This window comes from Zingiber officinale, chromosome 3B, assembly GCF_018446385.1.
Source record: "Zingiber officinale cultivar Zhangliang chromosome 3B, Zo_v1.1, whole genome shotgun sequence".
NCBI lineage: Eukaryota > Viridiplantae > Streptophyta > Magnoliopsida > Zingiberales > Zingiberaceae > Zingiber > Zingiber officinale.
The window spans coordinates 85,696,401-85,767,330 of record NC_055991.1 but is presented as its reverse complement, the minus strand read 5'-3'; the positions used below and the strand labels follow the sequence as shown (position 1 = coordinate 85,767,330).

The following is a 70,930-nucleotide window of genomic DNA, read 5'->3' as shown; positions in this document are numbered from 1 at the left end:
TTTGTATGGATCCTGAAATACCAACACAAGAGACTATCGATTTTATGTTTCGATTTTGTGTTTCTATTGTGGTCTCTATAGTTAAACCTAAGATTACTGTAAGAAGTTTAAATATTTAATTTCTTTGAAAGACTTTGTCTAGAAGTGGTGGATGATCTCATACCCAAGAAGGCCGAGTGTCTCGCCATATTTAACCTGGAAGTCAATCTTTGAAATAGATATTTAATCAACTTCTGTAATATGGTTTAACCTAAAGAACACATGGGTTGAACTTAGAATAAAAATGTTAAGTTCTGCTTCCAATCCAAGTTTAACTTCAAGAACAACTTAGATTAAAAATGTTAAGTTTTGTTTGCAATCCAAGTTTAACTTCTGTAGAGCACATGGGCTGCTAGGAAAAGTTCTGTTATTGTACAAATTTTTGAACAAGGGAAACAAAAAGGAATTCCAAGTAGCACCCAACAATTGGTATCAAAGCTAGGTTTTTGCCTCTGTGTGTTTGGTTTTCAATTAATTATGCACTTTTCATACATAAGTTTAGGTAGGATAATAGTAGGATGTGCAAATAGATTAACTCTATGGTTGCAGGCATCCTAGTTCCAACTATTATGGCCCTATTATGTTTGTGTGTGATTGGACCCTCGGGCATGTCGAGGGCATTTTAATGTGTGCATGATTGTAATTATTAAATACAGCAAGAGTTGTATTAGTTTTAGGATTTTACACTATGTTCGATCTAGATTACATGTACATTCCCTTGTAGAATATAGGATCGATAAATGTAAAATTTTATTTTGTCGCGGATCATATCCTTGCGAGGCGTGGTGCTATTTGAGGATCATAGGCGTAGCGGAAAATGAAGCAAGATAGATGCGACGACATGACCCGTTGGTGGCGGCTAGGGTTGGTGGTACACGGAGGACACTATGAATGATGCCGTAATAGTTGAAAAATTATTTTTCATATTTATTGCCTTTTACGCTGTTTATATGTGTTGTGTGTGTGCATGTTAAAATTTCTCGTTTTAAATGACTAAGTGGGAGAGAAATTATTTAAATTCTACGGTCTCCATTACTAGTTTATAAGTGATGCATTCAAACTTACGCATTGACTCTGAATACCTTTCTTCATATCGGATGAGTTTGTTTAAACTAATTATAATTGAATAAGAGTATTTCTTAGATAAAAATCAAGTTTTTTTTTTTTTTTTTTTTTTTAAAGTAGAGGAGCGTCAAATATTGTCTGTAATACTAAAATACCTGATTAAAATAATTTTTTTATAAAATAATAGTTAGATTTACTATGTTATTATATAGGAGTGAATGATGATTTTCTAAAAAAAAAAGTTAATTATTTAATAATATTTAAGGTTGGAGACGTATAAGGTTAATCTGGTCCCATCATTGAATACAATTATTTGTATTTATTATTATTTTAAACTATTTGCATTTATTACCTTTGTTGCGAATTAAACTTCGATGGCCACACTACCAGATAATTGAAGTGATAATCAAATAAAAAAAATATGAAAAAGATAATTAACGAGATTTCACATTTTGGATACAAATTTTAAAATAATAATAATAATTTTACATTTTGTTTAAACTTCATTAAAATTATTTTAAAATAATTATAATTATTACTTAATTTTGTTACAATAACACTAAAATAAATATATTTGATTTTTATAAACAAAATGTTCATTTAACTATTTATTAAATGCGAGATGCCCTTTCAATTTTTTACTTAGTAGAATTTACATAAAAAGTCAGTATCTTATTTTTGAGCTACTTTGATTAAAGTTGCATGATTTTTTGTTTCGACTAAAATATGTCGTTTTGTTTTTTAAGATCAGTTAAGAATAAAGACGGAGTTTTATTTTAGGCCCTTTTTTTCTATCAATTTTTTTTTAAGTTCTAAAGTGCAATTAAATTTCTTAAACGACAAACTGTAATGTAGATATTAATAAATTCATAATTAATGATGAAACGGATAGATACGATTTGGTTGGGCTTTGGGTTTTGCAGTTGAACCGGTGCGAATCAATTTGGTTCAGACTCTGGTTTGGCTTTTTCTAACAAACCGGGTATCGGAGTCGGTTTGGGTGATTTCGGATTCGGATGTAAAAAGCTGGACCGGTCTGGAAGCTGCTCATGATCTTCCAGAGACTTCCAGATTGAGGCGAAGAAGCTTCCATTTTCTTCTCAAAAGTTGCAGAGACGCCAGTTCTTCGCCCTTTGCTTCTTATAAACTCCTCGTCTCTCCGTCGCAGTTTTCATTTCAATCAAGACGAATCGAAGCCGAGGAAGACGATCCAGATCCAGATCCAGCGAGGTGCAGCCATGGATGTGAGGATGGTTAATCTGGATGGCCCTCTGTTTTCTTCTCTGCAGCACCTGATCGACGCACCCGACGAGATGGAGAAGGCGATGGGCGCGTCCTCCCACGCGTACGCCCGCGACGCGAAGGCCATGGCGTCCACTCCAGCCGACGTCAAGGAGCTCCCTGACGCCTACGTCTGCGTCGTCGACATGCCCGGTCTCAAGCCCGCCGACGTCAAGGTCCTGGTCGAGGACGACCGCGTCCTCATCGTCAGCGGCGAGCGCAAGCGCCAGGACGAAGAGGGCAACGCCAGGTACCTGCGGATGGAGCGCCGCGTCGGCAAGTTCATGCGAAAGTTCGCCCTCCCCGACAATGCCGACGTGGACGCCGTCTCCGCCGTCTGCCTGGACGGCGTGCTCACCGTCACTGTCAAGAAGGTGCCCCCGCGGGAGCCCAAGACCGTGGACATCAAGGTCGCCTGAGCCGTCCGTGATCAGGTCATCGATCTCACAACATATTCCTCCTGCTGTTTTCCGTGTTTGTTTTTGATGGCCTTCTTTTCTGGTGGTTTGGGAAGCTCGATCAATAAAATGTAGCTATGCGTTTTGTAGCAATGTCTGTGGGGATTATGAACGCAGTATGGTTCGGTAATCAATCTCATTGAGATTTGTTCGCATTAATTCCTTACAGACATGAATCCGAAAGAACAAACGGATTGAATAAAACCGAAATAAAATCGTCTCTGCTAATCTTAATCAATTGTTAGATTCCCCCTCCTCTGCCGCCGCTAGGGTTTCGTCGTCGTGCGAGATGAAGGACGGGAAGCCGAGGAAGGAGAGGAGATCCGGCGGAGCAAGGAGGAGAGGAACGGAGACCGGCGCCGCGAAAGGGAAAGTTTCCTTCTTTTTTTTAATTGCACATATTCTTATTGATAAAGTAAATTGAAACAGTTGAGCGCAAAAAAGGAGAATATATACCAAAATAATTCGATAGGCGGTCAAATCGACTGCGAGCTCATAAAGTCGCCAAGGGAATCGATCCGCCCACTTCGTTCTCCGGAATCGCCGCCATGGCCACTGCTCGCAACGCCTCCCACGGCTCCACTACTGCCCTCCTCAACTTCGTCGCCCTCCTCTGCTCCATCCCCGTGATCGGTGCCGGCATATGGCTGTCCTCGAAGCAGGACAACGAGTGCGTCCACCTCGCCCGGTGGCCCGTCGTCATCCTCGGCGTCCTCCTCCTCCTCGCCTCTCTCGCCGGCTTCGTCGGCGCCTACTGGAACCGGCCCGCGCTCCTCGCCGCTTACTTCTCCTGCATGGCCGCGCTCATCGTCATCCTCTTCTCCCTCGTCGCCTTCGCCTACGCCGTCACCGCCCCCGACGGGTCCTACGCCGTCCCCGGCCGCGCCTACCGCGAGTACCGCCTCGCCGGCTACTCTGACTGGCTCCGCCACTACGCCCTCGCCCGGTGGCCGGAGATCCGTCTCTGTTTAAGTGCGTCCGAGCTCTGCCGGGAGATCGGCCGGGACCGACCGTACCTCACCGCCTATCAATTCTTCCACACCGAACTCTCCCTCTCCAGGTGATTATTACTCTCTTACAGATAACACCCTCTTATTTTGTTTATTTTATTTCCGATAAAACATCGTGTTTTATCAGTAAATACAAAATATTTTTTAAAAGATCACTTTCCCAAACGGCCCTCTTTGGATTTTGATTTTTTTTTTAAAAAAAAAAAGCGTATACAGTTTGATATTTCTAAAGAACGTATTTATTTTTTAAAAAAACCTTCTTATTTAATTTTTTAAAAAAAATCTTCGGCTAGTCGGAAATCACACGAGAATTTTGAAAATAAGGAGAGTATTCGATAAATCACATTAAATAAGAAGGTATTTTGAAAAAAGAAGTGCGAACTTTAAAATATATAAAACTTAGTGAGCTTTTTTGGAAATTTTAAAATTCAAGTCCATCCTTCGGAAAATATTTTTGTTTTGAAGTTGAGGGTAGAATAGCAAAATATATAAAACGAAATTCCTCTTACACTGAGTGTGCTACTTGCCGCAGTCCGGTTGCTGCAAGCCGCCGGCAGTGTGCGGATACGAGTACGTGAACCCGACGCTGTGGGTGAACCCGAGCGAGCCAGTGGCGAGCTCGGATTGCCTGATGTGGAGCAGCGAGGACGGCCGCCTCTGCTACGACTGCGCCTCCTGCAAAGGCGCGTTGCTGGGGAGCCTCCGATCCGAGTGGCGCAGGGCCGCAGTCGTCCTCGTCATCGCCGCCGTCCTCTTCGTCTGGGTCTACGCCTTCGCCTGCTGCGCCTTCAACACCACCCGTAAGTAGTAGCAGCGTTCTTTCAGCTGGTTTTTCGTTGCCTCAATAAATAGAATCCACACCAACTCGAACGGTGCAGTAGTATTTATTTACCTATTTTGAGTTGTACCTAACAAATATATAAAAATTAAAAGAACCTTCTAAATAATATAAATCGTCAAGAAAAAAAAAACAATTCATCAACTATTTTGTATCTAAATAGTACAACAAAAAAAATTACCTTCATCCTCCTGTCCAAAACTTGATAAGATGAATATTAAAAATGTGACATTCACGTTGATTTTCTATAGATTTCACTCCAACCTATAATACAAATGGTATCAGTGTCGAGTCAGGAAAGGGATCTCCGACGATGATCCTTCGACGTACAAATCAGTCTCCGACGAATAAGAAAAAGAAAGGAGCGGAGCAACAAAAAGGCTGTAGTGCAACAGTAAAATATCGCATACTTCCGTTGATGTTTGGACTCCCCTTTATATAGAGCTCTGGTAGCGTGTGTGTACGTTTCTCAAGGCAAGCATGCATCTCAAAGTTTTTCCTTGAAAAGATCTGTCAATAAAGTATCTTTGACATAGTACCTTAACGGTTCAAGCATATTTTAAAGTGACAGTGAAAGTTTCCGTCGTACGATCCTCTGTCTGACTATGTCGTTTGTCAACAGCACTAGCTCCCAAAAGGATATCGAAAGATAGCCTGCTATGTCTGTTGCTTGGCCGAGTGGAATAGTCGCTCGGTCGGAATTCCACCGTCCGAGTGTTATCTGTTGCTGGACCAAGCGGGATAGCTGCTCGGTCGGAATTCCACTCCACATGTTCTGTTGTTAGGCCGACCGGGATAACCACTCGATTGGAAGTCCACTGTTCACATGCTCGGTTGATGTCGAGTCTGCTATTAGGCCGAGCGAAAGAGTCACTCGACCGAAGTTGAATCCTGTCAATGCCAGGCCTTGCTGTCTGGCCGAGCGGGGTAACCGCTCGGCTCAACTTCTGAACGTCGTTCTCCCTTGAGCGTCGATTATTTGAATGCTCCCTGTGTTGAAGTCAACGACGGGTCGGAGCCCTCTCCCCAATCGGAGCATGATCCGTCCGATCGGTCGATATCGTCCACTTATCAATCGTCTTGACTTTGACCTCCACCGTGACAGCAGAGTAGGGCCTCTCAGCATCACCGCATCACTATCAAACCATAATATTTTTTTTCTAATTTGGTTCAAAAAACATAAATTTTATTAAAATTATTTTAAATTGATTAAAATAAAATATAATTAATTAATTATTATAATAATATTGGATTAGCTTGTAATAGCTAATAGAGTAGTTATTAAATATTTAATAATTAATAGTGTGGGAGGCCTTTTATAAACTCTACAATCCAGAAGTCCTAACGATTCAGGATTGATTGACATAGAATTTTGTAATAGAATTGGATCTGAACCAACTGTCTTCATTGATGTCCGATGAGCAGCAACAGAGGGGTCGTATGGGAGAGCGCGAGAAGGTGGCGTCGACGGCTTGTGGATGGGGATGGGAACGCACGAAGGTCTCTAGTTTCTCACGACTTGCGGAGGGAGACAGCGATGAGACGCCATCGATAATGTTCTCTAGCTGCTTGATGAGGAAAATGGGAGCGGGAGCAACGACAACGCCTCACGTGAGTGAAGCCCCAAGGGGAGTAGTGGCAACGAGCATCTCGTCAAGTGAGGAGAGGGGAGAGGAGATGAGAGTGGCATAATTGCAAAAGTGACTATGTTCACCCTCAGGGCATCCATCAACCCGTCTTACGACCAATACGAAGTAGGTAAATCACGAATGACTACTAGCCCTGGAAATAGTGACTAACGCATGAGAAAAATATTCACCTCAACTATGTCAAAATTTGAATCCTAGACTTCAAGTTGATAGTACTTCATGCTAATCACTAGATCATCCCGAGAGAACAAGAGCAGCATAGCGAATTGACAGAGAGAAGAGATGACACAATAAAATGATTTTTAACTTTTGGTCTATAATTAACATTTTATTTAATTAATTCAATCTATTACTTTCTCATAATCTAATGAAAGTATCCTATTAAAATACGTATAAATTTATTTTAAATTTTAAAATATATAAAAAAATTGTTGATTTATTACATATTTTCTATATTATTATTATTATTATTATTATTATTAAATTTATTTTTTTTAAAAAAATACTCAGCTATCATGTTTTAGTTTTATCCGACCTAATTTTGATCTCAAATCAATCATACATTGGATCACAATCCTGCAAACTATAAACTATGACCGAAGGTAAGGGACACTATTATAATAGATTTATTGTAATCTAATGGTTAAAATTTTAACCCCCACGGATTATTACAGTTGATATCTATATGAACATTTTCTCCAATAAATTTTGGGATTAATTTTTAATAGGTATAAAATATATTTTTATAATTTATCTATTTACATCTTACCATAAAATCATAATCATTTATATTAAACTGTTTAGAATGACTAATATCACTTTTACTCTAATACTTCAGAGGCTGGATGCACTTTCAATTTTTACTCCATAATTTATATAAAAAAATAAAAAAGTATTTTTAAATAGTATCGTATTTTTGAGCTACTTTGGTTAAACTTGCATATTTTTTTTTAATTGTTTCGATTAAAATATGTATTTTTTTATTTTAGTTAAAAAGGCTTTAAAGGAATGCATCCTAGTGGTGTAGCAAGAATTTACAATTAAAAGTGAATTAAGTTGGCCATGGCATGCTGTTGAGGTGATGCTCAATCTCGTCATCTCGTTGCAAGGCCGTAACCAAGGTAAGATTTTACTGTGAGGTCACGACCAAAGCAAGACCTCGTTGTGAGGCCGCCACGAAGTCATCGCTAAGAGATGAGAGGGAAAGGGAGAAGATCGAGCATACTGACAGAATGCATTCTGGTATCGGAGATCGAAGAGGAGAGGGGTGCAGTGTGCGAGAGATCAGATAGAAAGTCGATCAGAGAGGAAGATTTTAGGACGTTGGAAAGAAAAATCGAGAATGAAAATCTTAATTAGAAATTCAATTAGTGACGGAAATTTAATTCAATCGTTAAAATAGCGATAAAACTTATTTTGTTGCTAAAATAATGATAAAATTAAATTTTTCATAGTTAATTAAATAGGTTAAATAAGTATAAAGATGGAATTGACAATAAAATTTAATTTTTATTTCTAAATTAGTAGTCATAATTTATTTCGATCATTAATTAGCAATGGAAATTAAATTTCATCATTAATTACTCATTTTCTTGTAATGAATTATATATAAATGATATGATTTAATTGATTAAATTTTCAAACAATCATCAATGAAATTTATCAACTTCATGTAACAAATCAAACATTAAATGCATGGGAGATCTCAATATTTGTAAGTATTTGATATACTTGCTTATCAAATAAAAATATAAATATAAGAAAAATTAACCTTATATTTTTACAATACTTAAATTAATTTAATCAAAAGAGATAAAGTAAGAAAATTTTACCTCAACCAAAAAATATTTGTTGTGGAGCGTCGACGAAGCGACGACGGCAGTGCTGATAGCGAACGACAGCGGTGCTGGTGATAGCGACGTGCGATGATAACAACGTAAACAACGGCAAAATCAAGTGTGGCAGAGGATTTTAAGGGTAAAATTAGGTTTAGAGAAGAATAGTAAAAGGATTATGAGGCGAAGAACAATGGAGAGAAAAATGGAGAGGGGATTAGGAGGAAGAAGAAAATATGGGGAGGGAGAGGGGAGGAAAAAGTATTGAGCAATGGGGAAGAAAAAAATATATATCAAGAGAAAAACAAAGGGTTGGCGGATAGAGAAAAAAAAGCAAGGTTCGGATTGGTGTTTGTTTTAATTGAATATTTTGTAAAAATATCTTAAAATTTTAAAAATATGCAACTAAATCTTTTTAAAACAATTTCACTCTATTAATTTTTATTTTCCATAAATTTCAAAGGGGGGATGTGTCCCCATGTCCCTTACCAATCGGACGGTTGTGGCATCCTTGAGATGTCTGCAACATCTCTCGTGATGTGAACAGAATTCTTGAAATGTGATTTAATCCATCCGATCAATGAGCGGGACAGATGGGACACGGGAGTTCGGAAAAGAGGATCCGAACTCGGGCGGTCATACTCTCCTCGGCCTCATGTAGCTACAACCCTAATCCTATGGATCTTAAGATTAATTTTCAACATGTATAAAAATAATTCACTGGGTATTTGAACTCCCATATATAAAAAGTCGCTATGCTAAAATAAATATCCCTGTGATTTCACTTTCAAAGAATGTGCTTTGGAGGACTGTTGAAATGACTATTTTATTTTTTTGCTCCAAGTTTGTAGTAGTTAATTATAGATGCTTACAATAACATGGAAATAACAATATATTTGGGATAAAATATTTGAAGGAGTATGCTTTTTGAATTTTCTTTTTTTTAAAAAAAAAAAACATTTTAAAGGATTTATATAATTTGAGGGTCTTTTTTATTTTTAGCCATAACAAATCTGATTCTCCTCCTACTAATAGAGCAAACATAAGGTCTTAAATTTGAGCTAAAGATTTTCCTCGGTCCCTGTGTAATTCACCCCACCTATCACATGTTCACTCAGGATGCTATGATTTATCTCCCTCATAATAACTTTGGATCGGATACAACAGGGACACTGGGGACGAACGATTTCACCTTTTGCCACAGGCATAAGGCATATATCTGTCCATGAGTCACTCCTGAAAACTTACAACCACTGAGCATACGAAGGTGGCACCGCAGGAGTATCTTTGGCTTCCAGTTGGGTTCCGTGAGCTCGATTTAAAACAGTGAGGCCTTAAATTTAAGGTTTTTTGTATATAAAAAAATTAAAGTGATTAATTGGGAGTTCAAGTTGGCACAAGCGATTAATAAAATAACTACAATTTTTTTTAAAAAAAAAACAATGATGTGAAGTGGCACATTTGATTGAAGAGATAAGCCTTCGGTTCGGAAATAAAGAATAAAGAACATACCAAGGTTTTACTCTTATTTTAAGGTCCCCAATTTATTTTTCTGTACGGCGACTCCACTATTCCGAGTCTTCCTTCCTAATTCATCCCTAGAAATGCAAATAGCATCTCATCGAACGGTCAACATCCCACTTAAATATGTACTGCCACTGCACCATGAGTGAATGCACCATGCCTAAATGTCTTGCAACTGCACCATGATTGAGACTCCTATGAGAATTTACGAAAAAAAAACTTATTGTTGAGAGTATTTTGTTGATTAATTATGAGTTATTGTTGCTCACTAAGTGAGTTTTAAGCTTTGGCAATGACAATAAGTCTTTTTAATCGCCCATCGTTTAAAACTTTGTTTAGGACCCATCGATAACACTACCGCTACATGAGCTCCTATCATCGTTCTAGTCTCATTATTCTATTTATCATCACCTTCAAGATGCTTTCATCGTCATGCTCGTCTTCAACCTCAGCAGTCTTGACAAGTATAAGCTGAGCAGATCGATCGAGGACTCTTACAAGGGCGGGCGAGCCTGAATGCTGCTTTCATAGCTAACAGATAACAAATCTGAAGTTACAATGATTCGAACAGATAGTGAATCTGAAGGAGATCATACCTTTTCGAAACCTTTTTGACTGAAATGATCCAGATAGTACAATACAGGGGGTGGCAATGAATCTTTCCTGTAACAAAGAGATTGTTCAAACTAACAAATTTGAGTCAGATACATGCCATGGAGTCGATTCATGACTAGGAACTAAGTCAGAACAAAGCTTAAAAGATTCGCCATGAATAAAATCTAAAATCTGTCAGATGTATGCTTGCAAAAATGTAATAAACACTTTCTCTAGGGCAATTCTTGAGAACGAGAGCTGTAAACAGTTTAGTTTGAGAGATCACCATCATGTAAATCTCTGCATCAGTGAATTGATTGAAGCTCCGTAACAATAACTCATTTGGTGTAGGGGTGGTACCTGCTCCCATAACCTCCTCGGCCATTGCCATAACCACCATACCACCCACCATATCCGCTCGGGCCACCGTACATATTACCGCCGTTGAATCCCCCACCTCCATACATGTAGCCACCATAGTTAGCTCCATAGCCGCCGCCATAACTTTGGACGCCACCGTAGCCGTAGCCTCTCCCATAACCATAGCCTGCACTTCCTCCACCATAATACATATCGTATTGACCACCACCATAACCATAAGAGTTTGCTCGGTATCCACTGCCACTCCTGCTGTGAGCATCATAACTAGCCCTCTCGTTCTTTCTCTGATTGCCACTGGACCTCTTTGGTTCAGCCCTCTTGATTTCAACCTGCAGTTGAAATAATTGTGTTCGAAATCCTTGAGCAGAAATAAGGAGATTTTTTTTCATATTTCATATTCTAGTTCAGTCTCCAATAAGCCTCACTATAACAAACTAGAAAAGCAAAAACAAATATCATTTATCGACTTTTTTTACACAAGATTGTCGGCCTTCGTCAAAATAAAAAAATAAACACAGCCAATAATGAAAAATGAAAAGTCCAAAAATGGAAATAGATTATCGTATCATGGCACATGGTTTTTGCGAGACTTAAATTAAACTACCATCTTCATTAGACAGTTCGCAGCATTTTAAGTCCATGCGATCAGATATTGTCATAGAACTAGAATATTTTCTTGTAAACTTATGCGACAAATCTATGATTGCAGTAACAAAAACTGTGTAGTTTTGTCTCTTAAATCTATAATTTTTTTCAAAAATATTTTTAGTTTAAACTAAATTCTTGTATGTTAATGCTGTTTGATTAAAAGTATCTACCAAAACCCTGATCATAATGTTGGCAATTATTTGATCTCATCCTTCTTTTCTCTCTCCTTTTCTATTACTTCACATTTCTTTTGATCATCTTTTCATTCAAACACGTCATTCCAAATAAAAAATGATAAGTAATTAAGTCCAATCTAATGGCACATATGCAAGATTTCAAGTTTTAAAATAATAAACTTGTTGTGTGACAAACATGGAAAATAATAATATGTAAGAATATATGTGCAATTTTGCCTAACCAAACTATTCAAGAACTAGAGAAGGAAATAACAATTGAAAACTTACTTGCTTTCCGTCGAAATCATGCATCTTGCCCTTGGAAATAATTTTATCAACAGATTCCTCATCTTTGAAGGTGACAAAACCAAAACCTCTTGATCGGCCAGTAGCATGGTCAAACATTATTTGGCGCTCAACTACTTCACCATATGAGGAGAAGTGCTCCTTAAGCTCATCTGAAATTTGTTTTATTGTATTAATAGTTCCCAAGATGGGCTACATTTCATAACAAATAAACCCTCTGACCTTCAGTTAGAGATGTGGGTATCCCTCCCACAAAGATTTTCTTCGTCTTGATTCCTGCTTTTGAAGGCATTTCTTCCCTTGGAACTGTTCTTTTAACTTCCACCTGAGCATATAATTGATTGCAAAATCAATCAGTGAAGATCATTAACACAGTGACGGCTTGAAAAAGATATTTGCAAATATTCAAAAGAACCCACAGTTCTCCCATCTATGACATGCTCATTTTCCAAAACCTTGTCTATAATAGACGGATCAGCAAATGTGACAAACCCAAAACCTCTTGGCATAAGGGTGTTCTTGTCCTTCATTATGACCGAATCAGTGATCTCGCCATACTTGCTGAAATGCCTACTGAATGTTTCTGCACCAGTCAACAAGATAAAAGGGGCTGGCAGTTAACTCAATATATGAACCAGGAAAAGTAAAACACAGTGCAAAATGAAAAATTCAATAAACTTCTAAATATGATCAAAGTCAACCAAGATAGCCTTCTTGGTATCCAAAGTCATCAGTTCTCCATATAGTTATTACGGTTAAAATACCAAAGACAACAACCATAATTTGTTAAACCTACAGCTCTATCCTAATTAAATTAATTCACACACTTCCAATTCTCTTGGCTTCCAAAGGTAATAATATAAAAATTGATAATTTCTTCACTGATTATGACAAACATGAAATATGGTGTGATGGATACTCTGTCGTTTGTTTCTTTAATATGACAAAAAAAAAAGTATGCATGATGATTAGAAGAACACATCCTTTTGTTGAAAATGGAGTTAAGCCATCTTAAGCTGTTCCAAAATTAGATTTACCCTAAAACTGTTAAAGAAAGAGTAGTTTCTTTGTTCCTAAATTTCAATTTGACAAGAATTGAAAATTTCTCTGAAGGTTTATGTCCCTAACTTATTTGAAACAAATGTTATTACTCGCTATTTCCATCTTTCAATCAAGCGCATACTTGAAATTTTTCATAATGGAGTCTCAGATGAAATTCGCTGTAGTCTCTCTTATGCAGGATCTTCAATACACCATCTTATTCTCGGTTATATACTCCTAAAGACAAAGACATCGTATGAATCCCAAAAGAGTGAACAAATACAACGACAAATTAATGAACTTTTAAAAGAATAATTCAAACTGAAAAAACATGAGTCTTTATGGCATTACCACACTTCTTTTAACGAAAGATGGTTCCTTCCAAATGTATGTGGATTGTGAATAGTAGAGTAGTGAAAGAGTATCACTATAAATACTGCTTATTTCATGCCGCCTTCCTGACTTGATCAACTTCATAGCGCTTCGATATTTTTTTCTTGAATTGATTTTAAGGACAATGAGGAACAAAAAAACAACTTCCAAAAGACAGATAAAAGATGGCAATGCCTTTGGTTTCTAATGCTTTTAGTACTTCTCTGAGACTGATGAACCATCTTTTTAAATCTCATTAGCAAATTTAGAATTATTTGCTTTTATGACATTCTTGTCTATGACAAAGATAAAAGAGGAGTAACTGTATCATCTATATCTTAGTTTTAAAATTTAAAGAGAGCAGAAGGTTTTATGTGGATTTGATGAAATGGTCATTCTTGACAAATAATATTAAATTCTTGGACTGTGTTATCTATTCATAAGGTATTAAGATATGTCCTTCTAAAGTGAGAATTATACTCTCGTAGCCTACGTCAAATACACATTGAACTTCAGAGTTTACATGTTCTTTCTTCTTTTTATCATCATTTCATCAAGAACTTTAGCTCTATTATTTCTCAAATCACTGAATGATTAAAGGGTGAATCTTTGTTAATAAAAAAAAAGGCTTAAAGAAGTTTTAAAATTATCAAGAAGAAGGTGGTCAAAGCCTCCTCGACTTCAACCAAATGTTTGAAACTCATTCTAAGCCAAGAAGGTAAACCCATTACTTCCTTTATTCAAAAGTTATTCAACTCTCGCAAGGATTATTCCACTATTATTCAACCATAAACACAATAAAGATATCTCTTACAAAAAAGTTTACTTTTTTCCTTCAATCATGAGACTTTGAAATATATCAATGGACAACACAAGCTTAATTATAGCCATAACAAATAACTGGAATTTCTTTAAGCATATATTTCTGTAATCAAGTACAAAGCAATTGCTTTTAATCAAGTAGATGATATCCTATGCTGAAGACATTCTTTGCCAACTAGTATGCAAGTGAAAGTTGAGAATTAGAAGTGCTGAAAGAACTTTAGAGTGATGATTTCTATTTTGGTGAAATTTGGAAAGTATGGCAAAATGACCTTTCCCAACAATTCTTGATCCAAACTGATTTTCTTTTCAACATAATCTATTATGCATTTTTAATTGTTTGTTACATTGTTTTGTCATCAAAGAAGCATACGAAGGTGAACTTACGCATCTAAAGGAAGACTTAATGGACCTTTTGGTTGAGATGGAACCTGACATTGCTACAGTGGTATTTCTATTAGTGGCACTTAAAGATGTCAAACTTTATATTAAGAGATGCCAAACTAATCATATTGCTATACACAGTACCAAATTACCAGCTTCTGCACACCATTGTCAGTAACTAATGTACCATGATATGAAGTAAATATTGATTTTGTCTTAGACTTGCATCTCCAAGGAAAAATTCCTCTGTTATGGTGATCAAATTCTAGAATGAATCACTTTGTTCCTTGCAGGGAAAAATTTGGATGCATTCATATGCTAATCCGAAGTTTGGTAGACACTTTTGGCACACATTATGAATAAAGCTTGGTACTTCAATTTAGTTCCTTTTATCTTCCACAGAATTTATCATTATCATACTCAAAATGTTGGACAGATAGAAATTATCAATCAAATTTAAAAAATCTTTTAACAAAGTTGGGTAAAAATCTTTGCCAATAGGATTTAACTGTAGCTCATGCTGAATTTCTTTAACAAATAAAACAATTGGTCAAAAGTCCCCTTCAAGTGCATATGGTTGTAGTCAAACTACCTCTTGATTTAACTTTTCCTACCACTCAAAATTTTAGTACTGATGATAAGCAAACAAAGAATATCAAGAAAATACATTAGCAAATTCATGGAGACATCAGTAATCATAATGGAAAATATAGAGATATTGCCAATAATCACTACACACTTGTTGTTTCAAAGTAGGCGGCCTTGTTTAGATCTATAACACTTTCCTCAAGGTTGTTATAGCAAACACAAGCCTCCTGCAGATAGGCTATTCAATGTTCATTGAAGACTTGGTGAAAACCATTACAAGATCGAACTGAGAATATGATGTTCAGTACCTTTAATGTTTTTGAACTTATGCCAGTATGAAGAAGATGATAAGAATCAAGATGTAACCTTGAGGTGGAGTTCTTTTTAATTGAGGAAGAATGATGCTGAAGCAACCAACTCAGTCTCAACCCTTTGGATCAAGCTACTTTGTTAGAAGTTGAGCATTGAAAAGAATCTCTTTTGAAAATATGTTACATGCAAGCATACTTTTGGCACTTAATAAATTTTATATTGTAGTGACAAGGATACATGATGTGCATGGGTAAGCCTCGGTGTAAAGGATCTTTTGTATCAAATCAATGAATGAAGCTTGCACACTCTTTTGGATATGATTTTTTTCATGTCTATTGAATAAGTTGGACTTTTTCTCGTCCTTGAACATTAAGTTGGGTTTCTTCTTTCCCTTGAACATTTTGTTGGGTTTCTTCTTTCCCTTGAACATTAAGTTGGGTTTCCCTTTCCCTTAAATATTGATGCCTTCAAAGTTGCCACTTTGTCTCTTCTTGGTGATTCCTTCTAAGGAGAAGTTTTCCCTTGGTGACTTTTGGATACCTAATTCAGTGTTGACCACTAACTCATCATCCACTTGTCCTATGCCATAGCTTGTATTCTTGAGTGTAAATCTAACATTCTAATTTTTCAAGAAGAAATTGTCATGCAAATTTTGTAGTATACAACAACAACAATAATCAAGTCTTATCCCACTAAGCGAGGTCGACTATATAAGCCCTCCTAGCTATTGAACACTATCCCCTACTATATCATCTTCTATAATTAAATAATATTATAGTATAAGCTAATTTAATTCCAACAGGAAGATATTAAGCATTTTAAATAAAATTTTGAAGTTTAAGAATGAACAATATTAATAAATGATCAGTTCAATGTTTGGATGCCCTTGGATATGGATCGTGTAATGGGATGGTTTCCGGGATGGTTTACCGACTGATCGCCATAATCAATCTTTGTCTTCTTGGTTTTATGACTTTGACAGCCTACGGTGGTAAGGATAATTTGAGGCTAGTTGGGATTAGAGAACCTATCAATCTAGGAAGTTTGATTTCTTTTTTGTAAACTAATCTTTATTGCATTATTCCAGCCATTTAAATACAACTACTAACGATCCTTCCCGACAAAGGAAGAAAACAAACACTGAATAAGAAAGGTTTTATTTTTACTAAAAATAAAAGATACTAGACTCAATCCTGAAAATAAAAGATACTCGACTTAAATAAAAATCAATTACTATAGCTGAATCAATTCTCTTGATATGCACCCTTTTCTAAATATATCGTGTATTTGATGGGCTCCAGATTCTCTTTTGTTGCATGGACTTGCCCACGGTCCATAACATTACTCCCTCCCTGAAAAACAGTTTTGTCCGTAAACACAAATGAGGGGTAACGTTCCATGATAGCTACTGCATCTTCCTATGAATCTGCATGGTTTGAGTGTGGATGCCTATGGAAATTTCAACTCCTCGACATGGTCTTGTTCATCAAAATTTTTTAATTCCTCGAGCTAGAAAAGACATTTGCAATGGTGACCGGGAGTGTAAAGTTCATCGCAATTAAAACAAAGGCCCTTGGTACATCATTCTTCCATTTCCTCCCGATTTAATCGTTTGATAAATGGTTGCTTCGTTGGCTAGATGGGGGTGCATCACGATATGATGGTAGATTCAAATCGTTTAGAGCCATGTTCTTCAAGAAGGGCAAAACTCATAGCCGATGTGAGACCTTTTGGGTGGCAAAGCTCGATTTCCACAGCGATGTGATCTTGGAGGCCACTTTTGAATATTTGAACTTCTTGTTCTAATGTTAAGGAACTCGCTCGTGCCGCCAATTCTTCGAACTTTCGCTAATAGTCTTCCACGAATCCTGATTGTTGAAGTTTGGTAAGCTCGCCCAATTTGCGGCCCAAACCTCATATTACACTAATCTTGAAATTCCTCCCATTGAATATGAGGTTGATCACGTTCTAGTTTGATGAACCATAATTAGTCATCTCCCTCAAGATGGAACGAGGCTAGGCCAACCTTTTATTCCTCCAGAATACGTTGATGGCGAAAAAAATGATCACATCGATTGAGTCATCTCAAAGGATCAAACTGACCATCATAACATGGGAAATCCAATTTCGAATACCGTGGTATATATGAGGATCCCTCCTCATGGCCATGGTACCCTTTCGAGCGGTGCCCTTGTGTGTCAAGATGATTGCTGCTTTCTTCACCTTGATTGTTGTTGTGTGAGTATAGCTTAGAAGACTTTGGACAATTCCCTAGTTGAGTGTAGATGAGCTACTGTTGTTTTCATTGGCCGCTTTGTCCTCTTGGTAAATTTTGAGAAAAGCATCAAAACATTGTTGAAATGCTTGTGAGTCACCCATTACGATGAGCTCTAATAACAATTTGTTATGCCCTTGGATATGGATCGTGTAATGGGATGGTTTACCATCAGCGGAATAATCTTTGTCTTCTTTGTTTTATAACCTTGACGGCCTATGGTGGTAGGGATAATTTGAGACTCGCTGGGATTAAAGAACCTCTCAATCTAGGGGATTTGATTTCTTTTTGTAAACTCAGTCGTAATCTTTATTGCATTATTCCATCCATTTAAATACAACTACTCATGATCCTTCCCGACAAATACTAACTAAGAAAGGTTTTATTCTTATTAAAAATAAAAGATACTAGACTCCTACTAAAAATAAAAGATACATGACTTAAATAAAAATCAATTAGTGAATCAATTCTCTTGATATGCACCCTTTTTTCTAAATTTCTCATGTATTTGATGGGCTTCAGATTCTCTTTTGTTGCATGGGCTTGCACACGGTCCATAACAGATGTTTCAATGTTTCATCATTAATTTAAAATTAATTGTGATTACATATAAATGAGGCTTGAATTGCACAAGAACGCTCCTCTAGAAATGTGGGGCCATGGTGCCCTAGAGCAACTTTTGCATTCAGCAATGCTTCTTACCCAACATAAAAAAATGTTCACTTAAATATAGACACACACGACTTTCAAAATATCATTATTTTATATCTTAATAAAGCTTGACAAAATCAGGTAATGTTGCATAATTGACTGATAATTACAAAGTGTGAACTACTGATAAGACATTACACAAATATATCATTCTTAAGATCTCTCAAGTAACAAGTAATCAGTCTTCATCTGCAAGCATCATGACATGACTTGCATATGCAATAATAATCCTTTTTATTTTATAACAATCTATCGACAAAAGCCTTATGCCCTAAATAACTTATTTAAACCATACGAGTAAAAAAGGAAAGAACTAGCTGTTTTTAGCTACAGGTTGAATCACCTGTCTTGACTCTGATCATTTTTCTTTGGTAATTTTATATATCAGTAAAATGTGGCTAGTCAATCAATAACATAAATCAGTGGAACACAACACTTCATCAAATTAAGTCGGAACTCAAGTTATTAAGACAATTTTGCAACCAGAAGATCAACCTCATGCCTTCATCAATATCCTACTTAACAAGACTCAATTACCTGAGGAAAATTCTCTACCAGACTAGGAGATTGTTATAGATCCTTGGTGAATCATGCTTCCATGACACTAATAATCTAAGCGTTTGTAGTCAGTAACAAAAACTACTATCAATCTTGATGGGGAAATCACAAAAATTCTAAATCCTTGCATGTACAATTTGATTAAATGAAAACCAGCTGTTTAAGCAGATTCAATAAGCAATTGTCATTGGCAGTTTGCACGTGGCTTTGAGAATGTTTGATTGTTGGTAACAGTAAGATCAATTTATATTTTACACAATATCTACAGAAGATATTGCATGACAAAATGAATAGCTTCACACAAAAAAAAAACAGCCTAATAGAAATGAAAACATTAATTTACACTGCATCATTCACATATCCAATTTTTAAGGCATTTGATAATAACAATTGATAAAGAATTTTTAATTTAATTCTGAAGTTCTAGTTTTATAGTCAAAAGGAAACAGAAACTTCAAAATGAAACTCATTGATTACTATCGTTATTGAAACAAGTTATTTCCCCAAAATTAACACAACTAAATGTTGAAACAAATGCAAGTAACACCAATTAAGCAAAGAACTTGCTTGAAATAATCAAACTAATGGAATGATGGATCTCAAGGGGGGCATACCTTCCGTAGTGTCCCAAGCAACACCACCGACAAAGATTTTTCTGCCACAATCAGAAAAGGAAAAAAATAAAGTTAATTTCTGTGTTCTATATCAACAAGTCTTCCTGGCAGCATCAACACATGCTCGTCCAGGTTGATCTAAAATGTGTATCAAAACTCCAAGGATCAAATCACTAACCCTGCTGAAGAGGTAGCAGCATCAGCTTGCTTCATCTCCTCTTCACCGTTATCCACATTTTCCGATCTCTTACGCGGTGAGTCTTCTCTTCTATCTCCAATTCCAACACCTTCTCCTTCCCCTGCGCTACGATCGAGGCCTCCGCCTCCCATTTCTTCTTCTTCTTCTTCCTCCACTTCTTCTTCTTCATATTCCTCGACCTCCTCCTCAATCTCCTCAACATCGTACTCGCACTCGAACTCGCCGCCGACCGTCTTCTCGTTCCCCTCGGCGAGATCCATCAGCGATACGCTGCTCCCTCGACCTATGCACCTGCAAAATATCAATCTTTACGGACCACAGCACTTGTCCACTGATCTACGGCTCAAGGAAAATATCGAAACCCTAGTTAGTACGTAGAAATCCAGGATCTGAGACGAAAAAGACTAAGATCAAACACTCGGATCGAAGCGAAGTCGAAGAAACCCTAGCGAGCTCAAGCTCAGCCGCCGCCCACCGTCTAGAAGAACGGTCGGTACGGTATGCCGCTGGAGCTACTTAACCATCGTCGGGTCGAGACAACTGACCACCTCCTCCACGGCTCAGTCGAACCGGAGCGGTTCAGCGAACCGGGACATTTACTTGTGTACTCAAGCCACGTCAGCATCTAATTACCCTCATTTTGAATGGTAATCAAATCGGGCCCCTCAATTCAACCTCCAATCAGTCAGAGTGTACAGAGGAGACGTTTTCCGTCCCAGTCGGTGCTTCTTGCATGCACAATCTGTCATAGTGATCCCAGTTACTTCCAGATCACGATTCATCGAAAAAAGTGCTCTAGTAAAACTGGGACCGGAGGATTAACCAATAATATCTGAATCTATGGGATTGGTGGCTTGGTTGAGATAGGGGATCCGTGCAGGGTCGGCGCTCTTGCGTGATATATTATCCCAGTTTTAAAAAAGGGGCAAAGGCGAGAGGAGGAAGGCGAGAAGGGAAGGGAAAGAGCGAGGCGGAGATGGCGAGATCGCCCGTGTTGATCTACTTGGGCGTGGTGCTCTTCGTCGTCCTCCTCCTCTCGTTCGCTCCGAGCCGCCCCAACCGCCTCCACCGCCGCCTCAAACTCCGCTCGGCCGCCCATCTCTCCACACCGTCGGGCCTAGATCGCCGCAGCATTCCCTTCGATCCCATCATCGCTGACATCGAGCGCGTCCGCGAGGATAGGGAGTGGGAAAAGAGCCACTACTTTCCGGAGGGCCACGCCCCCGCCATGGAGTCCCAGCCCGAGTGGGAGGACTTCATGAATGCCGAGGATTACATCAACGACGAGGAGCGTTTCAATGTCACTCATCGCATCGTGGAGCTGTTCCCCAAGATTGACGTTGGCCGTGCTGACGGATTCGTCACCGCCGATGAGCTCACGGAGTGGAATCTCAGACAAGTGGAGCAGGAGGTACTGCACAGGACGCAGCGGGACATGGAGCTCCATGACAAGAATCATGATGGCTTAATCTCTTTCACTGAGTATGAGCCGCCCAGCTGGGCCTATAGATTGCATGGTCGGTAAAAAAAAGCTCCCTCCTTGATGTCATACACTGTTCTAATTTCAAGAAGTCCTTTTTGTTTTTTTTGCTACTTTCCTATGAGTTATAAGTTCTGACTTGCAGAAATCTCCGACCTTTCCTTTTTTTTTCTGTTGAACTTTTTCCCTTCACAAAAGATATTGAATCTGTAGTGTTAGTAGTGGAAATCCGGGCGTTGTATCCCTTTACCTGATGACCATTAGTGGGTTCATATCTACTAAAAGATCAGCATTTTTGCTATTCAATCTTTGATAATTGGATCTGATAGATGAACATTGCTTCCTTGCTTATGTGTTATTCCAGTCTAAGTAGCTGTAAAAATATTTTCGCCATAATATAGAGAATATTTTGATGGCCTAAAAACATCAAAAAAGAAAAGGAAGAAAGTTGGAGGAAAACAACCAAACAAGAAAGTAATTGCCTGATAGAAAGAAAAATTTTACTAAGAAAAGTATGGATTTGATTCTTGATCGCTTGATATGCTTAGAGACCATCCTCTTATGTACAACTCAAAAGAACAATCTAGACTTGGAAAAATATAGGTGATGTGGTCAACCATTGAAATTATAAGAATATGAAAAGTCTAAAAAATTATTTAATTTTAATGTAGTTCCAAGTAGTCAACTTGAGTTTCCAACAAGTTGTAATTCCAAAAGACGTAGTTCGAAAAAGCTAACTTTAGTTTTCAACAAGTTGTAATTCCGAAAAATCAAGTTTAATTTCCAACTGTAGCATAGTAGGATTAAATTATGAGGACGTAATTTTATATCAGAAGTTTCTGATTAGCTGATGTAAAACTGTTTTAAGCAGAAAATAGCATAAAGCCTTGATTAAATTCAAGTTGAACATAATAATCAAGATTTAGGAGGAACGTGGAGTGTTTAAAAACAAAGATCAATTCTTGTATTGGTGGAGTGGATATGTTACAGCTGCTAAAATCGTTATATTTAATTTAATCAAGCTATTGTAATCTTTGATCAACACTTTCGGCATCAAGTTATCCATTCTATAATTTCGGACTGGTAGAAGTTTTGATAATGTAAATACATAAAATTTTCTATATTGTAATTCTAAAAAAAATCAAGTAGCTTACTTATCCATTTTCTCTTGACATATTAACAGATGACAACTCTACTGACAATAAAGTGGGTTGGTGGAAAGAGGAACACTTCAATGCTTCAGATTGGAATGGTGATGGCCTTCTTAATTTAACAGAGTTTAATGAGTATGTCTTTGCTTATCATTCTCATGCTGATTGGAAATGGTGTACCTTTTCTGATTGATACTTTTCCAATTTTGTGTCTGCAGTTTCCTTCATCCAGCAGATGCTAGCAATCCCAAGTTGATCAGATGGTTAGCTAAGGAAGAAATTAGGTAACTATAATAAATTCACTAATTAAGTATTACTTTGTTTATTTACCATTTGCACTAATCTTAATGTACATGCAGATTTTATTGTGGTGTGTAATGGAACTAAAATGTGTGATTATGACTATGTTTTGAATTTTAAATTAATTGTGTAAAGGTATACATTGGTTATCTAGTGGACTAATTATGATATCCCCTTCTCACTTCTGTATTGAAATTTCTTCATTTTGCAGATCTTAGATATTCTGCAAAAAATTGCCAATTTCCTAATCCTCATCAGCTATTTTATATGCAACCCATAGAACTGATATCTCTCTAGATCTCATCAGTCCCAATTAATTTCTAGCAGTTTAAAAATTCAGGAATCAAGTATGCCCAGTCCTGGATGACCTTGTAGCCTCGGTATGCTGATGCACTTCTAATTGATTTTAATCTCGAGGATTTACACACTTATGATCAGATTTATGATGAATTTTAACACATCTGCTCAGATACTAAATCTAAATGTGCTTTTATTTTCTATCAATAGAAAAAATTGCTTGTTTGTTGTAAATAAAAACCTTATATTCTCTTGTGCTATTTAATTTCTAGATCTCATTTATTTATTTATTTGTTTTGTGGGTAAGATGCTCTAAATTTTTTATTTCAGGGAAAGAGATAAAGATAAAGATGGGAAACTTAATTTTCAAGAGTATTTTAATGGCTTATTCAACCTAATAAGGAGAACTGATGATGTTCATAATTCCACATTTAAATCTGAGACCTCCTCAGAGATGCCAGCTAAAAATTTATTCTCAGAGCTTGACCGTGACAATGATGGGTATGTCTGAGGGCTCATTTATGCTATTATGACATAGCAGCCTTTCTGGTTATTCTCACTGGGATTTATTTATGTTTTGAGTATAGATGGTCTAAAATCAAATATTCTGGTTACTTGCATTGGGATATATTCATATTCATTCTATTACGAATACAGATGGATATCATATCAAATTTTTTGGTTTCCTTGACAGTTTCTTGTCTGAAGATGAGCTTATACCTGTTATTGGTGATATACATCCATCAGAACGTTATTATGCAAAGCAACAAGCTGATTATGCTATTACTGAGGTACTTTTTTGGGTTCACAGAAGATTTATCTTCATTCGTTATCAAATACAGATTATGGTAGACTAGATTATTGGAATCTTGGCAAATCGATTACTATGTTCTATTGCATTAATTTAGCATAAGCTACATTCCATTGACTTTCACTGAGTATCTGAATTGTGCATGGAAAACATCTGGCACTTCATTTTCTAGAAAGCATTTCATGTGGTTGACGGGGGTGCTAGTTTCCAACTCGGAAATGTCAGTGTGTCTTCAGTATCTGACATGGATGCGAGAATGATATATAAAGAGGAATATCATAAAATATGACCTAGAGGAAGAGAAATAGTAAAATTTGCTTTCTGCTAGCTGTCTCAGTTATGGAAGTACTTAAAGGATTCTAGTAAAATAATTTCTAAAAAGGAGAATGTATAGTTAATATGTGTTTTCAGTTATCAATATGCATACCTTGTTCATATTTCATTTAGTGAAATGGTATGTATTTATAGTGTAGTGTAGTATTAAATATTCCTAAATCTTGGATATATATGGGTGTGTTTCCCATACTGCAATTGAATAGGGACTAAGTGTTGGTTTTATTCGAATAATAAATTGGAGCTTATCAGCTGATGTTATCAGCTACTAAAATACAATGGGATATTTGCAAAGTTCATACTTGCAAATGTTGAATGAATTTGATAATAGGGCATGCATCTTTTAAGGTATTGACAGATATTGGTAGCTTTGAAAATCCTGTAATTGAGTTGATCTCTGCGGCCAATCACACCAGTATTTTCAGATCTTCCACATGGTGTCTTGATTTTGCCTATCTCTTCTTCTTAGACATCAAGTAAAATCAGGTTTAAGTGCAAGCACTCTAGGGTTAACCTTACATGATTTTTTTTTTTTGTTTGGGAACAAATGGTTGTGTACTTTCACTCTTTTGGCGTTGGTCTCGGAAGGCTCTATGATGCTAAGCTCAGCTCACTAACATTTATCAGAACCTGTAAGCAATCTATAATTAAGCTTATTTATTAACTTGCCTAAACTTTGATTAATTATTTACCAGTTAATTTTGTTTATTAAAATTAAATTTGTGATTAATCTTATAAATATTCACCAGTTAATAAACAGTCCAATAAGTGAATTATCATGCGTGACACTCAACATGTGAATAATTACAAAATTAAATTTCAAGTAATCAAGTTGTGTAATTATTCACCAGTTAATTTTGTTTATTAAAATTAAATTTGTAATTAATTTTTTAAATACTCACTAATTAATAAATAACCCAATAGTTAATTATCATGAGCAACACTCAATAGGTGAATAATTACAAAATTAAATTTCAAGCAATCAAGTACTGCAAGGAAAATTTGCACCATGACGAAGATAGAATTTTAATGGAGACCATGATATACCGTCTAACTAAAGTAGTCTCAAGTAAAATATCACATAAAAACTCAATCATTCAAGAAGGTTGACAAATGCAAAATAAGTGCATATGAATAGCATGATTATGTTTATGTTTCCCTTTAAATAGTCTAATGACATTTCTCAAACCTAAATTTAGAGTGTAATTAGAGATTCTGGTAATACTTATATTCTGTGCCATGTATCATTTTGATAACTTCTAACATGGATCTAGATGAATAATTCAATAAAGAAAGTGAAACAGCATAATCATCATTTGATGCATGTCTTTGAATTGAGTAGATAAGATATAAAAATTTGTGCTTCTCTTTTGCAAGAACAGTGTTGGATAGTCTGTCATTGGTGGTGATTGATGTTGGAGAAACTTTCATAATAAATAAAATAATTTGTAAAAGACAAGATGCACCTTTTACGGTTCATCAACCATTAATTGATTGATCAATCAAGGTGCAACCATGAAAATCCATCAATTTTTTTTGGGGAAAATGAGGCACAGAGCTCATTAGCGATGACTGCTAAGTCAGCAAGCTGACAGCGGCTGTAGCTCCAGCATATTTGGTTTCATGCATGAAGTATAATGAGGAAAATTTTGGGAGGAAGGGAAAGTTTGATACCTTCAGAATAGATTGTGGATGGGGAAGTGACAATCTGGATGCATCAGAACGCTTATTCTAGGAATGACTGTTCCTATTCTATTCCTAGTTCTTAAGGAATAAGGATTCTAACAAAAAGGTATTCCTAATTCAAATCTGTTACCAAACACAGGAATATCTGTCAGAATTCATGGGGAAAAGAATATCCATTACATTAGTCAAACATGCAATAAGAATTTTAACCTATTGCCAAACAAGGTTTTCTTGGACTCAGGTTTTGTTGTGTAGAGTTCACCTGTATCATAAGACTTGGTTAGCAATAATAAAACAAGATAAAATTCATTTAAATATAGAAGAGGATATAATAAAGGATTGAGTCCAATGGCGTATAAGAATTCATGTAGCTAGCTAGCCCGGTAGCCCCAATTAGTGGGATAAAGGCTTGGTTGTTGGGGTTATATTGTTCAGATGTATCAACATATATATGTACTTGGGAGATATGCTCGAGAAGGTTCATAGATTCTGTCTACTTCGGAGGTTTGTTTGTCCACTAAATTGTAAAATTTGGAGAAAGTAATGTTCACAGCATCTTTACCTTCTCCCAGGTTACAATTTGTAAACTTGACAAATCTTTTGAGATTAATATGATTTTCAATTTCATCTTCTAGAGCGACAAGTAGAGCTGATAAAAGTAAGTTGCGAAGTATATTCTTTCTGAGATGCTTCTAGTTGCTTAGCAAACCTATAGATTTCATACTGGCTTTAAAATAGGAATCAGAATTAATTGAAGCACATAAGTGTTATTCCAAACATACTATTGATATATCACGCTTTATCCACACATTTTCTACACGTATTCTTTAATTTGTTTCTGCACCATTAATATTTCGTGCTGGAATAATATACTTCATTTTCTTCACTCTTTTATATATAATTTGAGAGGTAATTCAGCTTTTCTGAGCAATTATTGGCTAACCTTCAGGCAGATACTGATAAAGATGGGCGTTTAAGTTTGAAAGAGATGATCGAAAACCCCTATGTATTCTACAGTTCTATTTTCACAGACGACGATGATTATGACTTTCATGATGAGTTCCGTTAACCAGGTACTTATATTGTTTTAGCCTACACTCTTTGAATTTGTCATAATTCATTTTCAGATCCTTTTTATTACAGATTGTTAGTTGAGTTATTACGGATTCATTTTTATTATGGACCCTTCTACACCAACAAACAATTTTTTTTTATCCCTCCATCATTAATCTAAATGATAGTGTAACTTGTATTATTATTAATTTTATTTTTATCAAAAAACTGTTATATGATATTTAATCAGAAAACAGAGACTCCACAGTAAATGGTAGGTAACATTCTATCTTCATGTAATGATCAACAGATCATGTTTCTGAAAATAGTTTTGAGTTTATTTATAGTCAGTGTCTTTCTACATCTTGTACATTTTTAGATTTATCTGAGTTGATAATTGAGAACATTCATGTGCAACTTTATGACTCTTTTCCTCCCTTTCACATCTTTCCACCAAGCTAACTAAGCTTTAAAATCCTAAATTATATAACCTACCAATTACTTTTGTTCTTTCGGCATATCTGCGAACTCAAGAAAATTGTACTGTCATTATCGATCTTGATTTGCTTGATTTCTCCAGTTAGCCTCTACTTTTTCGGCATTTTACTGAATCATGCATGCAAGTTTTAGGATTTCTCATTTCACATATTTAATTTTCATGATACCCATGTACCATATTCCTGAAATATCCCTCTTCTTTATATTTTTATTCTACTCGTTTAAAAATTTACTGTTTTTAATTTATGTTATTAAATTTAAATCCGAGGGCATGGATACACTAAGGAGACTTGTAGAAATACAAAACTCATTAATGGACATAGAGAATTTTGAATCATTTCAAATCAAAACTAATATATTCCTGTCAACCTCCTTAATGTATCATCCATGTCCTCATATCTGGATTTGACAGCATAAATTAAATGGATTTGACAGCATAAATTAAATTGAGAGCGATGAATTTTTAAACTTGCAAAAGTTCAATAAAATTCATCACAAGATCATTATAAGAGCTGGACAATGGTACTCACTACTAACCAATCCTAGGACTATCCTGATTCGAAAAATATCAAACTTTTGAATTTTCGAACGGTGTATGTCTAGATGATTTGAATTATTTCAAACCTAATGTATCTACGTCGTCGGATTTGAATTCGATGATGGCATAAATTAAGAGTAGTGAATTTTTGAAGTAAAGGTAAAATATAAAAGGAGGGGCATTTCAATAATATGGTATATGATTTGAATACTATGAAAGTTAGGTACGCTCTATGAGAAATACTGCATTCTCAGTTTAGTAAAATGTCATTTTTTTTTTCCCTTAAAGTTTGACACTATGAATTTTCACAGGAAGCTTTCCCTGGATGACAAGCCTACATTCGCCAGACCCAGAAGCTGTTACATCCGATTCGCGTAGTTAGACATGAGCAATGCGATCAGACCCAGCTCAGTCCTAACTTTGCTCAGATCCTCGACAGTTAGTAAGTTCATTTGTTTGTTCTGTTCGGTTTCCGGTTCATATTCCCTTGGAAGCTCACATGTAGATTAGATCACTAGAGGATGATAGGCATTGGAATTAGAAGCATAAGTTGATCACCATCAACTAGTTACAACTTTAGTATTGTGTTGCTTTAATGTTATCTCGTTGACTTTGAATTGCCATGTGTAAATTGACTTTTCTATAGTTTTATTGAGTCAACGCATAAGTTTTAAAGGACAGAAAAAACAAGAATATAGAAATATGTGAATGTCGTTTGAAGTATGAAGTACAACAGGATATATTGTTTGGGTTAGCCACATGCATTAAAACTGGTCTGGACCGGCGGTCTGGACTGGTCAATTTGACAGGAAACATGAAACTCGGTTTTGAATCTGATCTAGTCGAATAACCACCGGAGTAGGTCAAACTCTAATAAAACAAATTGAGGGGGCGTTCAGGTAAGGGAATGGGAAAGGATATGATAATGATTGTAAATATTAATGAAATGGGAATGATTTTTATATCTCTCATAAGACTCAGGAATGGTTCATTCTGATATTTAGAGGAATGAATTCGTGGGTCTCATCATCATTTCTCCAAATCAAGCATCAAATTTTATTCCATTCTCATTCCAAATCCCACAAACAAGCAGCCCTTGAGTTGGATTGGACGAGTTCATTCTCATTCCAAATCCCACAAACAAGCAGCCCTTGAGTTGGATTGGACGAGTTTGGTCAAACTCAGACAGGGATTTTGTAAAGATGGACTTTCTTATTCTCTCGTAAATTTTTAAAACTTGGATAAAATTGTTGTTTTTACAATTTTAATAAAATAATAAATAAAAAGGCTGTTCGGGGTATGAAATTTTTGTAAATGCGAGGTCCCAGGAAGAATGGGATCGGATTTATTATATGCAATTTTAATGCAAGAGATTATTTTTGCGATTAGGATCCATTAATAATACATTTACTGTCGGATTTTCAAAAAAATGAATAATAAGATAAAAAATTATAAACTTCTGTTTGATTAATATTTTTAAAAGTTGCAAATTAGAAATATTTGTATTGGTTTATGTATAGATATGATTTTTCTTAATAAAATTTTGTTATTAATTAGGGTAAGTCCAACCCCGTTAGCTTGGGTTAGTTCTCAAATTAATATGTAATTTGATAAATAAAATCAGCCCTTTTTCTTTAATTTTTATGATTATAATTATCCAATGCTTTTCTGATTTAATTTCTAGTTTAGTTTTTACAATTCTGGTTATCCAACGCTTATTTTGTTTTATTTTATTTTTTAACTAATTATTCATGTTGTTTTCATTAAATAGCGAAAGAGCATTTTTTTTTCCTAAAATATCAAAATTTAAAAAAAAAACATCTTCCCCACCCTCATTTGCCCACTGAAAAGAATCTAAATTGATTAATGATTTCACCTTTTACCACTTGCGACTGACTATTATATCTAAATCAGTTTTAAAAGAATCCATTAAAATCATCAATTCCCAATTCCATTCAATAGCAGTCCGTTAATTACCTAATTAATTAATTTTTTATTGATTTGATTTATTTAATTTTTGAGATAAAATTTGATCAGTTTGTCCAAAATAAATTCAATTAATTTAATTTAGATTTAATCAATTTAATTTTTAACCGATTGTTCCACTCTACTCAAACATTGCTCGGCTCTAGTCAAACATGAATCAATTACAGTTTTGCTGCAATGAATCAATTACACTATGCTAACTGTGAGCCTAAGAGTTGGAAATGCAAGTGTGGCTCCACCTTTCATGATCCATAACATGTAAAAGAGAATCCAAATGATGAATCATGTGGTTTGTGGAATGGAAGTTAAACAAACCCTATAGTGGACCATGGATAAATGGAACACACTAAATTATGGATCAACTAGGAATGGCATGTAGCTTGATTCCAGGCTTAGGAGGATTTTAAAGTCAAACCTTTTTTAGTTGAATCATTCATCCACAACATATAGAGTGCAAGTGCAAATTCTTCTGTAATCCCTTCTACAAAGATCTCCGGAGGTGGTGTCTTCTTCACTGTAGGATCGACCTCAGAACAAGCTCCGATCAGTAAGCTTGTTCCGATGGGTAAGTGTGCTATGTTTTTGCATCCTTTACATTTTAAAAAGGTAAACATGGTAGAGTGATCAATCCCTCATCTTCCTGTTCATCACATCGTGGTAGTACAAGAGTATACACATTGGCTGTCCGAGAATGCAGAAGAAAAACCAAAAGATCATGTTCCCAACCTGGAGAGCGTAGTAACGTAGAGTCGATCAGTATTGGATCATCTCATTCTTTGCAAAATCATAATCATAAATGATAATAAAAAAAGGAAAAAAAAAGTAAATGAAGGTTTTCTTCTAATATCATAAAGGAGAGACAGATTACCATGGAATTTCTGAATTTATTCTGGAGGTAGTTTGTCAGGATGACCAACGGAATCTGTCAAGACAAACAGAGCATTCAGGCTAGATGAGGATCCATCTTCAAGTAGCATGTTAATGATTATTTAGTTGGATTAAATGATAAACATATTCGATTGGGCATCTTTGATGAGGTAAGGATAGTAACTGATCGATATAATATAGAAAGAGTTATATTGTAACGACTCGTGAGTGAGATAAGTTATCCTCCAGTATCCATCCCGTGTGATGGAAGGTATGCTTTCTTGCATGAACAAAGGATAACTAGTATGAAGATCTTAGACGAGGATTTTCGACACATTGTATCCTCCCATTTTTCTCCTTTAGCCGCAACCATATAATCCATGTAGTTTGAAATAATTATAGCTTAGCATACAACTGTACTAATATGAAGATGAAAGGATCAAGAAAAATATGAAGCTTTAAAAGTGCTCTGAATGCATTTTTGTGAGAAAATATCCCCAGTGCAACTTGAAGCAGTATCTACAACTAAAATATGTGGCTGATGCAATTCTGCAAGATAGTTCAGTTTTGCACAGAAAAAAAAAAATCATCAACAAAGTGATCAACTGCGCCTCACGATGTGTTATATGCTCGACCACACTAAAAAAACTTTGCATAGGGTATGAAGATATCTTCTAGTGCAAACCAATTGCTGAAATTGATGTGAAGGAATGAAGTTTGTGAAAAAGAAACAATGTTAATTAAGGCATTGAAGATGATTTTGTTTCGAAAAGGACCATTCAGAATATAAAGCCTAATATTATAATTGTTACTTGTACACTTTGTAGCCAAGTATTCATGTCTGAATCACATAATATTAACTGGTGGAAAATTGAAAATTTTTGAAGAATCTTCCAGACCATGCATGAACTAATGGAACTGTCACAGTTTTGTCTCTTTCTTTTTCTCCTTTTGTCTTAATAGGGTGGAGGTTCACCTTTGAACCTAAAGGGGCAAGTGCCCATTTTTACCCACCATTCAATTTGGGCAATTAACCATGCCTATTTTAGTCGCACTATGATATACCAAATTACAATATTAATGCCTGACAAATATAAAAAGCACTTAGGAGTAAAGCAAGTTTGAGAAGTTTCGATTGATAGTACCGACATATACCTGCAACAATATCCCTAAAAATGCCCACAACTTGAATATGTGGCATGGAACGGCGACGCACAGCTGTGAACATGGAATTGTTATAGAACATGTGGCAGAAACGGCTGCCTAATGTTAGAATATATCGCATGGAACAGTAATGAACATGAATTTTGTGAAGCAGATAATGAGTTGGGGAAAAAAAAGAAGAAGCTAATCAAATTTGAAACTTTGAGACAATATAGTTATGGACAAAATTACAATCACCATTTAAAAAACACATCCCAAAGTAAGATTAAAAAGTAATGTGAGAGAATTAACAGAATCACAAAAAGCTAGCTTAAACACAATTATTGAGAGAAATAAACTAAAGACTAACATGCAAGTCCATTTTGACTTACTATATGATACTCATTCAGGGTGCCAAATTCTGCCTATTGATCTTAGCATGGTCAATCCAATTTTCATCTATCCTACATGCCATGAATTGACAACCCCTTGTATCATGAAATCCTGAACTAAGGTTGCAACAAACTAGAACAAATGGTCACCATTACACAAAGTTGAAACGTTCCTTTGATAGGATGTTCCACAGTTGTCAATAAAACATGATATCCAGAAACAACTTCTGGAGCAGAAATTCACATGTCAACACGTAGCAATATTAGTAAATAGAATACCTCATGGAATATGGCAGAAACAAAGAAGGAAATCAAAATAGCAACTCCCTGCAATAAAATATTAAGAAAAGATAAGAAAACCAATAGCTGCAAAGGACTTGAGGCCCCAAGAAAACATTTTGTAATTCACAGATTGTAAAACATAAAACACTATAGTAAAGAGAGGATGTTGTTCTAAATATTATATATTCAGTCTTTATGTTACAATTCCTTTACAAGGTATGAGTCAGTCATGCACAGTGTAGATTTGATATTTCTGTCATCTGGCATTTCTGGACAAAATACAACCTACCATCCTTATTGCAGGGAGTATTTATTTATTTTTTCTTCATTGAAGAACTACATGAAAGAAATAAAGGAACAGTAATAGAGAACAAAGGGGGGAAAAGTTACTCAAAGATGGTTCACATTACTAATGATAAGCATACTTTTCTTAAGGATGCATATTGAAAATTTTGTGGAAAGTAGATGTATTGTATATATTCAGAAGACAACCATTAGAAGCTATATATAAAAGACAAATACCAATGTGAGAGTATACCAACTCAATCAATTACCCTATCAATACTAAAATAACTCGATATCTTTAACAATCCCCTTCAAACTAGAGCATAGATAATTAACATACTGAGAAAGAGAGAGATGATAAAGAGACAAAGGGATGAAGTGGAACCAGAATACAAAGGGGTCTCAGGAACTAACCTTTAGAATGCATTTTTCCCTAAATCGACAATGGCATCAATGCGTAATAAATAGATGGGAAAAAGTAATGAATCACTCAAGGGGTCCTGGAGGAAAGATGGCTAACAAAATTTGACCATTAGCTAAATGTAGCAAAATGAGTATAGGGCATTTTATTTATTGAGATCTTCACTAGATATTAGGTGGCGGATATGCAGCACATAAATAAGATACAATTGGATGTGCTACAAGAAGGAACCAAATGAGCAAAAATAGACTCTGCTATAAGTAGCTAAAGGAAAACAAATGGCCAAGGACTCCCCTTTGACACAAAAAAAAAAAAGAAGAAGAATAGAGGTTGGATTTACATGGCTAGCAGAGGAAGAGGTAGATTTATAGCAGATATTCCTTTCCAGCTGTGCTTCCTAAGACAATTCAATCCATGTGAAACCTGAATAGCATGCGACCCCATTCCTTCATTTGATGCAAACCTTGGAAAGATACAAGTATGGGCTTCAAGTTCGTGCTTGAGTGGATGAGATAAGTAAGCCATTCCTTCACCAATCAGCATCACTGGGCATGAGCTCCGAAAATTAGGAATGGATGGTGGGTGTCAGCATGGTGTGATTCTAATCATCAGGTCCTTCCACGTGCATGAGTTGCTGGGATCCTTGAGTCACGTGCAGAAAAGATGATGAAGGTGAATCCAATCCAAGCTTTCATATGTTGGAGCTGCTAGCAAAGAGGTGGTGGCCCATGTAAAAGTTCACGATGGAGGACTCGCTAGAGCAGTAGATGCAAGTAGAACGCAGATGGCTCATGTAGATGTTCATAATGATTCGCTGGAGCAGCAGCTGCAAGAAGCACGCAGGTTGAGGGCATCCATGAACGTGTTCAAGGGAAATCAGGTGGCACAGGCAAAATTCTTATGGAGAGATGGGAATCACAGCAAGAGATGAAGATGGATCGACAGAAAGTTACAGCAGGAGAGGAAGATGGATTGGATGAGTGGAGGTCATAAGGCTGGCCTCCCCCTAGGGGAACTAAACCCCTTCTAAAGGGCTCTGGTACTGTAAGAAAATTAGAGAAAGAAAATATTGTATTGCATGATAAGGAATAATTGTATGCATAATGTAAAGACCCTAAACCAAAAATAGCGAGAAGAGACTAACACCACCATAAAACCCTATTAGTACTCTAAATCCAAAACGTACCATGTAAATTCAGGTCTTGTATTAAGTCAATAAGAAAAGCATAAGCAAAAGATTCACACACAAAAAAAAAACCATTTGGTGAAATTTCTATGGAATTTCTAAATGTTAAACAAGCTTAAGTATAACAAAAGAGGCATATCATATTTAGCAAAGAATAGAAACATTACCTTTGACATGCCATTTCGCAAGCAAGGAAAGTACACATGGCGTATGATCCATTTATGGACAGGCTGTAAGAGACAAAATGCATGATCTAGAAAACATTTCCCTTTAAAGTCTTATGATAATTATACTTCATGGAAGTAAAAAAAAAAAAAACAATACAAAAACAAGAATTCTCAGAGCACACTATAAAGTAGAATATGCAATGGTAGCAGCAGTAATCTCAAAATTGCATTGTGTGAACCTTCAAGTGTGTAACTTTAAAAAAAAACCTCAAAATGTGCCAAAACAAAATGAAGAGCAATTAACACTCTTGAAATGCAAAACAATGCTCATCTAACATGAACTGTGAACTACCGAGAACCAACAGAGGATCAAAGAATTTTATATAAAATAGTGTCCCTTTCAGTCATCATGCATAGACTTAGGGAGATCAAGCAAAGAAGATACCATGTTCCACATTCTCCAATACTGGTGTAGGTCCGATGAAGTCATGCACAAAAAAGAAGAAACCAGTCAAAGATTGCCGAGACTAATTTACTTCTATTGTCTAAAAAGGACTGAACCATTTGGAAAAAAAGGATGACCCTCTTTAACTTTCTCCTACCTCTTCAACTGTTTTAGCATTCCACCAATCTTTGTAAAACTCACGATCACCAAATCGAAGGAGCTCAGCCAGAATATTTAACCTGAAAAAAGAAGAAAATTCTTTAGTTCTTGAAATAAATATTCATCTTTGTTGGAGGCTTGGTTGTTGTTGTTGTTGTTGAAGTATTTGGTGGAAAAAAATAAAAATGGTGCTCTTTATTTTCATAACCATCAAAAAATGCCACTATTTTATTATTATCATATTCCACCACCTCTAATATGTGTATCAGATGCCTCTCCCTCTTTATCTTGATATATTCAAAAGTGAATAATTTCACTGTTGCCAGTTTGAGGTAAAGATCATTCAAATTAAAAGTGAACTATTTCTATTCACTTTTACCAGTTTGAGGTAAAAATATTTCTAATTTCAGTGAAAATGTATGCAAATGCTCACATTCCAAATTGTTTGATTCATAGATGGAGTTAGGAAATGTTTTGTTCCAAATTAACAAAAATGAACAATTTCATTGAAAATGTTAACTTCTGTTAGTCTGACAAATTCAGATGTACATGGAAATTTTGCTTGCTTAATTAAGGTGTCTAAAGCTACAGGAAAAATTAGAATGAATTTTACCTCAAACCGGCAAAAGTGACTAGTGCTGTTCATTTTCAGATAAAATGAGTATAATGGGCATTCATGAGGCACATTTTTTATAGAAATCAAAATGGAGCATTCATTTGATGAGTTCCAAAATATTCTTTATTGTAAAAGACAACTTAAGAATGAATTTGCCAAAAACTTAAAATAAGCATTCTCTTACTGGTATTCAATAAATTATTAAATAATAAAAACAGGTGGCACCTAATGAAATGAAAACATTTTCACAAAGAAGAATTTTTTTTTTCCATCTTTTCCATTTCTACAATTTGATTTTTTTCCTTGCTAGACTTTTCTTCTTGGAAAGTAAAAAATGGTAGTATTTAATGGCACTTTAAAACCAACCCCTAGAATCACTTAAATGAACTAATGTTGATGACTTACCATAGATGGAAAAATCCATAAAACATACAAAGCCACACATATAAAGTTGGAATTGACAACTTCAAGACTCTCTCAATGGCATAAAGAAAATTCCCTTTTAAGGGGTGTTGAGAATTCTTGACAAGTGGATTTATGTACTGCAAGAGAGAGAGAGAAAAAAGTCAGGTAATAGCAAGTATTAGCAACCTGAATCCAGTGATAAAATGGGTACTTACTTGTTCGATGATAAAGCCCATCAAACCTGTACAAATCATCCACTTAATAAGTTGACCCATCACCCAACCCTTTCTAATGGACATGGTACGAGGATAGCTTTGCTGCACAATATGAGAATCATATGAAACATCAACAAAAAAAATGATTTCAACAAAAAGATTCCACCGGGATGGAGCCATGGAGGACCAAAAGTAAATGAAATTAAGCAAGTAAAGAGAAAATCATAAGTAGAATCCATGAAAAAATGCACAAGGAAATCCTTTTAAGTTGTATGCATTGAAGAATCAACCAAAGCAGGACAGCTACTCTAAACTATTTGCTGAAACAATGCAGGTATTGTCATCATTAGGAAGTAAAGCAGAAAATTTTCATATTGCATGATATCAGCATTTACTGCAAACTGAGACCATTACTCCAACTCTCAAGATGGAAACTTGTTTATCTAAAATTTGAGAGGGGGCAAATGCAGCACACTTGAAATTTGTAAGGCAAACGAATTTGTTTTTGTATTTCCCATAACCAGAAAAGGTTTTTTGAATAATTCAATCAGTGGTATGAATCCCTTTTCTGGGTGTGCATTTTTAACACATGCATCCAGTTCTTGACACGAGGTATTTTGAAAAGTGAAAAGTTGAAATTCTACTGCACCACGAGGGGAAATTAGCTCTTTGGCATTCATTAATGAATGGCCAATAAAAATACCTGGAAGCAAAGTGTTGGAGCAACCATAAAATATACTATCTGTTTCAAGCTAACACCTTCCTCAGCATTGAGACTTGAAAAATTAGAAGACACGCCCTCCTAAAGATAAAGAGACAAATTGTCAGATGAATAGCAAAAATGTTAACTAGTTGAGCCAAAATGCCATCACACACAAGCAATTAAAAGAAGTTACAAGTTGGAAAAAAAAAAGAGAGAGAGAGAGAGAAAATCACTGAGTTTTGCCTCTGCAGAAATGAAAAGAAACTGTATAAAGCAGTGCCTCTATACAGATTAGACAAACTTCACCCATAAAAGCACAGACTTCATAAAAAAAACATCCACAATGTAAAAGAACCAAGTGAAAAAAAAAAATAAAAAAGGTTGCACCTCGGTCCAATAAATCTACAACATTGATTGGTCCAATTGAGGCTTCAGACATCAGATACCAATCCAATTCCTAATATAAGGTATGCGTCAAATTATTCCCCCTTAAGCTCTCAATAGTGCCATAAATGTCTAAAATCCCACTAAATGTTTTTGGTGTATTACCAGAAAAACCACTGGTGATGCCAACTGTGCACCAAATCAATGGTTGTATTTTATGAGAACAACCAAAGCTATCAAGGCACCAATATGCATCATTGCTCTCAAATCAAGTTCTCAACCAGGATCATAATTCAATGTTTCAGGCATTGTTTTACAAGAACAAAGTGTAGGATCGAAAAGAATTTAGATATCACCACAATCGTATGATATTGTCCACTTTGGGCCTAAGCCCTCATGGTTTTGCTCTTGGGCTCTACTCAAAAGGCCTCATACCAATGGAGATATCTTTTCTCTTATAAACTCATGATCTTTCCTATGTGTTTTCAATGTGGGACTATGTTTGCAACATTGCAACCCCAACAATCCCCCCCCCCAAAACAAAGGACCATAGGCTTCCCACGCCCACCAAGTCTTCCTTGCCTAGCCGCCGCAACTAGGACTTCTTGCCTGGCGTCTGGTCCTCTTGATCCAAACATAGGAGCCTCCACTTTCTTTGTTCAAGGTCAATATTGTACCTACATGGCTCAATCAGACCATAGCTTTGTGCACAGTCGGTGGTTAACTGTGTTGTTAAAGGCGCGCACGAGGCGCGCCCAGGGCGCTAGGTGCACGAGGCGCTAGGAAGAACGCCTCTTCCCACGCGAGGCGGGAGCTGTTCGCCAGGCGCGCCTCATGCGCCTTTGCACCTCAACGAAGGTGCGATCGAGGCGTGATCGAGGCACCGTGATCGATCGTGAACAGATATGGATTTAAAACCAAAAAAACATTCCAAATCAACGTTGTTTGGAATTAGGGCACGGGAAACAGGAGAAGAAAACGCAGGAAGGGAGGAAGAGAACGCAGGAAGGGAGGAAGAAACCTGAACCCTTTTTTAGGGATGTAAATGAACCAAACGGTTCGCGAGCTATTCGGAGCTCGATTCGGTAAAAAACTCGTTCGAGTTCGTTCGTTTATTTTATCGAGCCGAGCTCGATTTCGAGCTCGACAGTTTTATCGAGTCGAGCTCGAGCTCGATTTCGAGCTCGAGCTCGATTTCGAGCTCGGCAGTTTTATCGAGCCGAGCTCGAGCTTAAGGATATTCGGCTCATGAGCTCGCGAACATGTTCGTTTATAGGCTCGCGAGCCAAAAAAATGAGCCTTAAAACGAGCTTTAAAACGAGCCTTAAACCGAGCTCTAAAACGAGCCAAAAAAACGAGCTTTAAAATGAGCTAAAAAAATGAGCTCTAAAACGAGCCAAAAAGAGCTCTAAACGAGCCCGAAAACGAGCCCGAGCTCGCTTAACGAGTTAGGCTCATTAACTTTGATAATCAAGCTAATAACGAGCCGAGCTCGAACTGTTCGCGAGCTTGATAATTCTAAAACGAGCCGAGCTCGAGCCTTGTGATAAAAGCTCGATTCGAGATCGAGCCGAGCTCGAGCCCGAATATAACTTAAACGAGCCGAGCTTGAGCCTAATACTGTTCGGCTTGGTTCGGCTCGATTCGGCTCGTTTACATCCCTACCCTTTTTCATCCGTCGTCGCCATCGCTGTCGCGCCATCGCCGTCGCGCCATCGCTGAGGAAGAAACCCAAGTATGTTTTCCTTCCTTTTTCCTACTTTTTCTGTTCTTCACTTCGTCTTCTTCGTCTCTTCTTCTTCTTTTCGTTTGTTATCATCTTCTTCTTCTCTTCTTCTCTTCGCTTCTTCTCTTCGTTTCTTTTTCTTCTTCGTTTCTGTATCTTCTTTTCTTCTGCAGTTTTGTATCTTCTTTTCTTTGCTATGCTGCTATCCAGTTCGTGTTCTGCTTTGCTGTGCTGCTGTCCAGTTCGTTTCTGCTTTGCTGTGCTGCTGTCCAGTTCATGTTCTGCTTTGCTGTGCTACTGTCCAGTTCGTGTTCTGCTGTGCTGCTGTCCGATTTTGTTTTGTTTTGGTTTCTTGTTTTTTAATTTTGCAGGTTGTGTTTTTGCTTCCTACTGCTATCCGGTTTTGGATTTTTTGGTATTGTTTTTCCACTTTTATTAGTTCGTATTGGTGCTGCTGTCCAATATTTCATTTTTTTACTATTTTTTCATTTTTGTTTGTCTTGCTTTGCTTTTTGTTTTTTACTATTTTGCTATTGCTGGTAGCAGACTGTACAGTGCTTTTTTATTGCTGGTACCATATTGATTTTATTTTATATTTAATTTTTCAGATTATTTTCTTGTTCAATTATTATGGAAGGTAGTAGTGATACTCCAATATATATATCAAAAGATCCGGGATGGAATTATTTTCAAAGAGTTAATCCGGATAATAAAAATGATTTAATTTGTAACTTTTGTCAAAAAGTTACAAAAGGGGGTATCTATCATACAAAACAATATCTTGTTGGGGGGTTTTGAAATACTACGACTTGCAAAAAATGTCTATCTCATGTACGTGAAGAAATTAAAAATTTCATAGAGAAAAGTAATCTTTCTAAACTTGCGACATTGGACTTTGAGGATATAGACCCTCTTGGTGATGATATTGATATGGATGATATTGGAGCTAAAGTTGTGTCGCCTATAAGTACAAGTACAAGTTCTAGATCAGTGAATATGCAAAAAAGGCCCAGACAAATAGGTCCAATGGATACGTATTTTGCTCCTAATGTACAAAAAAAAATGTTGAAAGTATAAAGGGTAAAGAAAGACAAACTACGATAAATGAGGCATACAAAAAAGAATTGAGGGAAAAAGCTTGTATGGTCATAACTAAGTGGATGTATGATGCGACAATTCCTTTTAATGTCGTTAACTATTCAAGCTTCAAAAGAATGTTGGACTTGGTTGGCCAATATGGTATAGGTCTAAAAGGACCTAGTTATCATGAGGTGCGGGTTCGTTTTCTAAAAAAAGGTTGTTGATAGTGTGACAAATGATTACATTAAGTCATGTGAAACAGAATGGGCCAAGTATGGTTGTAGTTTGATGGCAGATGGGTGGACAGACAAAAGGCAGAGAACATTGATTAATTTTTTAGTGAATTCTCCTAAAGGTTCCATTTTCATCGAATCGGTTGATGCTTCTGATTATGCAAAGACTGGAAAGAAAATATTTCAGTTGCTTGATCGATTTGTGGAGCGTGTAGGAGAAGTAAATGTTGTTCAAGTTGTTACGGATAGTGCAAGTAACAATGTGCTTGCTGGTAAGAATCTATATAATTTTTTCTTATCAATATGTTTTTTCTTATATATGTTAAACTTATCTATTTTTCTAACTTCTTTTGTAGGAAAATTATTAGAAGCAAAAAGGTCACACTTGTATTGGACTCCTTGTGTTGCTCACTGCGTCGACTTGATCTTAGAAGATATTGGGAAAATGTCTGATTTTAAAGCAACATTGAAAAAGGCAATGAGTGTGAATGCTTACATTTATGTTCGCCCCGGCATGGTAAATATGTTGAGGCAATTCACAAGACAAAAAGAGCTTTGTCGGGCAGGTGTCATAAGATTTGCTACTGCTTTTCTCACGCTTGAAAGGATGCACCTACAGAAGTAAAATTTAAGAAAAAAGTTCATTTCAAAGGATTGGACAGAGAGTAAATGGGCAAAAGAAGCAGCAGGGAAGAAGGTAGCTAAAATCATCATGACACTTAGATTTTGGAGCAGTATTGTGCATATTTTAAAGATATATGGCCCTTTAGTCCGTGTTCTAAGACTAGTTGATGGCGAAAGAAAACCTGCAATGGGCTATATTTATGAGGCTATGGATAGGGCAAAAGAAACAATTATGAAGGCCTTTAAGGAGAAAGAAGAGAAATACAAAGAAGTGTTTGAGATCATTGATGCGAGATGGGAATGTCAACTTCATCGGCCTCTACATGCTACAGGACATTATTTGAATCCAGAATATTTTTATTCATACACAGATTCAAATATCTGTGGAGAAGTGGTGAATAGTTTGTTTGAAACTATGGAGAGATTGGTTTCAAGCGCTGCCGAGCAAGATAAAATCACTACCCAGCTCTCTATATATCGAAAAGCAAGAGGGTTATTTGGGAGGAATGTGGCAATTAGACATAGAAGAGCATTATCTCCAGCAGAATGGTAGGAATGATATGGAGCAAATACCCCAGAATTGCAAAAGTTTGCTATTAAAGTGCTTAGCCTCACTTGTAGTGCTTCTGGTTGTGAGCGCAATTGGAGTGTATTTGAGCAGGTATATAATAAATATAAATGTTTAATACTATTAGTGTGTTACTTTTATAAGTAGAAAATATTCTTTGCTATTTTATTATACTTATTATAATTTTTAACATTTTGTAGATTCACAGCAAAAAAAGGAATAGGCTAGCTCAGCAACGCTTAAATGATTTGGTATTTGTGAAATATAATCGTGCCTTAAAACTTCGGTATGATGCACGTGATAAGATTGACCCCATCTCTTTGACAGATATTGATGATAGTAATGAATGGTTGATGGGTAGAATGGATGGAGAAAGTGATAATGAAGAAGATGAGTTGGTTTTTGAAGGTGATGACTTAACATGGGATGTCGTTGCTAGGGCTAGTGGAGCTGAAAAGCCTGAATATTGTACTAGAGGAAAAAATATTGCATCCATGACCTCTAGTTCACATGCTAGGCCTAAACAAGTTGAGAAGGGAAATACATCTTCCTCTATGAGACACTCATCTCTAAGACTTATAGATGAAGAAGAACAAGAAGAAGAAATTGAATTTGAAGAAGATGAAGATAAAGAAGAAGAAGAATACAATGAGGATGATCTTGAGCTTGATGATTAATTTGACTTATTATTCTTGTTTTGATGAACTTTGTTAGTTTAAATTAGAAAGTTGAAACTTTTATTAATTTTATTATGGTGTTGCTTTGCTTGTCATATTTGATATTGATGTGTGTGGAATATTAATAGTGTGTCAATAGTTTAGTAGTCATCAACCTCATGTTCAAGAGGCGCGCGCCTCGGGCTCTAGTAGCCCCTTTGCGCCTCGATGCGCCTCGCGCCTCTAACAACATAGGCAGTTAAACCTTCTGACAGCCCGGGCTCTAATACCAATTGTAGGATCGAAAAGAATTTAGATATCTCCACAATAGTATGATATTGTCCACTTTGGGCCTAAGCCCTCATGGTTTTACTCTTGGGCTCTACCCAAAAGGCCTCATACCAATGGAGATATCTTTTCTCTTATAAACTCATGATCTTTCCTATGTGTTTTCAATGTGGGACTATGTTTGCAACCTTGTAACCCCAACACAAAGTAGATAGTGCTACTTGATAACAAAATTCAAAATCAAATGCAATTTAAAATAAAAGTACTATCACGGTAGCTCAACAACTGAATTTCCTAGTTGCCGTTTTAAGCTGAAAAAAGATAGATTACCTTATCAACTGATCTAGAAAGCATCCGTATATCATAATTTGTATGTGCATATGACACAAGCTTCAACCATACAATACTGGCGATGAACATTAACAAGAAGCCAGATAAAACTGCAGAATCACACCTGAAAACACATTTGCTTCAGTAACTTAAAAAGCATTTGATAGAGAACTTTATACAATAAAATTGGGCAGAATTATATGATTATTTAATCTACAACAATGAATCTAATGGCAATTGTCTGAAATTTTTCCAGAATATAAATATGTCCACAATCTAAAGAGAACAAGATACTATTTATGAAATGTTAAGGGAACTATTCTTTAAAAACAAGAATATTTCTGAACATTATTTAAGAATTATGTATCAGAACCTACTGGAAGCATGAGGTTGTAAGTTATATTGAAGCAACATCAGGAAATTTTGATTTCAATTTTCAACAATAAGATTAGCTTGCAAATTATATTCAATGTGTAAAAGAAACATGGAGCTTGCATTCTTATCATAAATTAGATTTGCCACACCTTTTTTGGGAATATCTAATATCAAGAACGTTTCCTCCCAGAGAAGAGAATCAGTAGCCTCTTAAGTATTGATGGCACAGATTAGAATAAGATTCAAATTTTAAATTTTGAATTCCAAATTGAATTGTTTGTAAATAATTCAAGTTGTTTAGCAATAAATTTTGGATCTCAGAAAATAACACTCCCTACAAAATATCCAAATGGAGATAAGAACCATCTAAATGATGCAATGCATCAAAAATATCCCCAATGTATTTGTCCAAACTAATTTGTACTCAACTATTAGGAATTATTTAAATTAGAGAAAAAAATGGGAAATGAATTAAAAACTTCTACCTCTCCTTCATGGCATAATATAACTTCTAGCTCTGTAAAAAGGCCATCAGTCTCCAGTATAATTAAAGGTTAGTTTCATTATCCTTTACAGAATTGTCAGCCTTAATGAATATCGAACCCTTCTGGGTAGAGTTTTCTGGTGAGAAAATCCTATTATGTTATTTCCTCCTTGCATCTAGTGGTTACAAAGTGGGATTCAAATATTTTGATGGTGAATCATGGGACAGGTATCTAACTCCCCTTTAGGCTTTGGCATCAAGCAATCCTATTCTAACATTTATGTTCTACATCATAAGCATTATGGTATTTGTAATGTTGTTGTCATAATGCAATTGACTACACATTGGATGACTAAAAAATATATAATGATTATGTTTTGTTTGGATAATATGTGTAAAAGAAAATCAGGATAATTATATTTTTAGCATGTTATCCATAGTCCTAGAGGAATTTCAGTTAGAGTTGTGTAGATTGCAGAATGTCTAAACCAGTGATTCATCGACTTTATACCGCAACCATTGAAATTGAATTGCAACCCTAAGTAATCACTAAACAAGAAACAGCATGACTAGAGAACGCTTACCTAAGAATTACAAAAACTGGATAGAAAATGGCAGACGTCGTAATCATCAGATGAAGAGTGATCACTAGCTGCATATAATCAAAGAGGATAAGTGGCACAAAACTATGCAAAGGAATGCATAATAAACAACCAGATGGAACCTAGCGGAGAAAATAACTTTAAAAAGTCCAACTTTAGAAAGTGCAACGAAAAGCAGAGTGAAGAATCAAGGAATTAGAGCCTACAATACACAAAGCTACTGATCTTGGACCTAGACTACAAAAAACTATTGTTGCATTATACAAGTCCCATGTGGTATCTATGTTATGCAAATGAACACTGTCAAAAATTATTAAGTATTAATGCATTATACAAGTCCTGCGTGGTATCACCCAAATGAGCACTGTCAAATATGGACCTGTTTTCACCAAAACATATAAAAAAAATATTTTATCCTTGATCAGAACTCAGGTGCATAGAAGTATAACTCCTTGATCAGAACCCAAGCACATAGGATTTGTCAATGCCTAAACCACCCATCGTGGAAATTGCATCCTTCAACCTGTGTACTTTGTTTGACACTCTAAAGCTGCAGATATTAAGCCTCCAATGTAAGATGAAACTTCACTTTCCTATAATCATGTGGTCATGAATCATCTAGCACTATAATTTAACCCACACTGCCCAAGTAATCTATTGCTTAGTTGGCTCGAAATTAGATGAAAAAAAGTGTGGCATTGGACTTTCATGAGAATAAAATTCTACCCATCGACTCAAACTAATTATTCCGATTAGAATTTGCATCCATATCTACATAGTCTTGTTATTGCTTATTACTTCATGAAGAAAATGGCATACAAATACCAGAGCATAGAAGCATATAAAAAGGGTCTTGGAGATTAAATACTGCCAAGTACTGAAAGTTCAGTACTCCAAAAGTTCTCATGCAATACAATTAAGATAACACAGCTGGACAAAAAAAAAACATTAGTATAGTGCTATGCGTAGACAACAAGAAAACCTAGATTATTCCGCCAATACTTCAAGTACTAAGCACACATTATCCCATGTAATCTACTATTATTAATCAAATTTATAGGGCAATGTAAACCATATAACTTAGAGGAAATAATACAATGCAAACTTTTGTACATGAAGAAGTAGTTGTTGATGCTAATAAAATGGGCACTTGTCTGAATTAACTTCCTGGCTCAAAACTACACCACAGAAACTTTGGTTTCTAAAGAATCTAGTAGTTGATGCAAATAAAAAATGGTTAAGATATAAGTAGATTAAGAACCTACTTACTGGTGCAGAAATAAACTTCCTCCATGCCATCTTTTCAACCAAGAACGCACCAAGAGGAAAAAGAGCCAGTGTAAGGCTGGCAATATGAAGATGTCAGGTAGAATGCACAATTGTGCTAGGAATTAGAGGCAACATCATAAAAAAATTACCAGCACATCAAAAGTGGCCAATCTCTCAATGATTTTGAACTGAACCAAAACCCAGCCCTTATAAGTAGACCATACTGCAAAAGACAACATCATCAAGTTATCTATATATTACTCCTGCACATTGTGCTAGCATTTGTACCGCAAAAAGACAAAGACAAACAACAAGATGGTAATTATGAAGACACACGACAAGATTGTGATTGTAAATATCACATAGACAAATGGCCAACACAGGTGGTGATGCCAGTGGAATTGTCATGGTGGCAAGTGGATTCTCTCCCAGTATTATGGTCAGGACCCATTTGGGTTGTGATAGTGCAAGTATTCACACAAAAAAAACAAACACAAACAACAAGATCCAAGTTGTAAATATCAATCTATTTCATTCTTGTGAATTTTACAGCCATTTGAAGGCTAACAGGAGAGAGGAGTAATTTAAAGTTCAAATTTGGAATAGGAACAAGAATGAACCAACCTTCATCAAGTTTTCGATGATAAGCCTCCCATTGACTGCAATCAGCACTACTATACACAGGTTAAGAAGACCAGCATGGCTCTAACATAAGAAAGAAGTTTGAATGACAAAAAAAGGATAACAACTAAAAAAAAAAAAACATCAAACTGCTAGAAAGGAACAGAACCTATTTCCAGATCCAGAAATTTTATAGTAAAAGCAATTCAACTTATTAACAAGATGAGAGAGTATGACAATTATGCAATATAAGTGTTGGGGCTATTTACAACTCGTTCCCATGGAAGAATGCTGATAATAGGACTGTCTATAACAAATAGGGACTTTGACATTGAAATTAAAAGTAAACCAGGGGGATTAGAGTCATCAGACCATAAAGTAAAACATCATATGGCTGAATTGGATAGGTAATACATTATACAAACTCTGGATATGGATATTCTTTACGTTACCCAGCAAGGAAGAAGGATGTAATAGTTACCAAAATTTCTTGATCATGCCATTTCAACTACATATATTGAAATAACTGACATGAGCTAAAGGAGAGTAATTAAGTTTCCTAAATTGATGTCACAAGGAACTGACTAAAAAGATATCTCCTGGATATATCACAACAAAAGACCAATAGAAGACTGTCTGTTTCTTGTAGTACATGTTTTACTATTCATTTCTGTTCATAAATACCAGTATTTAGAATGTCATACTTTGTTAAAGTCTATGGGATATGGGTATTTGGACTAGCAAGAATAGAGATAGAAAAGGTCAAAGTGCAACAATGAGTTTGAGATGAAAGATTTGGAAGCACCAAAGAAGATACTTGGCATGGAGATTTTTGAGAGAGAGAAAAGTTGGTATATTGTGTCTAAGTCAGAAAGCGTACATTGAGAAAGTTCTTTGCAACTTCAATATGCAGAATGTCAATCCTTTTAGTACTCCCTTAGCAACTCCTTTCATCTGCTTTCTCCCCGTTTAATTTTCTAGTGCAGTGGGATCTCTCATGTACAGTATAATTTGTTCACATCTAAATTTATCATATACAGCCAATGCAATTAGTAAATATATGAAAAATCCTGATAAGGAAAATTAGAGAAGTTCAACAAATTTTCAAATATTTGTCTGGGCTGAATTCAGGCTATTACTGACACCTGTAAGGAAGGCATTTAGTTGAAGTCATTATTTGGTGAACTCAATGAAGACTTGAAAATTATCAAGTTTTATGTGATAGTCACAGTATTATTTTCCTCACTAAAAATCAAATGTTTCGTGAGAGAACAACACACATTGATGTTCTGTATCATTTCGTGGTCATATCATTACTTCTGGTGAAATTGCTGTGAGCAAAATCAGTACTCATGATAATATCGTTGGTATGATGAGCAACCATATGCGCTATACAATGTGTCAACTACATATCAGCTGCTAAGTTTTTTTTTGTTTTAAAACCTTGCGTGTGAGTATCACTGTGCTAGATAATCAACTCAAGAGAAAAAAATAAGTGGATAAATAAATTCACGATAATGAACGACAAGTGAGGGCGGGTCTACAGCGACTGGTAATCCAAACTCAAGAATCTAGACAGATTAGTTCGTACAGTGTATGCTTCAATTGCATGCAATCAAACTATATAATGAAAAACAAAAACTAAATTACTCAACCGAAACATCTTAAAGAAATACGATGCCGTTTGATCTTGTGTTTTAGACTTTGTCGGAAGCTGCCGCCGACTTTATGGCAGAGAAATCCACAAATGGTTACATACCTGCTTGAATATGGCAGCGGAGCTTAAAGCGCTTTCCTTGATTCTTCGGTGCGCTGGAGCCGATGCCCGGTACGAGAACATGGCTGGCACCCCTCCACTGTTTTCGTAACCCTCGCTCCTCCCAACTCCCTCCGCGTGCTCTTTTCCCTGAGAATCCATCGGCTCCATATCCTCCTCGTCCTCTCGTTCATCTCCTCCTCCGATCCGGTGGCTCACGTCCCCATCGGAGCTGCTGTCGACGCTCGATTCCCCCGAGCTCGTCTTCACGGGGGGGTCTGGCGCAGCTTCGATGGCGGAGGAATGTCTCCGGCGAAGGAGGGGGGAGGAAAATGGCGGAGATCGGCTGGACATCGTCGGCGGACAGCAGGATGAGCTTGCTCGCACACGGCTCCGCTCTGTTCAAAGGCGGTCGTGCAGAGGGATCTGCAGTCTAGCACCGTAGTTTATTACTTCCGAGTCAAACTTCCAATTTTTCATTTTACTCCCTCACAATTCCTTTTTATTTTTTTCACCCTCTAGTTCAGAAAAAATAGCACTTTACCTCTATAAAATATAAGAAAATAAGATATTTCATTCGTAAGATTTGCACTTTTATTACTATCATAATTTGGACAATTGTTTTGACTTATTTTTAATAAGTCGAGGTAATTTTAAATTAAATTTAAATAATTGTAATCAAATTAATAAAAGAGTATTTTATATATAATAATTTTGATTAAGTTGAGTGGATTTATTTTAACAAGTTAGAACTCTTATAATTTTTAGGTCATTTTAATTAAATTGATAAATATTTTAATATAATAAGAGTATTTAGGACATTTCTCGCATCTGGTCGAACTTTTTTAAAAGGTGCACCGTAATCACATTTCCTAAGAGGTATATTCTTTTACAAAATACCTTTCTTATTAAATAAATAAATATGGCATTCCCCCAACGTGTGGCTATAGAGATCATGCGGCTAGGCTGTTGCCTGTTTGGCTAGCGGCCGCGTGACCAAGCGGTTCCTAGTCCAAGGATCGCCACGGCAAGGAGGCCGTCAGCCAAGTGCGCTTTTGAAAAATTCTAAAATTAGAATGAACTTTATGAGAAAATGCCGTTTAAAAAATGAATTAAACGTTGAGACGAAATAAATTTAATTATAAAATATTACGAAACACTGAAGTGGCGATTAATTGCCCATGTCGTAAAAGTTTAGCAACAACTTTTAAATTTCAGGTAGGTTCAATAAATTTCAATCAATACATCAATGAACATTCATTTAATGCGTTTCATTATTAAATTTATATAATTAAATTATTTTTACATCCACTTGAAATTTGAAATTTACCCAAATATGTCAGTTCTTTTACTCTTGCTACTTAGATGTCAATTTAATTATAAAACTGAAAAATAATACAAATTAAAAGATATATAATATTAACCTTTTGTTTTAAAACATGTCAAAGTTTGTTATGGACTGTATATAGGATGCAAGTTATTTTTTATAGTTGATATTGATTAATTTTAGATTGATTGATTTAATTATTAGGAAAAATTAAAAAGTATTTGTAGTGGATGATCAATCATCTATTAATTCGATCAAAGGTAAAAGTACGATAAATTAAGAAGTTATGTCACTACTCTATCACTTGACTTGGATCAATCACTTCACTTAGTACTCAAGGTTGAGGTTGATTGTATGTTTTACATAAAAAATAAAGGGTAAAATTAAAAGGTTCATCCTAAAGTAAACAAACAAATCAAATAGATGCTTTTTTTAAAGAAAACAATGTCTCATCAGATTTTTTTTCTATAATATTCTTTATTCAAATGTTGTGGTAATAGTTACCAATAGTTGATATAACTAGAAAATATTGAGCTACCGTTATAATGTTGTTTTTTTATTTCTAATATTATTATAACAGCTACAACTAGGTGTCACACTGTGTAACACCTAATACTCTGTTGTAGTGTTACAATGGTTACCTAGTAGATTCTTACAACTATTTTAAATTGGTAAAAAATAGTTTGATATACTAGTGTTTAAAGTTTAAAATTTAGAATTCAATATTTGAAATTTAAGATTTAGCTATAAGTGTATAAACTACTCGATAGCTATTATAACATAAAAAGATATTCATTTTACTTTAATAAAATTAAATGACAAACTCTAAATTCTAAATATATTATAGCAATTACAGAGTAGATTTTACATATTATAACAGCTATTGATAACTGCTACAAATATATATCAATTATCGATAGTTGCTATAAATGTATAACAACTACTTCATAGTTGTTACAACATGAAAATTATTCATTTCACTTTAATAAATTTAAATGCTAAATTCTAAATACGTGTTATAGCAGCTATGCTGCTACAACAATACTTGAATAAGGGGTATTTTAGGAATAAAATAACTGATGAGGTATCATTTTGATTATTATTTTTCCTTTTGAAAAAAAGTCCTTTTGATGATTTGAATAAGTTGGGGTGTCCATTTTTTTTCCCCAAAAAAAAATCTCTATTTTTTTTTATTAATCTAGGCATCCTATGTTGGTCCCTTAGAGGTCGACAAAAGCGGATGAATTGTCATACACAAAAAATGAGCACCCTTCTCGATCTTTACAAATTGATTAAAACTAACACTTGCATAAACAGAATTTAAACAACTAATTAAAGAGAGAAAGAGACACCGAGGTTTACTTGGTTTGCAATCAGAAGATTGCTAATCTAAGACGTTGAAAGTCCACTAAAGTCTCCTTCATGCGGAGAAGCCTCTTACAGCAGTCAAAACTCATAATTACAAACCTAAACTCAAATATAATTGATTTCAAGTGTTGTTGTTAGCTTTGGGGATCAGGAATGTATTTATAGTCCTGGTCGAGGCACCTGAAAGCAAAGCCGGCCTAAGGGTTGTCAAGGTGGGCCAGCGCATAGGGCCCCACCTCTGGCGGGGCCCCTTTTTTGTAAAAAAAAACTATATATATATTTGTTAGTAAAAGCTAATAAAATATATTCATTAGAAAAAAATTTAAAAGATATAATTATAAATTTTAAAATATTATAATTTTTTTTTTATAAAGGTGCCCCCTAAAAAAGAGAATAAACGAGTTTTTCCCTATTTCTATTTCCCTAAACTATAATCTTCTAGGATTCACTTTTGTTCACCCTCAAACTCTTCGCCCACACTGATAGCTATCGTCTAGAATTGCCATTGTCACATCATCGCGTCGCCGCCCTCGCCCACGGATATTACATAGTAGTGCCCACATTTAAACCCTTCGATTTAAATAAAATTTTCTTACTTGAATTAAAGGGGGATTTTTTTTCTTTTGCACCAAGTCCTTTAAAGTCTAGGATCGACCCTGCCTAGAAGGGTTCCAAGCGCCCGAAAGTGGATAAAATTTTATCTATGTCACAACAAATCATGACATGTTGAGTTTCGATAAACTCTTTGGTCCAAGCACCTAGAAGGATTCCGGACGCTCGGACGGTGGCGTTACGGCCCCCGTTGGATGAGACGCCCCGGGGGCGCCCAGGTGATTCGGGCGCTCGGACCGAAGTTAACTTCTATGTTGGCTTTTTGGTCCGAGCTCTCGCTCCGGCTCCACTCGCTTGGGTGATTTCGGTCATCCGGAATAGGGCTCACCCGACTCATTTTTCGGGCTTCTCGAGCAATCCTTCCACTTTGGCTTCTCGTCCATCTAAACCGCCGGGATCTTCCTTCTCATCCGCCAATGAACTCCGCTTGCTTGGGTGATTCATCCATCCGGAATAGGGCTCACCCAAATACATTTTCCGACCTTCTCAAACAGTCTTCCACTCTGGTTTCTCGTCCCTCGAAAACGTCGCGCGCCTTCTTCTCATCTGCCAGCATACTCTTCAGCAGCACCTCGTCCATCGGACGCACCAAACCCGTTGACTCTCTCTCGTGCCCTCTTTCTCGCTAGTTGCGTATTTCGCTCGACTTCCTGTGCTCCTAAGTTCCTACACACTTAGACATAGGACATCAAAATCTAACAAGACCTAACTTGACTTGGTTGATCACATCAAAACTACCACGGGGTACTTACAATCCTCCCCTTTGGATGTGAGCAACCCCAAGTTAAGTTAGGGTAAACTAAAAATAAATAGTAATAAAAATGGCAAGTACATATTTTGCATTTAAGAAAAAAATATGCAAAAATTAATGCACCCTCCCCCCTAGACTTAACATCTAGTTCTCTCCCTTTGATTACATTAAAAATAAGGTATTCCATGAAAATAACTTTAAAATAAATTTAAATCAGAGTCTAAGGGATAAAAATAAGGTGATTATTATCTAGAAAAATCATGATTTTTTAAATTTTAAAAATCTGAATTTTTACAATTTATAAAAAAAATATTTTTAAAATAATTTTTAATTATTCAAAGATTCTGAGAATTTTTCTAATCGTTAAGCTTAACTTAAATATACAAAGTTGGAATAAAATTTTCAAGAAAAATTGAATTAAATTTAAGCAGTAATAAATTCTTTTCTATATAAAGATTTATTTTCACTATTTTTTTAAAAAATGGTTTCAATAAAAAAATCATAAGAAATTTTTTGATAATGGAATAGAGGAAGTATTTTTACAAACAATAAACTTTCAAAAAATTTTAATATTAAAAGTTTGTATTTAGATAAATAATTCATAGAAAATTCATCAATGGTCAAAATAAATTAAAAAATATTTTTTTAGATAGAGAAAATGATAAAGTGTCATAGAAAAATAAATTTTGCAAAAATAACACTGTAAGATATTTAAAATTAAAAAATAAAATTTGTTATAAAAATCATAGAAAAATAATACAACTGTCAAATTTTTTTTAAAAATTTCCTTAGATGAGTAATGGAATTTTCTTTCTAGAAAAATTAAATTCTAATTAATTTCTAATAGAAATTATGCAAAGAAATTTATTTATGCAAACAAAAAGTACTATATGTAAAAAAAATTAATTTATGCATGATTTTGGAACCCAAAATAGGTTCCTTCCTACCGGATTAATCAAAAAAAAATTAGGAATATATTTTGGTGATAATTTTCTAATTTGGCCATGATGATATCTAAAATATCAATTTAATCTATTATAAATTAGAGCTTGTTAAACATGTGAGCATGCAAGATTTTTTATTACTATTTTAAATTTTTTATTTTTTATTTTTTATTTTTATCTTGTCAAAATCCTCTAATCAACAAAACGTTGCTAAAGTTCCTTTTAACTCATTATTTTCTTTTAATAATAATTTTTTAGTTTTTATTTCTAACTTGCAAGAACTTTTTGATAATATTTTTATAAATTTAAACAATTTATCTGGAGGTAGAGATCGTGCCTGACTTACCTTGTCGATCTTAGAATTTGATGCTTCCCCTATAGAGTTGCTTTCTTCTAATGTTCCTTCCCCTTCATCGATGCTCTTGATGCTTATCTCCGATGAACTTTCATTGTCTTTAGGTAGGTATTCGGCTATAAGAGTTATTCCAGTAATTTCCTCGATCTTGGATTCTTCTGATGATGACTCAATGTTCGTCGAGGATTGGATTCGGTTTTTTTTTTTGTTCTTTATAGAGCTTTAAGAACTTTTCCCAACATTCTTTTGCACTCTTATATTTGTTGATTCTGTCGAGATCTTGGGCAGGCAAAACACTTAGAAGGTGGAACTTAGCCTTACCATTTGCCATAAAATCATCATTGTGCTGCTTCTCAATCCATCGATGTTCCTCAAGTTCTTTTCCTTCTTCGCTTTTGGGCATATCAAAACCATACTTAATTGTTAGCAAAATATTGGAATCGACTTTAAAGTAAACCTCCATTCGACTTTTCCAAAACCTAAACTCCCCCTCAAACACTGGTGGGTAGATGCTAGTTACGGTCATTTCTTGTTCTTCAGTTGGCGATTAGTCCTTCTGAAGCGTCCTCGTTCTATTACCACTTATTGGTCCCTTGGAGGCGGGCAAGAGGGGGTGAATTGTCCTGTATAAAAATTAAACACCCCTCTCGATCTTTACAGCTTGCTTAAAACTAACACTTGCATAAACAAAATTTAAACAACTAATTAAAATGAGAAAGAGGCACTGAGATTTACTTGGTTTACAACCAGAAAATTGATAATCCAAGACATTGAAAGCCCACTAAAGTCTCCTTCAAGCGAAGAAGTCTCTTACATCAATCAAAGACAATAATTACAAAGCTAAAATCTGTTGGTGAATTTGCACTAACGATCTAACTCAAGTTTTGATGAATGCCAAATAAGTTAAGTTAGGTGTTGTCATGATCTAATGCATTTACTAAGTGTGCATATTTTGGGATGTTCAATTCCCGATTGGCAGCCGAGATGTTTGATTCTCGATTAGAAGAAAGTCCAGTCAGGATGTTTAATTCTCGATTGGTAGTCAGGATGTCCAATTCCCGATGGGCGAAGTCCAGATATGCGATTCCGGCAGGTCGGGATGTGCAATTCTCGACTGGAGAAGAACGGATGTGTGATTCTGATAGTTCAGGATGTTTGATTCCCGAAGTCCGGATGTGTAATTCTAGACGGTGACTACACCCGATAAGTAGAGATACGTCACTAGAGGAGAGTGACTAAGTGAGGACACACCCCTTTTTAAAGGGACAGTAGACGTCAGTCCAATTTAGGTATATTTTGGAAACCTAAATTAAAACCCTGATTAGATCCTGACGTTGGTAAGATAGGATCTAACTTATAAATATATATAAATTATTCAAGCATATATTCTAACTCTATGTTGTAGAGACAAAAGTAGATATTCGAATTCTACACACATGGCAATTGACAGAGCTTGATTCTGAGCTCGGAGTTAAAAAGATATGACCTTCGGAAGATTAGTGTATTGAACCAGCTTGATGGAGGCACCTTGGATCGGCCAGATTTAAACAGTAAAGGATAAGGCCAAATTCTCCTCATCTAATCCAAATTTTTGGGATCTAATAAGCTCTGGAGACCCCTCTAAAGGGCTATAAAAGGAGGGGTTGAGCAAGCTTCAGAGATACCTTCGATACGAGCTTCTACGCATCCAAATGGGTTTCTGACTGCTTTGGCTTCCTTCTGCTGCCCTGCTACGCCTAACTATCGCCGAGAAGCCTACCAAACACTGAGCTCAAGCTGACCGACTTCAAACATTATTTGGTAACCAAAGTTCTTTTATTTTATTTAATTTCTACAAACGGGAAGTGTAACGTGTTACACTTCTTTGACTTTCTTTGTACTTGATCCCCTCTTTTAGCGGTTCCTAAAGAGGTATTTTAGTGGATCACCCATTGATAAGTCCGCGAGACCTGGGTCTTAGAGTAGGAGTCGTCGAAGGTTCTGAACCAAGTAAAACCGCTTTGTGTTCTTATTTTTTTGATCATTTTTTTACGTCGCTTTCTAACTTAGTTTTCCGCTGCGCACTTTGACTTGAAAATCGAAAAGAACGAATTTTCAAAACAACATAATTCACCCTCCTCTCATGTGTAACTCTATCCAACAAGTGGTATCAAAGCAGGTTCTACTCTAAATTAGTGCAACCACCAATCAAGTCAGGGGAACCAGTGTTATTTTTTAATTTCGGTTTTTCGTATTTTGTTTGAATTGGTAAACCTTTACCTCTTCAAATAATTACTTTTTCGTTTGATTTTAACTCGAAGTTGGTGCAATACCACTCGAGTTCTTCAATATTTTTTTCTCTCTTTTCAAACTCTGCTAATCTAAGACCAAATCTTGGTACCTCCTTTTTAGTTTTCTATTTTCAGTACTCAATGGCCCAACTTGAGGGATATAGCACCGCTCGCCCCCCTCTCTTCAATGGAAATGATTTTCTATACTGGAAGAAGAGAATAGAGGTTTACTTAAAGATAGACATCAAGTAATGGTTCTCCATTCGATGAGGGTACCGAGCACCTGTAGACGAAGCAATAAAAGTACCACTCGATCTATAAAGATGGAGTCTAGAAAACAAGAAGAAAGCTCAAACCGACTCAAAAGCCTTAAACACGATCCAGTGCGGACTCACAAAAGAAGAACTCAACCGAGTCGACCTGCACAAGAATGCAAAGGAGCTATGGGACAAGCTCATTGGACTACACGAAGGAACTCTTGATTTGAAGGTAACAAAATGCGACCTAATCCATAATTCTTTATTTAATATAAAAATACAAGACGGAGAAACCGCGAGCCAACTACACATAAGGATCAAGGATATCCTCAATGGCCTGCACATAATTGGACACCAAATCAAAAATCGTGATGTTATCAGGTATGCTCTGAACTCGTTCCCTTAAAATTCCTTATGGGCATCGATCGTAGATGCCTATAAAGTTTCAAGGAACCTCTCTAAGTTAAAATTAGATGAATTATTTTGTGAGCTTGAATTACACAAACAAACTAATGGTCCAAAGGTCAAAAAAGGAATTGCTTTTCTTACAGGTACTTCGAAGGGAACTAGACCCGAAACAGAAACTAAATTTGAATCTGAATCAGAATTAGACGAAGAAGAGCAACTGGTGAACATGGTAAGGAAGATGTTCACTAAAGGCAAAAAAAACTTCATGAAACACGACAGGAAGAAGATATACAAGTCGGCATCCAACAACCCAAAGGTAAACATCACGTGTTATAGCTGCAACAAAAAGGGGCACTTCAAACATGAATGCTCGAATGAAGACCAAATAAAGAAGAAGAAGAGCAAGCACTAAAGGCGACTTGGGACAAGTCATCCTCAAACGGATCAGGAGCAAATGAACCGAAGCAAGCAAGCTACCTCACACTAATGGCAACCGAAGGTGAAACAGATCAAGACGACGAGTTCAAAAATGAGTCGAGCCATAAATCATTATTCGGATCAAACGGACCCAAGGCAAACTCCTTCATTAACATAAGTTCTTTTAAAATAATAGATTGCTTAAATAAAAGATTAATTAAAACCAAGGAACAAGCTAAAATACTCCTAAAAGAAAATAACATCCTTAAGGAACAACTGAACATAAACTCGGTGACTAGCCAAGTTCAAGACAAAGATTCAACTCAAGTTGTAAAACTTGAGGAAGAAAACTCTATCCTAAAAAGTCATGTCAACGAGCTCAAAGGACAATTGAAAAAGTTTACCTCGAGAACCAAGTATCTAAATATGATGCTTAGATCTTGATCCTGTCCGAAAGTCGATGAGATGGAATGCCGGGGATGTGGTGCTCCCGCTAACCACCTATGGACTACGCTTGGACCTGCAACACAAACTACGTTAGTGGCGAGACAGGGAAGGGGTCTCCGGTGTTGGTCCTCCGACGCTCGAGTTAGTCACCGATGATGAAGTATAAGGCGGAGCAACAAGAAGACTGTAGCACAAACAGTGAATATCGCATACCTCCGTCGATGCTTGGACCCCCCTTTATATAGAATTCCTGTAGCGCGTGTGCACGTTTCCCAAGATGAGCATGCTTCTTAAAGTTTTTCCTGAAAAGACTTGTCAATAAAGTGTCCCTAACACAGTACTTTAACGGGCCGAGCATATCTTTGAAGTGACAGTGGAAGCTTCCGCCGTACAATCTTCTGGCTGTCCATGCCCAGTGTCAGCGGCACCAACTCCCAAAATGATATCGATGGATATCAGAGAGAGAGTGTGTGTTGCTGGGCTGAGCAGGTTGGCCGATCGGCCGGGACTCCACTGTCCTTGTGTCCCTTCCACTCGACCGGGACTTCGTTGCATGTGTCCGCTCGGCTGGAACTCCTCTGTACTCTTGTTATATTCGCTTGGCCAAAACATCAGTGTGCTAGTATCACGCCCGCTCGGTCGTGGCTCCATTATAAATCATGCTGTCTCGCCAAGCAGGTAGTCGTTCGGCCGAAGTTGAACTCTACCAAATGTCAAACTCTACTGTCTGGCCGAGCGGGGTAGCCGCTCAACTCGGCTTCTACACATCGTCTCCTCCATTGAGCATCGATCGTTTGACTCCTCCCGTGTTGAAGGCAGCGACGGATCGGGGCCTTCTCCCCGAGTCAGGGCATGCTTCGCCCGACCGGTCGATGCTATCTGCGCATTGACCGCCTTGACTTTGACCTCCACCATGACCGCGAGATGGGACCCTTCATAATCACCGCATCACATGTCTCCCCCTCAAGTCTAGTCGAAGGAGGCTGTAAGTCTGACTGACTGGAAATTGCCTAGGCAATTTTCCACCCGAACGACTTTTGGTACTACTTGGTTTCTGATCGGGATGCAACCGCTCACTGCCGGTCGACCCCTCAAAGCTTGTCGTTCGGCCGTAGGTAATGTTGGTGCAACCTTAGGTCAAAGTTGACCTGGTTGACCAGACTCGAGTTGACTTGACTCGAGTTATGTTTTGATGTTTGACGAGTTATGTTTGACGTGAACAGAAAAGTTGTATCTTGATGTTTGACAAGGATACAAGCTTGGGAGATTGTGGGTGCAACTCGTGGTCAAGGTTGACCTGGTTGACCCGAGGTGAGTTGACCTGACTCGGAAAAGTCCAAGCAGGGAGCTTGGCACGGGAGAAAATCCAAGTATGGAGACTTGGCACGGAGAAGTCCAAGTATGGAAGCTTGGCACATGTAAAGACGGAGAGGGCTCAGTAGCTCGTTCTCCGGACTGTGGTCAGAGAGGGCTCGGTAGCTCGTTCTCTGGACCGGATGTGGAAAGTCCTGGTGAGTGAAGTCAGGTGAAAATCCTAGCGAGTGAAGCTAGGTGAAAGTGAAAGTCCTGGTGAGTGAAGCCAGGCAGTTAGAAAGTCCTGGTGAGTGAAGCCAGGCAGTTGGAAAAGTCCTGGTGAGTGAAGCCAAGCAGTTAGGAAGTCCTGGTGAGTGAAGCCAGGCAGATTGGAAATCCTGGTGAGTGAAGCCAGGTGAAAACCCTAGTGAGTGAAGCTAGGTGAAAGTCCTGGTGAGTGAAGCCGGGCAAGGGAAAATCCAGATGGATCAAGGGTGATCGGACATCTGGTGATGGGGAGTCCAAGTAGGTCATAAGAGTGACCGGATACTTGGTACGGAGAGAAAAGTCTAAGTGAGTCAAAGGGATTGACCGGACACTTAGCGGGGAGTCCTAGCAGGTCAAGGGAGTGACTGGATGCTAGGCGCAATGTACCAACAGGTCAAGATTGACCGGATGTTGGTTTGGACTTTGTTTGGGCAAAAACCATGAGTTGGATCGATCTGGTGATCGATCCAGTGATCATGAATATTCGATCGGTGCGGTGACCGATCGATGCTTATCGATGGCATCTTGTGTGATAACCGATCGATCGGTGACCGATCGAGTCGATCGAGCGAACAGAGCGAGGTGCAAGAGGGGCTGATCGGTATGGGGACCGATCAGCCTGGCTGATCGGTCCCAGACCGATCAGAAGGTCCTGGACCGATCGGGGATCAGGACTAGCCGTTGTGACGCAATGGCTAGATTTCTTCTGTGTTTCTTCGCGGTATTCTAAGGAGGGAGAGCTTCTACCTTTTTCTTCTTCTTCTTCTTCCGTGGGATTAAAGTTGGCTCTACTTGAGCTTTGTTGAGCTCGCTTCGCTGAAGCTTCGCGTGAGCTTCGCGTGATCTTCGCTTTGCATTGGGTTGTGAATTCTTTGCTTCAGTTGCCACGACAGAGAAGGCAAGCAAGTGTTGCATTCATATTGTTGTTTGTATTTGCTTCTTGCTTTCCTTGTACTCCTTTCTTGTTGTTACAAGTATTGTGGCGAGGTTTCTCCACCCACAAGGAGCATTTATTAGCCGGTTCTCCGGGGACTCATCCACCGACGGATTGATAGGCTTCGTCCACCTTACGGACACGCCGAGGAGTAGGAGTTTATCTCCGAACCTCGTTACATCGGTTTGGTTGAGGTTTGTCTTCTTTCCCTTTCGTTTCTGTGTTTATTTTCCGCTGCGCTAACACGTTTTGTAGAAAGAAACGACGATTTGGGGTCGGCTATTCACCCCCCCTCTCTAGCCTCCGTACGAAGAATCCTAACAAGTGGTATCAGAGCAAGGTTGCTCTTCGTCGGATTAACACCCGGGGGAGCACAAGCTAGAGAATGGATCAACTCGGAGAAGACATCACGTTTCCACCATTCTACGAGTGCTGCGACTTCGCGTATTGGAAGGTAAGAATGAGGTATTTTCTTATGACTAACCTTGAAAATTGGAGTTGTGTTCAATTAGGTTTCAAGTCTCCGATGGACAAGAAAGGAGAAACCCTAGAGAAGAAGGAGTGGACCAAGGAGCAAATCCACCAATCAACCATCAATGATGAGGTAACGAAAATCATTGAATTTTCTTTACCTAATGACATTTTGTGTAGAATAGGTGGTTACAACAATGCCAAGGAGTTGTGGAATAACTTGGCCAAGTTTCATGAGGAGAGCTCCACTTCAAGCCATGAAGAGGAGTCAAGTGAGCCAAGTAGCTCACATCATGGAGGGAGCGAATTAGAAGTTGAGAGTCACTCAACGTCTAAGGAAGAAGAGGAGGAGGTCTCTTCTTCAAGATCGGAGCAAGAAGAAGCATCTACCTCCGGAAGGGATGAGGAAGAGAGCCTTCATCCATCCTCAACCCTAGGTAACTCAAGCATCGTAATTTCAAATAAGTTACATATAATATGCTTTGAGTGTAGGGAATTTGGGCACTACAAGAGTAAGTGTCCAAGGAGGGTTAGGAAGACTCCACCGGCACCAAAGGTCAAGGGAGCCGGAGTCCCGACACGCAAAGGCAAGGGGCACGTGGTATGCTTCCAATGCAAGCGAAGGGGACATTATCGGAGTCAATGTCCAAGGGGGAGGCAACCTCACAAGGACAAGGGATGCACATCGATAGGGGGAGCTAAGGCAAACCCTAAGGTACCTTTTAAGGCACACTATTGCAATTCAAATAAGAAACATGCTAGTAGTTTTATTGCTATTGCAAATAATGATGAGCATGTTAACAATAGAAAACCATATGTGTGCTTAGGTGCTAAACATGTTAGCTTAGATAAGGATAATACTAGAAATGTCAACCCTAGGATTAACTCATCTAAGGCTAAGGAGAACCTAGGTAGAAACCCCAAGACAACTAGACATATGCCTAGGAACACCTCAAGAAAGAATGATAAATTAAAATTTGAGGTTTTAGAGAAAGAAAATCAAGTCTTGAGGTCAAGACTTGACACTCTAGAAAAGGCCCTAAAGAATTTAGAGAAGTCAACTCTAGGGTCTAAGGGTCAAATTTCAAAGCCCAAGGACAAGAAAGGTTTGGGTCACAAACCTAAGTCCCAAATGGTCAAGCCCACCTATCATAATGTTCCATTCGATTATGGAACAAAACCTAGGGCTAGGAAGACCAACACCAAGGTCACAAGGGGAGTCACCCCTAGAGTTGATCTTGATGAGTCCCAAATGGCCAAGGCTTTAAAGCCTAAGAGGGTCATTAGGAGGGTTGCTAGGGAAGTTATCCCTAGTGAATATTTAGTGAACCCAATGAGCTCTAATAGGTATTGGATTCCTAGGAGCATCTTCTCTACCCCATAGATGGGTTAGAAAGTGTCAACTCCGATTAGAAGGGTAGTTAACCCAACTGTGAGGAAATTGACACTCAAGGAACATTTTCAAGGTTTTGTGAACCTTTGAAAATGAAATGGATTTATCATTTACTCCTTGAAGAGTAAATTGTGCCATATTTGAAAAAAATTATATCGACTTTAATCTTTATTGGCACAAGTTAGGAAAACCTAGAGAAATACCAAGTTGGGGTCTTGGTACTCTCTTAGGAATTTAAGACAATCTAGGCCTTAATTAAAAAGGTGTTATTCTTGAGGAAATATGAAATATGCCAATATTTGAGGATATACTTAATGTTAAGTGGCATAAATTAATCAAGAAAAATAGGAATGCCAACTTAGGTTTGGACATTTTCTTGAAGCACTTTGAGCAATCTAGGTTTAGATTTTAAGTTAGCTAAGGTGTTAAGGATACTTAGATAGGTAATCTAGGTATTTTAGTTGTGCTAACTTACCATGGTTGTTTGCCATATGCCATGCCATGACATCATGTTTAACTTATTATCATTCGAAATGTCATGATCATGCTTAGGCTAATTATATGTCATGCTTATTTTAAGTTTTATACTTTATGCCATGACATCATGAAATTGGAACATGCTTCTATTTATGACATCATTTTATGTCATGTCATCATCTCTTGCATTAATAATCAATGAAATTGATTTAAGGATAAAAACACAATTTGATATTGAGATCAAATTGGTGTTTAGAAAATGCATGAGAACTTAGCCTAAGATAACCTAAACCCATATCTCACATCAAAATTGACTTGGATGTGTTTGATACACTTTAGATGTGTGTGAGATATTAGGATCATGAGTTAGGATCAAGGTACATAGTTCTTGTACCTAGATGAGCCTAATTCAAGAGATTGGAGGATCATAGGGAAAACTTGTGTACAAGTCATGTACATATAGTCCTAAGATTATGGTCCTAAATTAAAGGGTTTAAAATCATTTTAAAATTGATTTGAAAAACCTTGATGAAGCTTTTCTAGTGATAGCATTCATCATTGAGCAAGATGATACAAAGATGAGTTAAACTTTGAACTATTTCAAAAGTTTTTGAACTTTGTATCAAGATTTGAAAATGGAAGTTATTTTCATCTAAAATTATTTTTCCATGATAGTATATGGTATGAGGAATGTATCCTCAAAATTTTACGATTTTTGGAATTTTCTGTAATTTTCTGTGAGTTTCTGAATTTCTCCCGGGGAGAAAAATCAGAAATCTCTGATTTCAGAGGCTGGATCGGTCATCGGACCGATCCAGAGAAGTCCTGATCGGTCTGGTGACCGATCAGTGACGATCCAGAAAGCGAGGATCGATTTGGGAATCGATCCAAGGGGTTCCTGATCGGTCTGGGGACCGATCAGTGCGTGCAGGTGTCTGAAATTTCAGTTTTTGGGAGTTGAGTTTCGGATCTCTAAAGGATTGAAACTCTCCAAGACATTGTTGGTGCAATGGTCAAGGGGGAGTTGGCCTTTAGGGGGAGTTTTTACTCCTTAAGACTTTTGAGGATTAGTGATATGGAATTGTCACTAAGTTGAGTGTTGAGTTTAGTATCAAGGGGGAAATTAAGGGTTTCAATGAAAGGTATGGGACTTTCATTGGGAAGAAATTCTTGACCTTGATTCCCTCTTTTTGATGTGTGTCAAAAAGGGGGAGAGATGTCCCAAGGGGGAGAATGGGAGAATGTTTTGGAAAACCTAAGTTAGGTTATCGGGTTAACCTAACTTGTTTATGAGTTTTGTCAAACATCAAAAAGGGGGAGATTGTTGGTGCAACCTTAGGTCAAAGTTGACCTGGTTGACCAGACTCGAGTTGACTTGACTCGAGTTATGTTTTGATGTTTGACGAGTTATGTTTGACGTGAACAGAAAAGTTGTATCTTGATGTTTGACAAGGATACAAGCTTGGGAGATTGTGGGTGCAACTCGTGGTCAAGGTTGACCTGGTTGACCCGAGGTGAGTTGACCTGACTCGGAAAAGTCCAAGCAGGGAGCTTGGCACGGGAGAAAGTCCAAGTATGGAGACTTGGCACAGAGAAGTCCAAGTATGGAAGCTTGGCACATGGAAAGACGGAGAGGGCTCGGTAGCTCGTTCTCCGGACTGTGGTCAGAGAGGGCTCGGTAGCTCGTTCTCTGGACCGGATGTGGAAAGTCCTGGTGAGTGAAGTCAGGTGAAAATCCTAGCGAGTGAAGCTAGGTGAAAGTGAAAGTCCTGGTGAGTGAAGCCAGGCAGATTGGAAATCCTGGTGAGTGAAGCCAGGTGAAAATCCTAGTGAGTAAAGCTAGGTGAAAGTCCTGGTGAGTGAAGCCGGGCAAGGGAAAATCCAGATGGATCAAGGGTGATCGGACATCTGGTGATGGGGAGTCCAAGTAGGTCATAAGAGTGACCGGATACTTGGTACGGAGAGAAAAGTCTAAGTGGGTCAAAGGGATTGACCGGACACTTAGCGGGGAGTCCTAGCAGGTCAAGGGAGTGACTGGATGCTAGGCGCAATGTACCAACAGGTCAAGATTGACCGGATGTTGGTTTGGACTTGGTTTGGGCGAAAACCATGAGCTGGATCGATCTGGTGATCGATCCAGTGATACCGCGAATATTCTGATCGGTCCGGTGACCGATGCTCATTAGAGTATATAGTTTAGAACTTCGAATATGTAGTCTAGTAAGACGAGTTGATTGATCGATCAGAGGATCTTCATCCATTTTAGCTCTCCCAGATCATAATGAGCAACTGTCGGTTCTTCTTTTGCTATTAGATCAGGGAATATTTCTGAGATGGGAGTCATTTTGTGAGTTCTTTCTCAGCAGTATCTATCAAACTTAGAGCCTTTTTGACCTTTTCTTCTTCTTCTTCTTCGTCGGATTCTTCTTCTTCATACGAGGTTTCGAGCTTTGTTGAGCTCGCTTCCGAAGCTTCGCGTGAGCTTCCAGTCGTCGATCAGCTGCTGCAGTTGGGTTGTGAAGTTGCTGCTTCATCGCCTCCGGTCGACAGAGAAGGCAAGCGAGTGTTGCATTCATATTGTTGTTTGTATTTGCTTCTTGCTTTCCTTGTACTCCTTTCTTGTTGTTACAAGTATTGTGGCGAGGTTTCTCCACCCACAAGGAGCATTTATTAGCCGGTTCTCCGGGGACTCATCCACCGACGATTGATAGGCTTCGTCCACCTTACGGACACGCCGAGGAGTAGGAGTTTATCTCCGAACCTCGTTACATCGGTTTGGTTGAGGTTTGTCTTCTTTCCCTTTCGTTTCAGTGTTTATTTTCCGCTGCGCTAACACATTTTGTAGAAAGAAACGACGATTTGGGGTCGGCTATTCACACCCCCCTCTCTAGCCTCCGTACGAAGAATCCTAACAGGTAAGCTCCTTTAATCCGATCGGCACAACGAATATCTATACTTGTAAAATCTTTTCTTGGGTTGTCTTGGGTGAGCGTGATCCTGGCGTACGTCACCCAGATTTATGGAAAATCATGCAAATCTCTTCGCGTTAAGGCTAAGTGTGCCCCCATGCCTTTTAATTGCCCTCATTAAATGCCGGCCCGTGGCGATGCACCACGTATCCTGCCCACTACTGCCGCATGCCTTACGTGACAGGCGGATATCTGCCGATGATGTGACGTTTGGCGATTCAAATTCAATGGTAAGATTTCGACCTGGGTTTCTGTGACCTAAATCAGACGGCTCCGATCGGCCGGCCCTGAGGCTTATAAGCCCGTGCACGTCGCTGCCTTTGCACACTTCTCTTCGAGTTCTTCGACGACACTCCTTTTGTGCTCCGGCGACATTGCTCTTTCCTGCTTCTCCGACGACTTTTTTTTTGAACCCTAAGATTGTTTTGATGTGATCAACAAGTTAAGTTAGGTCCTATGGTGTTTTGACCTTGTGTCTAAGTGTGCAGGAGCTTAAGAGCATATGGAGTCGAGCAAAAGACGCAACTAGTGAGAATGACGGCACGGGAGAGAGCCTATGGGCTCGGTGCGTTCGAGGAATGAGGTGTTGCAAAAGAGTATGTGGGCGGCCGAGAAGAAAGTGTGCGACGTTTCTGAGGTACGAGAAGTTGAAGCAGAAGGTTACTTGAGAAGGCCGAAATTGGGTTCAGGCAAGTCTTATTTTGGTTGGCTGAAATCATCCAAGCGAGCGGAGCTGGAGCGGAAGACCCGGACCGAGGCGAACAACACCGTAGCAGAGGGCACGGACCAAAAGTCAACTAAGTCGACTTTGGTGGTCTGGGCGCCCGGAGCGATTTTGGACGCCCGGAACATAATTTTGATTGGACCATGTTTGACTGTGGTCCGTTGCGAAGGGGATAAAACTTTATCCCCCTTCCAGGCGCCTAGAACCCTCCAGGCACCCCGACCAAGACTATAAATATAGCCTTGGTCCAGAAGCTTTGAAACAGAACAAGAATTAGCAATACAACACTTGTGAGCTTCCATTTCTAGTTTAGCTTCTCTTTTTGCACTTTCACTGCTGTAAAAGCCTTCTCCACCTGAAGGAGATCTTTTTAGTGAGCGATTCATTCCTTGTATTAACAATCTCCTTGGTTGTAACCAAGTCAAGTCTACGAACCTCTTCTTTTAGTTTATTACTTTCAATTTTATGCAAGTGTTTAAGTTATAAGTTTGAGAAGGGTATTTTGTGTTTATTTTTTAGGGTTATTCAACCCCCCCTTCTAGCCGGCCCAATGGTCCCAACACCTTTTTCCAGTAAGTTTCCTTCCCATCGTCCCTTGCTTTCTTGTCTTCCAGCCTCTGTATTTCCTCACCTTCTGAGTTTTTCAACATTTCTGTGTTCCGATGATAATTTTGCTAGTAGACTTTCTTCCCTTCGCATTTCTTCACCCTCCTTTATTTTTGCGATGGCGAGTTCCTCACAGCCTCCCGCCGGCATCCCTGGGCTCTAGTACACCTCTACCGAGTCCTGCCTTGACGTCGGTGATGCTGAGAGTTTGACTGCAGCTTATGAATTTCCTCTTGATTACCAAGTCTTCATTCCCTCTCCTTCCAATCGGCCAAATTCTCCGTCGCTCGAGTGCATTTTTTTTCTTTAGGGATCAGTTTACCACCGGTCTGCAGTTCCCCATTCATCTCTTTTTTCCCACCATTTGTAAATATTTTCGTATCTCCCTTCACCAATTAGTGTCGAACTTCTTTCGACTGTTGTACGGGGGCATCGTTCTTTTCTGCCTGCACGACATTCCTCTCACCCCCCGGATCTTCCACTATTTTTATTATCCAAAACTATCGGAGCCAAGGACTTTCCTTTTCCAAGCTTGAGTGGGCTTGATTTTCTTTGATAAGATGTCGACCTCCAACAAGTATTGAAAGGAATATTTCTTTTTTGTATGCCTTCCTGAGCGGTCGGACTTTCTGACCCACTGACAGCTCGAAGTAGCAGTCCAACCTCACTTGAAACAGTACAAGAGTCGGTTGGACTATCTCAACACTGCTTCCATGCTAGCCGGTCAGAAGTATGACATTCATAAACTACTGTTGGAGGGTGTCCTCTGCATCTTCGGCCTAAGTCCGATCCACACTCAGCTTCCGTCCAGCCTAGGTATGCAACTTTTTCAATTCTTCTTTTGATTCTAACTGATTTTTCTTCCTCTTTTGTAGCCGAAGTCATGCTACATGCACGTCTGGCTAGCAAGGCGAAGCTTGCGGATGCCACGATCAATGCAACTACTGTGGAGGAGCTGTAGAGCCGAGGCCTACAGCCGGTCGACTCCCAAGAAGATCCCTAAGATGAGAGTGAGGCGGCTCCAACCTTGGCGAGTGGTGGAGCGACTAGTGGCTCACAACCTCCTTCCGAACGGCTTCCCGGTCGTTGAAGTTGAGGGGGCTTCGGGCTCAGCCTCCTCAACCAAGCCACTGATCAGGTGCAAGAGGCGTCGGGCGGAGTCTTCATCATGCTCCATCACTTCGGGGGTACGGTCAGTCAAACGAGTTGGGACGTCGACCTCCGCTCCCATTCAAGAGTCCACTACTCCTGAGTCGTCAGATCAGACTCCTTCCCTCTCTAGTTTGCCACAAGGAACCGTCTGCGCACCGCTAGTGGCCTTCCTGTCATCAAAATCGAAGGCCAAGAAGTCTGACATCTTCATCCCAGCCGTCCAGACGAGCTACTTCTGCACAATCAGCCCCGAGCGGTCAACGCCATATTACGACAATTCTTCACCTGTCGATCGAAGAGTGGCACGAGTTGGTAGGCGTTGCATCTTGAGCTCCCGATCACCAAATCATCATCCAAGAGTCACTCGCCCAAATATGGGCTGATGCCCGGGCCCACGCAATGATGATGCCTCCGAGGGCGCTCGCGGACAACCACCCCCAGATGTCTACTGGGGTAAGTTTTGCATTTTCGTAGTTTATTTCCAATCGACGCTTATATTCACTTTGTTGTTTGCAGTACTGGGTGGAGAGTCTGGTTATGTGTCAAAGACTTGCATTTTTGGAGGAGGAGGTGAAGAAGATGAAGGCGTCGAGCGGCCAATCCTCCGCCGCTCAAGAGCAGACGAACACCGAGGTGGCTAAACTGTGGGCCGATCTTGAGAAAAGCACCAAACTGCTCAAGGCCGAACGGGACAAGAGTTCAGGGCAGGCCACTCTACTGGCTCAGCTCAATAAGCAGGTCACCACCTTCGACAACAAGATCGAGTCGGCCAATGTGAGGAAGAATCGGACCATCGAAGACCTTGAACTGAAGAATAAGGAGGCTCGGGCACTCGCCCAGAAACTCAAGGAAGTTGAGGATTTTCTAGTCACTGAGCGGAAGAGCCAATCAGCCGAAGAAGCTGCCCTTCACGGCCAACTTGCCGCCAAATATAATGCACTGGCCACCATGAAAGATGAATTGGAGGCCTCCTGAGCGGTTTTGAAGACATATCAAGATGCCGAGGCTGATCGATTTGAGACTATGAAGAAAACTACATCCGCTCGGACGCATTCAATGACAAAATTATTGACCGGGCACTCCGCCTGTTCGACTTGGTGATCAACGAGACGATCGACTAGCTCAGAGAGGGTGGCTACCTGTCGACAGCTCTAACCAACAATATCAGCAGCCAGGACAAACTTACCGTGTCGTTGCCTGACGACACTTTAGACTACCTTGAGTGAGGTCGAGAGTTCTTGTAAAATTTCTGAAGTTTTAATGAATGCTTGTCCGTCTGACCAAGCTTTATCTCCTTGTATTTGTTTGTTTTCAACTCATCTTTTAAGCATTGCAACTCATAGCCTCGTGACTTCTTCGATCGTCTTTGACTAGTCTATCCAACCGATCGACCTTTTTGCCTTCAGAGTTCCATTATGATTCTGCGACCTTCTGATCGGCCTTGGGAGTATTTTGAAGAATAGTCCCGAGCGGTTACTGTATTATGAAGATTTCTAGCTTTTAAGTAGCCTGGGTTCACGATCGACTGTTCATCGATGCTTGCCCGCTCACTGAGCCAAGGGTTTAAGGTCGCTACTCGATCGTTGAAGAAGATTAGACGAACACTGGGGTTTAAGGTCGCCGCTCGACCGTTGAGGTGGTCCTGGGTTTAAGGCCACTGCTCGACCGTTGATGTAGACCCGGGTTTAAGGTCATCGCTCGACCGTTGATGTAGACTAGAGTTTAAGGTCGCCGCTCGACCGTTGGTGGAGACTAGAGTTTAAGGTCGTCGTTCGACCGTTGGTGTAGACACGAGTTTAAGGTCGTCGCTCAATCGTTGATGTAAACTAGAGTTTAAGGTCGTCGCTCGACTATCGATGGATACAAGAGTTTAAGGTCGTCGCTCAACCATTGATGATGACTCAATTTTAAGGTCGTCGTTCGACCGTTGATGGAGACAAGAGTTTAAGGTTGTCGTTGGACCGTTGATGGAGATGCATTTCAAGAGGCCTTCGCTTTTTATTCATATTTTACCCTGCGTTCTGGAAACATACAAAAATATATATATTCACTCGCGCACCTCTCATCTGGCCCTATAGGGTTGAAGAAGATTCGCGCTCCATGGCCTCTCAAGCTGCCTTCCCTCTTCATCCTCTAGGTAGTAGGCGTCCGAACGGAGCTTTTGCACTATCTTAAAAGGTCCCGCCCATGTGGCTTCGAGCTTGGTGATGTCACCGAACAACTTCATTTTCTTCCATACGAGATTGCCGGTCTGGAAGGATCTTAGGATCACACTCCGGTTGTAGTTCTGCTTCATCCGTTGTCGATACGCCGTGAGCCGAACAATTGCTTTCGCCCGTGTTTCATCCACCAAGTCGAGCTCCATAAGCCTTCATTCGACGTTTCCTTCATCACAGTACTGCACCCGATCGGATTCGACTCCGACCTCCACGGGACGACTGTTTCACTGCCGTATACCAAGTAGAAGGGGGTTACGTCGGTCGCCTCCTTCGGGGTCGTGCGAAGGGCCCACAATACACTAGGGAGCTCGTCGACCCAACTTCCTCCGATGTGGTCGAGCTGAGCGTGTAGAACTTTGAGGATCTCCCGATTGGCGACTTTGGCTTGTCCGTTGCTCTGGGGGTAGGCCATAGAGGTGAAGACCTGTTGATGTCATAGCCCTCGCACAACTCTTTGAGCCACTGACCAGTGAATTGCCTCCCATTATCTGATACGAGCCGGCGTGGGATGCCGAACCAGCATATAATGTTCTACCAAACAAACTTGATGACCATATGCTCGGTTATTCTTGCAAGTGACTCCTACTTCGAGAAGTAATCGACCGCGACAAGTAGAAATTTCCATTGTCCGGCCGTCATGGGGAATGACCCAACGACATCCATGCTGTTGGTGCGGGAAGCATCCGACGATTAAACATATATTTTGATTATGTCAAACGGTTCAAAGTTAAGTTGTTTTGTTATCTGATATGTTGATTGAGTTATGTAGGAAAGTCCTAAGTGTGCTTAGGCAAAAGTCCTAACTACGGTTATGCAGGTGAAAAATCATAGGGGATGCTAACGCTAGGTTCTAGGGGGTGGTAACCCTAGGTGGAGGAAAACCCTAAGGGGCGGCAACATTAGATCCTAGGAGGCGGTAACCCTAAGTGGAGGAAACCTCTAAGGGGCGGCAACCTTAGGTCATAGGGGGTAATAATCCTAGGTGGTGGAAATCCTAATGGGGGGGGGGGGTAATCTTAGGTCCTAGGGGGTGGTAACCCTAGGTGGCGAAAAACCCTAGGGGGTGCTAACCCTAGGCGAAAAGTCCAGTCGGTCTGGAGAACCGGACTGACATCAGGTATGCTCTCCTGAGTGGAGTAGGTGAGGATGCGTTCCCCGGAAGAGGGACCAGTAG

General features: G+C 37.9%; 5 protein-coding genes across 8 annotated transcripts; 3 read left to right on the top strand and 2 right to left on the bottom strand.

Annotated features, from left to right (window-relative positions):
- The first annotated feature begins 2,193 nt into the window (after positions 1 to 2,193).
- On the top strand, positions 2,194 to 3,269 carry LOC122056700 (17.8 kDa class II heat shock protein-like). Of its 2 annotated transcripts, none has more exons than XM_042618775.1 (2): positions 2,194 to 2,819; positions 3,089 to 3,269. In XM_042618775.1, the coding sequence occupies exon 1, from the start codon at positions 2,343 to 2,345 to the stop codon at positions 2,802 to 2,804; it is 462 nt and encodes a 153-aa protein (XP_042474709.1). In that variant the 5' UTR covers positions 2,194 to 2,342; the 3' UTR covers positions 2,805 to 2,819; positions 3,089 to 3,269. The 2 variants fall into 2 exon arrangements, with proteins under 2 accessions (XP_042474709.1, XP_042474708.1); XM_042618774.1 differs by having other exon boundaries at positions 2,195 to 2,819; positions 3,114 to 3,269.
- A 121-nt stretch (positions 3,270 to 3,390) lies between these two features.
- LOC122054989 (tetraspanin-2-like) lies at positions 3,391 to 5,246 on the top strand. The gene is made up of 3 exons (XM_042616394.1): positions 3,391 to 3,903; positions 4,287 to 4,324; positions 4,369 to 5,246. The coding sequence occupies exons 1-3, from the start codon at positions 3,392 to 3,394 to the stop codon at positions 4,659 to 4,661; spliced, it is 843 nt and encodes a 280-aa protein (XP_042472328.1). The 5' UTR covers position 3,391; the 3' UTR covers positions 4,662 to 5,246.
- A 5,046-nt stretch (positions 5,247 to 10,292) lies between these two features.
- Positions 10,293 to 20,206, bottom strand: LOC122056699 (heterogeneous nuclear ribonucleoprotein 1-like). 3 transcript variants are annotated; one of them, XR_006133358.1, is made up of 8 exons: positions 20,055 to 20,206; positions 19,660 to 19,971; positions 19,482 to 19,522; positions 12,224 to 12,387; positions 12,027 to 12,129; positions 11,787 to 11,956; positions 10,580 to 11,003; positions 10,293 to 10,385 (listed from the first exon to the last, which is right to left on the bottom strand). XR_006133358.1 is itself a non-coding variant. In XM_042618773.1 (7 exons), exons 2-7 carry the CDS (start codon positions 19,938 to 19,940, stop codon positions 10,632 to 10,634), a joined length of 1,131 nt encoding a protein of 376 aa, XP_042474707.1. In that variant the 5' UTR covers positions 19,941 to 19,971; positions 20,055 to 20,206; the 3' UTR covers positions 10,446 to 10,631. The 3 variants fall into 3 exon arrangements, 1 of the variants encoding a protein (XP_042474707.1); XR_006133357.1 differs by having other exon boundaries at positions 10,293 to 10,362; XM_042618773.1 differs by lacking the exon at positions 10,293 to 10,385 and having other exon boundaries at positions 10,446 to 11,003.
- A 387-nt stretch (positions 20,207 to 20,593) lies between these two features.
- LOC122056698 (calumenin-like) lies at positions 20,594 to 28,494 on the top strand. Its single transcript, XM_042618772.1, has 7 exons — positions 20,594 to 21,197; positions 22,344 to 22,446; positions 22,530 to 22,595; positions 23,239 to 23,409; positions 23,603 to 23,699; positions 26,688 to 26,811; positions 28,139 to 28,494. The coding sequence occupies exons 1-6, from the start codon at positions 20,657 to 20,659 to the stop codon at positions 26,805 to 26,807; spliced, it is 1,098 nt and encodes a 365-aa protein (XP_042474706.1). The 5' UTR covers positions 20,594 to 20,656; the 3' UTR covers positions 26,808 to 26,811; positions 28,139 to 28,494.
- Positions 28,495 to 30,205: 1,711 nt separating this feature from the next.
- On the bottom strand, positions 30,206 to 48,514 carry LOC122056697 (diacylglycerol O-acyltransferase 1-2-like). The gene is made up of 16 exons (XM_042618771.1): positions 48,099 to 48,514; positions 46,343 to 46,423; positions 45,868 to 45,941; positions 45,719 to 45,794; positions 44,432 to 44,499; positions 42,989 to 43,112; positions 37,100 to 37,198; positions 36,397 to 36,498; positions 36,182 to 36,318; positions 35,159 to 35,240; positions 35,002 to 35,022; positions 34,557 to 34,619; positions 32,495 to 32,542; positions 31,836 to 31,898; positions 30,682 to 30,735; positions 30,206 to 30,539 (listed from the first exon to the last, which is right to left on the bottom strand). The coding sequence occupies exons 1-16, from the start codon at positions 48,447 to 48,449 to the stop codon at positions 30,438 to 30,440; spliced, it is 1,545 nt and encodes a 514-aa protein (XP_042474705.1). The 5' UTR covers positions 48,450 to 48,514; the 3' UTR covers positions 30,206 to 30,437.
- Positions 48,515 to 70,930: the final 22,416 nt, after the last annotated feature.

What these genes read in the sequence shown, in the direction of transcription:
- LOC122056700 (XM_042618775.1), top strand. Translation starts at nt 2,343, where the DNA reads ATGGATGTGAGGATGGTTAATCTGGATGGCCCTCTGTTTTCTTCTCTG.
- LOC122054989 (XM_042616394.1), top strand. Translation starts at nt 3,392, where the DNA reads ATGGCCACTGCTCGCAACGCCTCCCACGGCTCCACTACTGCCCTCCTC. An exon ending in ACCGAACTCTCCCTCTCCAG is followed by an intron (nt 3,904 to 4,286) that starts GTGATTATTACT and finishes TTAAAATTCAAG; the next exon opens with TCCATCCTTCGGAAAATATT. An exon ending in TTTTTGTTTTGAAGTTGAGG is followed by an intron (nt 4,325 to 4,368) that starts GTAGAATAGCAA and finishes TCTTACACTGAG; the next exon opens with TGTGCTACTTGCCGCAGTCC.
- LOC122056699 (XM_042618773.1), bottom strand. Translation starts at nt 19,940, where the DNA reads ATGGATCTCGCCGAGGGGAACGAGAAGACGGTCGGCGGCGAGTTCGAG. An exon ending in GCTGCTACCTCTTCAGCAGG is followed by an intron (nt 19,523 to 19,659) that starts GTTAGTGATTTG and finishes TGATTGTGGCAG; the next exon opens with AAAAATCTTTGTCGGTGGTG. An exon ending in TGCTTGGGACACTACGGAAG is followed by an intron (nt 12,388 to 19,481) that starts GTATGCCCCCCT and finishes TGACTGGTGCAG; the next exon opens with AAACATTCAGTAGGCATTTC.
- LOC122056698 (XM_042618772.1), top strand. Translation starts at nt 20,657, where the DNA reads ATGGCGAGATCGCCCGTGTTGATCTACTTGGGCGTGGTGCTCTTCGTC. An exon ending in AATTTAACAGAGTTTAATGA is followed by an intron (nt 22,447 to 22,529) that starts GTATGTCTTTGC and finishes TTGTGTCTGCAG; the next exon opens with TTTCCTTCATCCAGCAGATG. An exon ending in CTTGACCGTGACAATGATGG is followed by an intron (nt 23,410 to 23,602) that starts GTATGTCTGAGG and finishes TTTCCTTGACAG; the next exon opens with TTTCTTGTCTGAAGATGAGC.
- LOC122056697 (XM_042618771.1), bottom strand. Translation starts at nt 48,449, where the DNA reads ATGTCCAGCCGATCTCCGCCATTTTCCTCCCCCCTCCTTCGCCGGAGA. An exon ending in CCGCTGCCATATTCAAGCAG is followed by an intron (nt 46,424 to 48,098) that starts GTATGTAACCAT and finishes TTCTTATGTTAG; the next exon opens with AGCCATGCTGGTCTTCTTAA. An exon ending in ATTGGAGAATGTGGAACATG is followed by an intron (nt 34,620 to 35,001) that starts GTATCTTCTTTG and finishes TGTCTCTTACAG; the next exon opens with CCTGTCCATAAATGGATCAT.